The 72,089-nt window shown below is 34.8% G+C and overlaps 2 protein-coding genes and 1 long non-coding RNA gene across 3 annotated transcripts in view; all 3 read left to right on the top strand.

The window, feature by feature from the left end:
* The first annotated feature begins 18,720 nt into the window (after positions 1 to 18,720).
* On the top strand, positions 18,721 to 25,287 carry LOC130012440 (uncharacterized). Its single transcript, XR_008787860.1, has 3 exons — positions 18,721 to 18,776; positions 22,753 to 22,807; positions 24,880 to 25,287. It is a non-coding gene; the product is annotated as an uncharacterized LOC130012440 (long non-coding RNA).
* A 9-nt stretch (positions 25,288 to 25,296) lies between these two features.
* Positions 25,297 to 36,328, top strand: LOC126817840 (uncharacterized). Its single transcript, XM_050545001.2, has 13 exons — positions 25,297 to 25,552; positions 27,047 to 27,328; positions 28,417 to 28,551; positions 28,769 to 28,892; positions 29,540 to 29,669; positions 31,261 to 31,424; positions 32,277 to 32,364; positions 32,602 to 32,760; positions 33,864 to 33,989; positions 34,886 to 34,969; positions 35,204 to 35,367; positions 36,051 to 36,160; positions 36,279 to 36,328. Exons 2-13 carry the CDS (start codon positions 27,154 to 27,156, stop codon positions 36,326 to 36,328), a joined length of 1,509 nt encoding a protein of 502 aa, XP_050400958.2. The 5' UTR covers positions 25,297 to 25,552; positions 27,047 to 27,153.
* Positions 36,329 to 63,019: 26,691 nt separating this feature from the next.
* The window catches only part of LOC126817436 (poly [ADP-ribose] polymerase 1), a 13,411-nt gene continuing 4,341 nt past the window's right edge, over positions 63,020 to 72,089 (top strand). The window contains exons 1-8 of the mRNA XM_050544411.1: positions 63,020 to 63,034; positions 64,216 to 64,385; positions 64,956 to 65,100; positions 66,222 to 66,349; positions 67,821 to 68,080; positions 69,092 to 69,190; positions 70,387 to 70,598; positions 71,393 to 71,476. Of these exons, the coding sequence (XP_050400368.1) occupies positions 63,029 to 63,034; positions 64,216 to 64,385; positions 64,956 to 65,100; positions 66,222 to 66,349; positions 67,821 to 68,080; positions 69,092 to 69,190; positions 70,387 to 70,598; positions 71,393 to 71,476 (1,104 nt within the window). The 5' untranslated portion in view covers positions 63,020 to 63,028. The remainder of the gene's footprint in view (positions 63,035 to 64,215; positions 64,386 to 64,955; positions 65,101 to 66,221; positions 66,350 to 67,820; positions 68,081 to 69,091; positions 69,191 to 70,386; positions 70,599 to 71,392; positions 71,477 to 72,089) is intronic.

The following is a 72,089-nucleotide window of genomic DNA, read 5'->3' as shown; positions in this document are numbered from 1 at the left end:
TAAGCCTGAAAGAAAACTGATCTGCTAAAACTTGCAGAATACTGTCGACATTTCTAGAAATTTATTTCTGATGTGTTAGCAAGACATGTTAACAATTGCATTAGATTTTTGCATCAATATAGCCTACCTTTAGTAGCCTATGATAAAAACTGCATTAGCTCATTTGTAATATTTCTATATTTGCATTAATATATATATATATATACACGCTTATATATGTATATTACTGCTTGACTTTATGCCTTAATTCAGAATATTTGGAAATTTCAGTTATATTATTTGTATGCATTATATCTTACCAATTGGGTTGATTTTACAATCGTCTTTTTCAATTCCCATGTTGTAATGAGTTCTTAGGCTTCAACTGGCAAAATGAATCAAATTTGTTCCAACTGTAAAAATTGCAGTTGTGTGGAAGAAAACAAAATAACTGTACTATAGAATATTATATTGTACAAAATGTTTATATTATGAGATCAGAAAGTTCATTGTTGGTGGCATGGAATAACCTGTTCTAATGATCACCATGTGAATTGACCCAAGTTATAAAACATATAGCACAACACTGTTATTTAATTTCAAACTATTTTAAATATGTTTAGATGATTTATATAGAGGTTATGGGTAGGGCTGCAATTTTAAGGCCCGTCTGACTTTGGGAAAGCCCCCACCTTTATGGTCAGATTTTCGATAAATACATTTTTCATGCCTGGAACAATATTTCTGGTAAGTTTCAGTCATGTAACTGATGACCATATAAAAAGTCCCATTTTTAGGGCGTGGCCAGGTGGGCTTTAGGACGATCTGACTTGAGGAAAGCCCCCACCTTTATGGTCAGATTTTCGATAAATACATTTTTCATGCATAGAACAATATTTCTGGTAAGTTTCAGTCATGTAACTGATGACCATATAAAAAGTCCCATTTTTAGGGCGTGGCCAGGTGGGCTTTAGGACGATCTGACTTGAGGAAAGTCACAACATTTTTGGTTAGATTTTTGAAAAATATGTTTTCCAAGTATGCAGTGGCGGCGCCAGCCGTCCGTGGTTGGAGGGGCAAAGCTGGGGCAAAGTCCAAGGTTAAGGGGGCAAAGGCACGAGCTTCAACTAGGGTGGGGGGGCTCCCCCAAAAAATTTTGAAAAACAAGTTGCCGGAAATGCAGCCTGGCAGTATTTCAGGCACTGATCGTTGAGTTAAAGTGTTAAACGAACGGACTTGAGAACCTCGACGAAGTCCACTCACGAGCGTCAAAGTATGGAGTCTTTACGGAGGGTATGGGGGACCTCCCCCAGAAAATATTAAAAAATAGACTGCCGGAAATGCTGTCTGACAGTATTCAGTCCGGCACCGATCGTCGAGATAAATAGATCTGACCAGATACCGTCCGTCGCCTGATTACTAGTTTATCCGACCAGAGAACAAAATGTCAAACGAACGAACGTCAACGAATTCCCCTTATGAGCGCCAAAGTAGCGAGTCCTTGTGGGGGTATTGGGAACCTCCCCAAGAAAATTTTGAAAAATTGACTGTCGGAAATGCTCTACAACATGCAAGTCTGTGACTGAGTGGGGATGTGGGATTTATTCACCGTAGAAGGTATTGATTACCGAAATGTACCCGTTACCCCCCCCCCCCCCCTGGCGCCGCCACTGCAAGTATGGATCTTTGATTCTGGTAAGTTTCAGCCATGTAACTGATGACCATTTAAAAAGCCTCATTTTTAGGGTGTGATCGGACATACTTTAGAGCGATCTGACTCGGGAAAAAACCCCAAATTTTGGGTTAGATTTTTGAAAATTGTATTTAGCAAGCGTGGATCTTTGTTTCTGGTAAGTTTCAGCCATGTTACTGATGACCATATTTTTAGCCCCGTGAGGCAATATTAGGCATGGTTTGACTTGGTGAAAGCCCCAGGAATTTTGGTTAGATTTGTGAAATATTTACTCCGACTATGGATACCATTGTCCCTAGAAAGTTTCAGCCATGTAACTTATGACCTAATTTTAGCCCCGGGGGGGGGGGGGCTACTTTAAGGTGCTGCTGTGGCTATACTCCCCACCAGTGCCCTATCTGACCAACTGATTTCTACTCGTACAGACACCTGCTACAAATTTGGGGGGAGGTGCGGGCAAACCTTTTGTAACTGATGATCAGTTTCTAAGACATTTAAAATTTAAAGTCAAGTTAATTTAATTTATTCTATGCTTTACATTATATACATAATTCAACTATTGAAAGTATTTCACTTTAAATATATGTAGTAGGGTGTTATATTCTCTTTATATTTTAGTAGAGTGTTATATTCTCTTTAAATATTTTAACCACTTATCATTGTCCTGTATATCCAGGTAATCTTTTATTTCCAGTTGTGAAGTTTGTAGTTTAAAGATGCTACTTTAAGATAGTGAGTAGATTTCAGTATCTTAGAAACCGGGTTTGTTGATCCTTGCTAAAAGAACACTCTCTTCTGATCTGTCCAAATCTCAACATCTTTACTCAGTTACAGCACATTTATTTCAAGGTAGGTTTAATATTTGTTTGACTGGAAATGAAATGAAATGAAATGAAATGAAATGGAGTTTAACGTCCTACTGTTCTGCTCCTAACCTGGGCTAATGAAGACGGGTTGTTTGACTGGACTAGACATTTAAACTACGTATATAATTCTAAACTAGTAAATTAATTATTAGCAAGTTAATATATATGTAGAGAGAGAAAAACTGGACAACTTTATATTACATTATTAAATAATGATGAAATATATTATTCCCTGTGTAATGTCTTGTTAATTGTGATGTCTAATTGTTTTATAGTGTTCCTAACTGTGTTGTCCATAAAGTTCACCACTCTATGGTCGTATGTATTTGCCTGGAAAGTGCCTATCTTAGGGTATGTGTGATATATATTTGTATTTATATGTTTTTGTTATAACTGATAAAATGTAAATAGATAATCTTTATATTTTAATATATAATATAGTACTTATATTATAAATTGATTTTCGATCTATTAGTGATTAGTAGAATATATCCATCATTTGATAGTTTAATATGAGTGTATATTTTGTCCTGTAATCATATACCTGGAGAAGATCATGCGATCCTCCTGTTACATAAACATTTCATACATTACCCTATAAGGTACTTCACCTCGTCCCAGAGTCTCTGGCTATAGTTATTAAAAACCTCTTCTTGGGTAAGAATTTATAATTACATATGTATTATTAAGGTTAAACATATATTATGCAAGAGCTAAATCTGCCTATTACAGGTCTTTCTTCAGGTTTGAAATGTTATCTAACCTTTTCATTTTTGATACGCCCAAATTTTAGTGTGGCATATTATGTCATCGTTGGTTGATCGGTCTGTTGGTCTGTGAACATGACATAGGCTACATTTTTTAATGGAACTTTTTCAAAATTGGTATGGTGCATTGGGGTCATGAGAGGGTGAATCAATGGTTTTCAGTGCTCCGCAACCTTTGGTTCGGGAGTTACCTCCCCTTTGCAGAAAATGTTACCAATACATTAAAGGCCACAGTTTTGAACAGATTGTCTTCAAAATTGGTATGAAGCATTTTGGGTCATGGGAGGAAAATCCCTATCATTTTTCAGCACTCCCTGGCCTTAAAGTAATGATGCCTGATCCACATTTCTCACAGCCTAATCCATGCCAATATGTACTCAGATTGATTATTTAAAATTTGATTAAACATACATTATGCAAGAGCTAAATCTGTCAGGCCTTTCTTTAGGCCTGAAATGTTATCTAAATTATTAATTAGACATTAATTAAACATACATTATGCAAGAGTTAAATCTGCCTATTGCAGATCCCAGGTCTTTAGGCCTGAAATTAGACATTAACGTACACAGAACATAATTAACGCTAGCCTGTGATGTTTACTGGATTAGGATACCATTTGCTGCTCCACTTTCATTCTTAATTAAATCATGAAATTTATAATCGAGACTATGTTTTTTTATATTCATACCGACTTTAGTAATTATGATCGAGGCTAGGGAGATAATTCAATCGCTAAAATCTCAATTCATAGTGGATCAATTTGATTGAAATTTTCAGCAAATTCCCTTTATATTATCTAGTTTCTATACGCCCACATTTTCATGTGGACGTATATTGTCGTCGTCCCTGTCTGTCCTTCTGGACATCCGTTCGTCCGTCCACAATTGTTTTTGAACACTTTACAGGTCACAATTTTAATCCGATTTGAATGAAACTTGAAATATAGGTTTACCACCCTAAGATCTCAGTTCCTATCGATATTGACATGTATCCGACTGTCACTTTATGGATTATGGCCCCTAATTGTACGAAAAATCACGTTTTAGCTTGTTAAAACTGTAGAGGTCACAATTTTTATCCAATTTGGTTTAAACTTGAAATATATGTTTATAACCCACAGATCTCAGTTCCTATCGATATTCGCGCATATCGGGCCATAACTTCCTGAATTATAGCCCCTGATTTTACGAAAAATTGAGTTTTTAGCTTGTGAACCCTATCTATAGAGATCAAAATTTTTATCCGATTTAAAAAATCGTTTCAATATTTCACCCTTACACCCTAAGGATGGTTGAGTTGGAATTTCGTAAAAATCGGACCGAAACTGATGGACAAAATGGCCGACCCTCGTTCGAAAATAGTGTCAAAATATTGTGTATCAGGGTTGTGGACCCTCTGGAGGTCACAATTTTTATCTGATTTGAAAATGCATGTTTATAACACAAAGATATTGGTTCCTTTTGATATTTGCGGATATCGGATTGTAACTTCCTGAATTATGGCCCCTGATTGTACGAAAAATCCTGTTTTCAGCTTGTGGTCCCTCTAGAGGTCACAATTATTATCTGATTTACAAAAACGTTCAAATATATCACCCACCGTTACACCGTAATGTTGGTTTAATTCGGATCGTGACTTCCTGAATTATGGCCCCTGATTGTACGAAAAATCGTGTTTTTAGTTTGTGGTCCCTCAAGAGGTCACAATTATTATCTGATTTAAAGAAAATGTTCGAATATGTCACTATTACACCGTATTGTTGGTTGAGCTTGAATTTCATGAAAATCGGACCAAAACTGCCAGACAAAATGGCCGCCCCCCTACGCTAATAGTGTAAACATCTGGTAAATCAAGGCAATCTCTTTCATAGAGAATTACGAGTCTTCTAATATCTCTGTAAAAGATGACTGCCTTTAACACGTGCCGTCACAGCACGCGGCGTATTGGCTGAATGGCGCGTGCATTGTTTACATAAGACGTTACTGCTTCGGGCCGAATGCTGCCTTTTAGTCATTTTAATACCCATTTACACTAAATAGGAAATAATTTTTACCAACAAATACGTCAAACGTCTTTATTTATTTTTCTAATGCATCAAAAAAAAATGTCGGTGGAAGAAAGTTAATATTTGAGACTCATTAAGTCGCATTGATGTCATCTTTATTAGTGATTGTAGCGGCCTAGCGAATATTCACTTCTGATCAGTGTGATATCAAGGTTGTGGTCCCCTAGAGGTCACAATTTTGATCTGATTTTAATGAAACTTGAAATGTAAGTTCCTTTCGATATTCGCGCATATCAGACCGTAACTTGCTGAATATGCTCCCTGATTTTACGAAAAATCACGTTTTTTAGCTTGTGGACACTATGGAGGTCACAATTTTATTCCGATTTGAAAAACTGTTTGGAAATATCCCTGTTACACCATAATGACGGTTGAGATCGAATTGCGTCTAAATCGGACCAAAACTGCCGGACAAAATGGCCGCCCCTCGAACGCAAACAGTGTAAAAATTTGGTATATCAAGGTTGTGGACCCTCTAATGCTCACGATTTTGATTCGATTTTGATAGAACTTGAAATACATGTTTATAACCCAAAGATCTTGGTTCCTTTTGATATTTGCGCATATCGGATCATAACTTCCTGAATTATGGCCCTTGAATGTACGAAAAAATCGCATTTTTACTTTGTGGCCCATCTAGAGGTCACAATTATCCGATTTAAAAAAAACGTGTAAATATATCACCGTTACACCGTAATGATGGTTGAGTTTGAATTTCGTAAAAACGGACCAAAACTGACGGACAAAATGGCCGCCCCTCGTAAATGGTGTAAATATGTGGTATATCAAGGTTGAAGGCCCTCTAGAGGCCACAACTTTTTATCCGATTTTGATGCAACCTTAAATTTATGCTAGTTATATTAACTTCCTGAATTATGGCCCTTGATCGTATGAAAAATTGTGTTTTAAGCTTGTGGCCCCTCTAGAGGTCACAATTTTTATCCAATTTAAAAGAAAAAAACGTTTGAATATATCACCGCTACTCCCTTATGATGGTTATGATGGTTGTTCACTAATAGTGTAAAATATGGTATATCAAGGTTGTGGACTCTCTAGAGATCACAATTTTCACCCGATTTTGATGAAACTTGAAATGCATGTTTATAACCCAAAGATCTTCGTTCCTTTCGATATTCGCAAATATCGGATTGTGACTTCCTGAATTATGGCCCCTGACTGTACGAAAAATCGTGTGTTTAGTTTGTGGTCCCTCAAGAGGTCACAATTATTATCTGATTTAAAAAAAACGTTCGAATATGTCTCTGGTTTTCTTCCACTGCCAGACCCCTACGGCAAGCGAATTATAGAAATAAAATTGAACCATATGTTAGACTCGAAATGACATAGTTTGTATCTAGTGGAAGTTAAACTCTGTATTTTGTTGTCTACTATTTAATCCTATAAATCCATAAATATTTATACGCCCATATTTTCGTATATTGTCTTTCCACTGTCCATCCGCCCGTCCACAATTTGTTTGTGGACACTTTACCGGTCACAATTTTTATCCGATTTTAACGAAACTTGAAATATCAGGTTATCTCCCAAAGGTCATGCCATGGTTCCTTTCGATATTCACATGTTTCGGATCGTAACTTCGTGGATTATGGCCACTGAATGTACGACAAATCACGTTTTTAGCTTGTGGACAATCTAGAGGTCACAATTATTATTCGAATTTGATGAAACTTGAAATATAGGTCCATCACCCACAGATCTATGTTCCTTTCGATATTCGGGCATGTCGGACCGCAACTTCCTGAATTATGGCCACTGATTGTACGAAAAATCGCTTTTTTAGCTTGTGGTCCCTTCAGAGGTAACAATTTTTATCCGATTTAAAAAAACCTTTTAAATATATCACCGTAACACACTGTTGATAGTTGAATTCGAATTTCGTGAAAATCGGACAAAAACTGTCAACAAAATTGTAGACAAGTTCCATTTATTTCAGTAGGGATTAAGTTAATTTGGCTTTTAATTCATTTTTGTTTGCTTGCCACTGCACATGTACTGATTGCTTTCGGACACCTAAGTTTGTTTTTCAGGAACCAAGATGGTGGATACCGAATGGTGGACACAGATGGCAGAGGATACAGGCAAGGCAAAGGCAGTATGGTGATCGGTTTGGGAAATTTGGTTTAAAAGGAGAGTACGGTTTTTCTGATTGATTTTCTTGAGGGTAGTGGCAGACTGCAGACTGAGCGGCTCTCAATTATGGGGATAAGAACAGCTGAACAGTTCAGTGGGGATTAAGTTAATTTTCGCTTTAAATTCATTGAAGACTTTTTATACGTCCACGTGTCCGTTCACATTTGTTTGTGTACACTCTACAGGTCAAAATTGTTACACGATTTTGTTATACGATCTCCCATCCTTTACTTCCTAGAAACTCTAGATTGGCAATATCAGGTTTCTGTATGAACTATATATATTTTCTAAATTTTTCATTGGTCCGTCTAATATGTACAGTAAAGGACATTCCATTGACAAGTTAAAGCACATTTTAAAATAGGGGTCCTTGGTAACATTGACATTTAGTTGGAATTTGGTGTAAAGCTACTCGAGGTGTTCTGAAATGATTAATGATTGAAGGGAGACAACTCTTGTTTTCTTTTGACTCTCTTTTTTTGGAGTTAAAAAAATGTTGTAAGAAGTTGAGTTGGCAGCCATATTTTGAAACCATGTGTTTTTCTTTGTAAAATCTTGTATAGTCAAGATGTGAGTACTGAGTATAGAAAGGCAACAGCCTTTAATAAACATGTTTCCTATATAATCGAGTATCGTTTCTATAATCCAAAACATGGTCCGACGAGACGGATACAGTTATGTCAGTCAATCTCTTGAGTTAAGTTCATGTGCCAGTCGACCTTATTATCTTAATCCTATAAAGTATTGACATTTATTATCATGTCTACGACCAGTAACGACGCAGACAGGCGTAGTGATGTGGCCAAGAAAAACAAAGGCATCAGAGGGGGACATAGGGCCTTTGTTACCCGAATTATTCAAAGTGTTCAAGAATTATTAGCCGAATTTGATGGATCTCCTTCTTCAGTTGAAAGTTTAGAAGGATACAGAATTTCTTTAACGGAAAAGAAAGTTGTTTTAGCATCTTACGATGAAAAAGTATTGGAAGATATTGAAGACGAAGATGAAGTGGGTAATGATATTTTTGAATCAAGTGAATTTGCGGACACTATTAATAGAACTTTATATAAAATCAAATTTTGTTTACATAAGAATGAGAAGGCCAGTGAAAAATTGAGTACCAGTATAGCTGATAATTCTGATTTGAGTAGCCCTAGTAATTCATTGAAAGAAACTTTTGTCTGTAAGACTAAATTGCCAAAATTGTGTTTGCCTAGATTTTCTGGTGATTCAAAGTTGTGGCAGCCTTTTTGGGATAGCTTCCAGGCTGCAGTAGATAATAACAGTGCCATTTCAAATGTTGAGAAATTTAATTATTTAAAGAGTCTGTTGGACGGACCGGCATCTTCTTGTGTAGCAGGTTTGTCCTTGATAGGCGAAAACTATGATGCAGCAATTCAGCTTTTAAAAGATAGGTTTGCAAATAAGCAAGTTATTATTTCTGGGCATATGGACGTTTTACTAAATTTACAATCTGTTACGAGTGGTTGTGAAGTTAAACATATTCGCAGATTATACGACACCATTGAGGTCCAGATACGAAGTCTAAAATCTATGGGTGTACAGTCTGAATCGTATGGTAATATTCTTATTCCTATTATCATGAATAAACTTCCTGAAGAGTTACGTTTATTTATTAGCCGTGGAGTTAAAGATTGGAGTGTGGACGAGGTCTTAGATATTTTAAAAACTGAACTTGAAGCTAGAGAGCGAGTCGATTTAATGCATAGTAATTCTACCAAGAAATCCGGGTATTCTTTGAACAACGTATACAGTCCTCAATCCAGATCGAACCGGGTTAATCCCTCAACAGCTTCAACTTTATTTTCGAGTAAAGATCAAAGACCTGTTCCGTACTGTGTGTTTTGTACTCAGCAACACCCATCTGTGAATTGCACTTCTGTTACTGACATTTCAGCTCGCAAATCTATTTTACGTCATAAAGCAAAGTGTTTTTTGTGTTTGCGCTCTGGACATGTGTTACGAAATTGTCCTAATCGTGACTATAAATGCTTTAACTGCGGAGAAAGACACAATAAAGCCATTTGTACTTATAGGCCTGAACAAAATTTAAGGCGGCCTAGTTATGTTAATAAAACTGAAACCGGACAACCGAGTCAAACTGTGACATCTAACATGACGTGTACAGATGATCAAAATTCTATTTTGTTACAAACTGCTGTAGGTTTTGTATGTGCTAATCATAATGATAATTCTAGGGGATTGTATAAGAACATTGTATTTGATTTGTGTAGTCAAAGAACATATGTTACTGATGAAACACGTAGATTGTTAAATTTAAGAACTGTGGGGCGTGAAAATTTACTTATTAAAACTTTTGGGGAGGAAACTCCTAAGTTACGATTATGTGATATTGTTCAATTTACTGTTGCAGGTGATGATGGTTTACATTTGTATGTTACAGCGCATTGTGTACCTTCTATATGCAATGCCATAAGCGACCAATTAACATGTAATGCTTTAGTAAAGTACCCTCATCTACGGGGTTTGAAATTAGCTAATCCATCTGGGCCTTCTGATTTTGCAGTAGATATATTAATCGGGGCAGATTTCTATTGGAATTTCTTTTGTGGCGAAACGAGACGGGGGGAGTTCCCTGGCCCGGTTGCAATGTTGACGAAACTTGGGTGGGTGCTGTCTGGCCCTGTAATTAATAATTCGAGTAGTGACCAATGTACTATTAATTTAAGTCATACGCATGTATTGCACGTTAGTTCTGTATCTGATGAAAATTGTGATGTATCTTCAATTAAGTCTGAGTTGAATAAGTTTTGGGAGCTTGAATCTTTGGGTATTCGTAATGACGAATCTAGTGTTTTGTCAGATTTTAATGATAATATCACATTTGAGGGTAAAAGGTATGAAGTGAAGTTACCATTTAAAGAAAATCATCTTAAAATATCTGATAATTATTCTACGTGTGTTAAACGCTTATCATCTCTTTTGTATCGACTTAATAGTAAGCCGGATGTTCTTAAAGAATATGATAGAATAATTAATGAACAATTATCTGAAGGTATTATTGATATTGTAAATGATGATGATGTAATAATTAATTCTGGATCAATACATTATATTCCGCACAGAGAAGTTTTACGCTTAGATAAGGACACAACTAAGTTAAGAGTTGTGTATGATGCCTCGTGTAAAACAAGTGGACCTAGTCTTAATGAGTGTTTATACTCGGGCCCTTCTTTAAATCCGCTTATTTTCGATATTCTCCTTCGTTTTAGAATGAATTCCATCGCTCTGACTGCTGACATACAGAAGGCATTTTTGAACATTGCCATTTATAAAGAGCATCGAGACTTTCTTAGATTCTTATGGGTTGATGATCCATTTAGCGAGTCACCTAAAATTAAAGTGTTTAGATTTAATAGAGTGGTCTTTGGAGTGACTTCAAGTCCGTTCATTTTAAATGCAACCCTTCGTTATCACTTAAGTAATTCTATGGATGATAACTTTGAAATTTTGAATAATATTCTTAAGTCATTGTATGTTGATGATTTTGCTTCTGGGGCAGATAATGTAAACTCTGCTTATGATTTATGTAAATTAGTTAAATTATGTTTAAATCAGGGTGGATTCAATATGAGAAAATGGTGTAGTAATTCGCAAGTGTTAATGTCTATGCTGCATGAGTCCAGTGATTTTCCTGAAGTAGAATTTGATGTTAAGAAAATGGAGACTGATGTAATTGAAGACGATACAGGTTATAATGATTTTGTTCAGAATTCAAATTTTGATTGTAACAGTGTTTTAGGTCAAAAGTGGGATAATAGCGCTGATATGTTTCAATTCGAATTTGATAAAATTTTGTCAAGTATGATTGTTAATGCAACTTTAACTAAAAGACAGGTTCTTAGTACAACTGCGAAATTCTTTGATCCAGTTGGTTTAATATCACCTATTGTATTACTGTTTAAGCTATGTTTTCAAAAGTTGTGTGAAAATCCTTTAGACTGGGATGATCCGTTAGATAATAATTTTTGTGATTATTGGAATAATTTAGTGTCTAGCCTATCTGCTGTAAAGGCTTTGCACATTAACCGCTGTATTTGTTATGAACTACGGCAAGCGAATTCTATTCAATTTCATGTATTCGGTGACGCTTCCGAAAAGGCGTATGGTTCTTGTGTATATATCAGATGTGAACATTCAGATACTAAAGAAATACACTGTAATTTAATTGCCTCTAAAACGCGTGTGGCGCCTTTAAAGAAACAATCTATACCCAGACTTGAGCTACTAGCATGCTTAATATCTGTTAGACTAGCTGCATGTGTAAAAGAAGCTTTAAAGGACATCGTAGATGCGCCTGTATATTTTTGGTCTGATTCTCAAGTCGCGTTATCTTGGATTAAAAATACTACTCGTGAGTTTAAGCAGTTCGTGAATAATCGTGTGGTTGAAATTCGTGATTCTTCTGACGTTAGTAAATGGTCTTACTGCTCAACTAAAGAAAATCCTGCAGATGTTGCCTCACGTGGATGCAAGGCAGTAGAATTGGTAAACAATGATCTATGGTGGCATGGACCACCATACTTGCTAAGTTCGACAGAGAATTGGCCGAGGAACGTTGAAGAAACTTTGAGTGAACCATTTTATTCTGAAGTTAAGAAAGCAACTGTTTGTGTCGCAAATGTCGAAACTAATCACAATATCGAAAATATACTAGACGTTTCCCGCTATAGCAACTTTAATAGCCTACTAAGAGTGACTGCTTATGTTTTGCGTTTCGTGAAGAATAAAAGAGACAATGTACAAGTCCAAACAGATCAATTGTCCAAGGAAGAAATTAATTGTGCCGAAAATATCTGGTGCAGAGATATTCAACATAGTTTGAGTGGCCGTAAATTTGAGCAACAGAGGCTATCGCTTAATTTAAAACCTGATGACAATGGTATTTTGAGATGTTATGGTCGTATAGATAATTCTAATTTGCCGTTTGATGCCAAATTTCCTATTTTCCTACCAGATTCTCATCGTTTTACGAGTTTGATTATTGAAAAGTGTCACCGAGATGTGCATCATAATGGGACAGCAGAGACTTTAGTTCAGTTGCGCCAAAAGTTTTGGGTTTGTCGCGGACGACAAGTTGTTAAAGCTGTGATTACTAAATGTATTCCTTGTCGTAAAATGGAAGGTAAATCTTATGGAGTTCCGTTAGCGCCTCCTTTACCAGAATTTCGACTTTCTGACGATTTCGCTTTTACAAATATTGGAGTGGACTATGCTGGACCATTATACGTTAAAGACATTTATTCTAAGAGTGGAGAGATGAACAAGGTGTTCATAGTGTTGTATACTTGTGCGAGTAGTCGCGCGGTTCATTTAGATTTAGCAACGGACGCTAGTTCTTCCTCTTTTATTAGGAGTTTTCGACGTTTTATTGGAAGGCGTGGAGTACCAACTTTAGTGAATTCAGACAATGGATTGGTTTTCAAGAGTGCTGAACTTCGAGCCTTTACAAATAGTAGGAACATTAAATGGTGTTATAATATTGAACGATCCCCATGGTGGGGCGGATTTTTTGAGCGTATGGTGCGTTCAACTAAACGATGCCTGAAAAAAGCTTTAGGTAATGCTCATTTGTCGTATGAGGAGCTACTGACTTTATTAGTGGACATTGAAGGCGTTTTAAACTCGCGTCCTCTTACATATCTTAGCGATGATTGTATAGAACCCCTAACCCCTTCGCATTTAGTATTGGGGAGAAGGATATTGTCTGAACCGCTGTTTACTCCAAATCCTAAAGTAGTTGGTAATACCTCTTCAGAATTCTGCAAGCGCAAGAAATACTTGCAGACTGTTATAAATCATTATTGGTCAAGATGGCGGAATGACTATGTTACTCAATTACGCGAGCATCATCGTTCCAGAGTTAAAACAGGTCCTATCATACGTGAGGGTGATATTGTGCTAGTATTTGATGATAAAGTATCGCGCTTAAATTGGGAAATGGGTAGAGTTGATAGAATTTTACCAGGTCGTGATAATAACGTGCGATCCGCTGTTGTAAGAGTTCAGAACAAACAGGGCAAAATAATATTTATGAATCGACCTATACAGAAATTGTATCCAATAGAGTTGGTTAGAGATTAGTAGAGAATGTATCTTATTATTGATAAGTATTGGAGTACACAGTTAGAAATCAGTGTTATATATGTATTTACGAGTTTAGAATCTTAGTACATGTAACGAGTTTAGAATCTTAATATTTTGAGTATAGAATCTTAATATTTTGAGTATAGAATCTTAGTATTTGAGTATAGAATCTTATAGAGTAATGCATCTTAAAGAATAGTATCCAAGATATAGAGTTTTGTTATTAAGAGTTCAAATCTCAAGAATTATGTTAAATTTTAGTGTATTTTATTGACCTCGCGTCAATAAGGGGGGAGTGTGTTCTGAAATGATTAATGATTGAAGGGAGACAACTCTTGTTTTCTTTTGACTCTCTTTTTTTGGAGTTAAAAAATGTTGTAAGAAGTTGAGTTGGCAGCCATATTTTGAAACCATGTGTTTTTCTTTGTAAAATCTTGTATAGTCAAGATGTGAGTACTGAGTATAGAAAGGCAACAGCCTTTAATAAACATGTTTCCTATATAATCGAGTATCGTTTCTATAATCCAAAACACGAGGGATCAAGTCTACTTGTTATGTCTAGGCTAGATAGATTAACATGTCATAAGTTCATCAACCAATATAAACAGCTGAAGATGTTTATCTCTATCAGGAGAAAACACAACACCGACATTATTTTCCCTAGTCCACATAATATATAACATTGTTTTCTTCTTGCTACTAGCGGAACATGTTTCAGCAGTTCTGTTATATTCTGGAGATTAGAATTCTTGTAGGTCGAGACGGGTTTTTTGTGTTATTGTTTGGAGAACAGAATTCTTGTAGGTTTCACAAGTTCGAAATGATGAGATAGCTAGTCTTCAAACATAAACAGTTTCTTCTCTAATGCAGAAACATAACACCAAAATGGATTCAGATTTCTTGTATTCTGGTTAATGTAATGGTTGGAGACTGTAGACTTACCATTACTTCTTAGAACAAGTACACAAACACATCCATACCCATTTGGAACTTCTGTTCTTTGGGAACTGTAATCAACATTTACACAGACCTGAATTCAAGGTATATGACATTGTTAATCTAACAGGATTGTGGCTGATTTACATCTATGCGATATACTGGCGATTTCTATCTCGCTTCTATTGCGTTTTCTGGTGTGCACACCCCATTCAATTTTCATGTGGATGTATAGTTTCGTCCGAACGTCGGTTCACATTTCTTTGTGGACAGTCTACACGTCACAACTTCATCCGATTTTTGACGAAACTTGATATTTCTAATATTGACATGTATTGAGTCGTAACTTCGTGGATCATATCCCCTTAATTGTATGATTGAGCGGCTCTCAATTATGGGTACAAGACCGGCTGAACGGTCCAGTTCAGTAGGGATTAAGTTAATTTGGTTTTCATTTCATTTTTGTTTGTCATTGAACATGTACTAATTGCTTTCGGCCGTAAGTTTGTTTTTAAGGAACCAGGTTAGTGGGTGCAGAATGGTGGATACAGATGGAAGAGGATGCAGGCAAGGCAGTATGGTGATCTGTTTGGATGATTTGGAATAAAAGGAGAGTACAGTTTTTTTTTTCTGACTGATTTTCTTGGGGGTGGTGGCAAGCTGCAGACTGAGCGTCTCTTAATTCTGATAATACCAGCTGAACAGTCCAGTTCAGTAGAGATTAAGTTAATTTGGTTTTCATGTCATTTTTGTTTGTCATTTCACATGTACTAATTGCTTTCGGCCACCTAAGTTTGTTTTTCAAGAACCAGGGCCTGAGTTCACAAAGCATTCTCAGACTTAAGTTAAGAATTTACTCAAACTTGTTCACCTTATTTTAATTAAAATATAGCCCTTTATAATAATTTTGTTGTTTTAATGTACCAGATACATCAATAAGAAACTATGTGCAAAGTTTTGTGTTTCTGGATCAAAGATATTTCTCATAAACAGTGAGTGAAAGTTGAGTAAATTCTCAACTTAAGTCTGAGAATGCTTTGTGAACTCGGGCCCAGGTTGGTGGATGCAGAATGGTGGATACAGATGGCAGAGGATGCAGGCAAGTCAGTATGGTGGACACAGAAAGGTGGATACAGAATGGTTGACACAGACGGAAGAGGATGCGGGCAAGGCAGTATGGTGATCTGTTTGGACGATTTGGAATAAAAGGAGAGTACAGTTTTTTTTCTGACTGATTTTCTTGGGGTGTTGTGGCAGGCTGCAGACTGAGCATCTCTTAATTCTGATAATACCAGCTGAACAGTCCAGTTCAGTAGGGAACACATTAATTTGGTTTTATTTTCATTTTTGTTTGCCATTGCACATGTACTAATTGCTTTCGGCCACCTAAGTTTGTTTTTCAAGAACCAGGTTGGTGGATGCAGAATGATAGATACAGATGGTAGGAGATGCAGGCAAGGCAATATGGTGGATACAGAATGGTGGATACAGATGGGAGAGGATGCAGGCAAGGCAGTATGGTGATCTGTTTGGACGATTTGGAATAAAATGAGAGTACATTTTTTTCTGATTCATTTTCTTGAGGGTAGTGGCAGTCTGCAGACTCGATGTATTCTGGTGATTTGTAGCAGACAGTTTCTATGTTATCAGGAGACTAGAATTGGTTGTAATGGTTGTAGGCTGCAGATTTACCATTACTTCTTAGAACAAGTACACAAGTACATCCATACCTATTTGGAACTTCTGTTCTTTGGGAACTGTAATCAATATTTACACAGAACTGAACTCAAGGTATATGACATTGTTAATCTAATAGAATTTGTGGCTGATTTACATCTATGATATAGGATGGTTGGATGGCTGAATGGTTAGCACTTGCGCGCTGTATCATAAAGTCTGTCATTGAGTCAACTGGCGGGGTTTCGATTCCTCGGTTGTACGTTTCAAGGAGGAGGATCGCCTGTCCAACCTCGTGGGTTTTCGCCGGGTCCTCCGGTTTCCTCACACTGCTAAAGACCCCTACGCGGAAGCGAATTATGGAAATAAAATTGAATCATATGTTAGTACCGAAATTACCTAGATGTGTCGAGTGGATGTTAAACTCTCTCTCTCTCTCACTCACTCACATCTTGGGCTTCTGATGCAGAACGGAAAAAGATCCAGTAAAGTTCACACATTAGGCGATACTATATAGACAGTCTTATTCATTTCCCTAGAATAGAACATTTGGGGTTGTTTCATCTTGTAGTTTAAACCGACATCCTTACTAAATGTGTGTCAAAGACCTGTTAGCAGGTGTTCCTTTACTGTAACATGTTGATTCAAATATTGATGAAGTTCTTGTGTAATTTGGATTTAACTATTGTTATATCTCTATATATCGCCAACGGTCATCAATTTATTTTATATGCCCCCATTTTCATGTCGATGTACATTGTCGTCCGAACGTCCGTTCACATTTGTAGACACTCTGCAGGTCACAAATTTCATCCGATTTTGACGAAACTTGAAATATAGATTGATATGCTAAAGTTGTCGGTTCCTCTTGATATTGACATGGATTGGGTCGTAACTTCATGGATTATGGCCTCTGATTGTATGAAAAATAACGTTTTAGCTTGCAGGTTCTCTATGTGTGAAAATTGTGTTCGATTTTGATGAAACTTAAAATATATTTTTATAATCCAAAAATCTTGGTTCCTTTCTACCTTGGCACATAGCGGATCGTAACCCTCCAGAGGTCACAATTTTATACGCCCACATTTTTTATGTGGACGTATATTGTCGTCGCCCCTGTCCGTCCGGACGTCCGGACCTCCTGACGTCCGTCCGTCCACAATTTGTTTGTGGACACTCTACAGGTCACAATTCTTATCCGATTTTGACGAAAACTTGAAATATAGATTTATCTCCAAAAGATCTCGGTTCCTTTCGATATTGGCATGTATTGGATCGAAACTTCATGGATTGTGGCCCCTGTTTGTACAAAAAATCACGTTTTTAGTTTGTGGACACTATATAGGTCACAATTTTTATCCGATTTTATTGAAACTTGAAATGTAAGTTGATCACCCAAAGATCTCGGTTCCTTTTGATATTCGCGCATATCGGACTGTAACTTCCTGAATTATGGCCCCTGATTGTACGAAAAATCGCGTTTTTAGCTTGTGGACCCTATAGAGGTCATAATTTTTATCCGATTTAAAGAACCGTATCATTATGTCACCGTTACACCCTAAGGACGGCTGAGTTCGAATTTTGTGAAAATTGGCCAGAAATTGACAGACAAAATAGCCGCCGTTCGTTCTCAAATAGCGTAAAAATATGGTATTTTAAGGTTGTGGACCTTTATAGATGTCACAATTTTTATCCGATTTTGTTGAAACTTGAAATGTGAGTTTATAACCCAAAGATCTCGGTTCCTTTCGATATTCGCGCATATCGGACCATAACTTCCAGAATTATCGCCCCTGATTGTACGAAAAATCACGTTTTTAGCTTGTGGACCCTATAGAGGTCATAATTTTTATCCGATTTAAAAACCCGTATTATTATATCATCGTTACACCCTAAGGGCGACTGAGTTCGAATTTCGTGAAAATCAACCCAAAATTGACAGACAAAATGACCGCCGTTCGTTCTCAATAATATAAAATAATATATTTTATATAACTTTTGAAGCCCAAATAAAGACCTGCAATAGGCAGATTTAGCTTTAACATGATACAGAAAGCAAAAACAAAACGATAGATAATCCACCGACGTTGGCAGGGGATACCGAATATGTTACGAAATTATCAATGTATCTTTTGCAAACATTGAACGGGACTTTTACTGATATTTCTTTTGGAGATATAACTTTCACAATATTTCAGATTTCATCAAAAATGACAACGAGCGGCTTTAAGTTCATTAAAACTTTAAATGTATTTCTTCTATTTTCGTTCATTAATGAAAATTCTTGCTTTTACTCCTGTGTGTTCTAAGACTTTATTTTAAGAGAGCAAGTTATATATAGTAACTTGTGCTTGATTAAGTCAATAATTATTTCGCAATAGTTTCAGCCACAGCAAGTCTGAACTCGACCACACTTTCAACCAATCAAACAGATGTATGTTGTACGATGATGGTATATATAGACGCGTCATGGGATGTAGAGCTAATGGCTAGGAACCGATTTTGATAAGAATGTAAGTAAAATATGTGTTAAATCCTATATTGCAGCACATATATTTATAAAAGAGCGGATATTCGTGGTCACAGTTTCACCTATTCATAATATACACACCGATTCCTGCATGACACTGGTTGAGTATTGGTTCAGCGATAATTTTATCAAAAATTATACCGGTAACCGGCAATTATCCACCTGAGATATAAAGGCCTGATTGGCCGCATTGTGTGTAGTTGTTTTGTACATATTACGCATGTACAGGTCTAGACTCGTTTCTGTAACGGCATTCATAAATCAATCCGTATGACTTAACCCTTAAATCGTTAATGCATAGTATACCCATAGCAACGTCTTTATTTTAATAGTGCGTGTGACATCTTAATGGATAAACGGGTCAAAGAGGGGTGTGTTCACATGTTGTCCAATTAACGAATAATTTATGTAATGTAAGTGCAAAAGGGCAGTCGGTTAGTGAAATACTGGGACAACAGAGACCTTGAATATTTTGGTTTCCCTTATATTAATCCATTTTTCGACGTGAAAGATATACATTGCTATAGCAATAAGAATGTCAAGAGGTAATCTCCGGCGCTGTGATTTGGTTGTCGTTGTCGCCAACATATGTCTTGTTATTCGAGTCACATATAACCGGAAGTTGAATTTTGTTAAGTTAAATTCCTGTCCAGCTGAAAGAAACAGTGTCGTGCAAAAGTCTCTTCCAAAAATTAACAAGTCATTGCCATGCTGCCAATTACTGATAGTCTGGAAACATTTCATAAATTAGAAATGAATAAATGACAGTTTGATGTATAAAATTCTTAAATCACGAAGATGAAATGTGGCAGACTACTGGACAAAAGAGACTCATCTCATTCCGTAAATGTAAACAAAACGAAAGTAGAGATTATTGGCTTAACTGCAAACAGCCCTATTAGCCATTTTTGGGAGAACTTGATAAAAAAATTTGTCCACCACTATCAAATTGTGTTACACTTGTCCTGAAACGAATAAGAGTTTAGTCTAGCTGGTAAGAAAGAAAGGTTAAGCTTACATTAAAGCTATGTTCCCAGAAAAGTATTTATCGGGTGGTTATTTCCAATAGGAGCTTTTACGGGTTTTCATTTTGGCGTCATTTGCGGTTATGCGCAGACATTGGCCTTATTCTTAGACTGAAACCCATAGGCCAGTGTGTGTTTTTTTGTGAAAATACCGTCGTACAGTAAGCTTCTTTTACATAAAATGGAACTGAATGCCATTTCTATATACGCGTAAGGTTTACCGACCGATGGCAGAAAGCGATATTTACAAAAACTTTGATATAGGAAAGATACGGCAAGTTTACCAGACCCGTATATTGGCCGTTTGCAATTGAAACAAGTGGATGACTGATTCGTGCTCAATGGCCCAAACTAAAATTAAGTGAAGTTTATAACGCATTTTACGGTCAAACAGATGTTATATATTAATTACGGAACTATTAACACAAAAGATTTTTAAAAATGGTCTATCCTATTTACATTCAACTGCCGACTGGACAGTTCTTTGCGAGGTTGATATATCGTCTGCTAGGCCTATAGGCCTAGCACTGCATGCCACGACCCTATGTACTCGACACAAAACACGGTACTACGTTGGTCTTTGTTTGAGGCTGTCAACTTGAAAATAATTCCAGCTAATAATACTTTAAATAGTATGCAATATGCAAATAAGATTGTTTATGCATGCGTGCTGTTAGCCAATAGCTATTGTAAATTTCCCCGCGTTTAGACGGCTCTTACCAATGATAAAATAGTTGTTTGGTGCACGGGGTAAAACTTCAGCCATTTTTATAAATTTTTCTCTTGATTGATGGGATATGAATAACAGAAAGAATAAAACGACGATCAAGTTGAATCTGTGAATATTTTTTAAAACCGTTTTTTTTCTGTTAATTGTAGTCACATAGATCGTCTTGGCTCAGCCTTTGGCACTCAGTGAAATTTTAATCCAATCAGTTTATCTTGCCGCAACCAAGAAGAAGAACGATACATTTGTGTCCATTTTATCAATTTCTAATTCAGTATTTGGTTCAGAGAACGACTGTTGAATGAAAATATGTAACTGAACTCGGTGCATTCTATACATCGTGATTATTATTTGTTCTCTTTTTTATTAGATGTGCTACGGTCGTGCTTAAATTTTAATATCGTCTTGAATACCCATTCTATAATTTACTCTTATGCTCTATTTCATGGCATTTTACAACCAAACAGATGTTATCTATTAATTGTTTGCAGTAAAATTAAAACAAAACATATAAATCGGCTTCATACAGCAATGCATCTTTGTAATGCTTTTGCGTACTGCAGTCAACTGGGCCGTGTGCGAGCTTGACATATATCGTCTGCTACAACGCAGTATATCGTCATCAAAACAAAAAAATAACAACTTAGACATGATTTGAAATCGGTAATTTATTAAGAATGCTACATGCAACTTAAAACAAGAGTGGCATTAAAGAATACGTTTTCTATAAAGAGAAAAAGAGGGAAAACCCCGCTTTCCCTAGCATTTACCATGTTAAGATACGGATAGAAAAAGGCCAGGCTAAAAATAGACACCGGAAGTACGTCACGCGTAAAAGCTCCTATAAAAGTATGGCAATTTTGGTATATATGGAAAGTAGAAATATCCAATCTTACTAGAAAAATACTGGATTCCATGAAACACAATCATGGAGCGCATACAGGATAAAAATGTAAGGATTTCCCTAATCGACAGCCCGACGATTAGGAGTGTGTGCACGCGTGACGTCCAAGGTTGCACGCAGCTGGTTGAGCGCTTGATGTACATGTTGATAAACTTTATGGAGAATTAGACGTACAACACTTTCTGAGATAAATATCACGGAAAAAGTCGCAGTGGATAATCCGATAATTTAATTAGGCTTCGATATTTGTAATAAATAGTCAGCAATTAAAGATCGTCTTGTGTATGCAATGAATTCTCCTCCGACTTCGCCTCCGTTGCTAAGTACCGAGAGAGGCAAGTCACGTAACACAAACATGATCTATTTTGATCAGGGTATTTCTTGACAATTGCAGTGTTTTGAGAAGGATTTGAAGCAAAATTATGATAAATTAATTAGTTTGAATATGTTTTTAGTCCAAATATATCATCAAATCACCCAGTTTGTACCCGTTAATGCATCTTTAACAGCTGAGATGCAGCCTGTTATATAGGCTACCGTACTGAAAATCAAACATTGAAATGTTTTTATTTTTAATTGTACAAAATTTAAAGGATATATCTGACTGAAAAATAACAATAATTCAAAAAATGAAAATCATTAAATCTTGGAAATAGTTTTTCTGATGTTGGAATTATAAAATTAAGCCTGGAAACAGGATTTCTTTTAACAATTATAAAACATTTAAAAAATGAAACTTAACAAATGATAAGAATTGAATCAATTATAAGTGAAAACCTGTTAGAATAACTATGTCACTATTACTAAATAGCAGTAAACAAGCAATAAAAACAACAAGGTGTCATAGTTTCAACCCGTAATCTTCTCTTCAAGTTCTTTGAAACAGACAAAATAGTAATAAATATGAGTAGGCCTACACATTATTTTTGTGATAGTATGTAAAGAAAAACCTACATGTTTTTGGAAATACTATTATTCTACATGTGTTTTGAAGGAGTTATTGAATCTTAAATCGCTGATAAAGTGTTGTTTTAATTGCATAAATACTAATATTACTGCTTCTTTGAATCAACTTACTATCTTGACAGAGGTCCTATCAAGGATCAGTGTCTAGTTGTTTGGAAAGGATGATAAACCGAAATACAGTGGAGTGCATGTAAAATAACCCTTGATGACGAGTATGTGATAATGGTGCAGCACACTAAGTGGAATATGCGCATCTTCATAAATTTGGTTGGTGCAGAAAAGTAGGAAGTTAAACCCCATTTTATTACATTCCTAAATGTATGTCGATATGTTTCAGATCTATATACTTACTGGTATTATAAAATGCTGAAGACAGAATGATTCCAGCATTTGTGAGTAGGCCTACCATATTGTTGATATAAATATTTGAATTACAGTTCCACTATGTTTTATTCTGTAAAATATTAGATCAGTTGCTGCACAAATTACAACATACATGCCTGCTACTTGTGTTCAGCAATTAAATGAAATGGGGTTTAACCAACTGGCTTAATTAACACAGGGATTCATGTGTGGACAGCAGCAGTTCTGCTTACTCTTTTTCAAATTCCGACTGCCAAGGTTTCTTTTACATGAAAGGCAATGTAGATACGGATAGAGGACCTCGGTCTTTTAATCCCTCTGAACAACTAGACATTTTTCCTGGCCGGGTCCTTCATCTTGCACCACTTGCAAGTAAAAGCGAAGCTGGAAAAACCTACGGCACTGGAACGTACTGATGTATGAATGGTTTTTGATTTAAAGCCCAGTACAGTCATTTATTTCCACCATCTTGAAACCCAAGAATAATATCCATTTACGATCTTGCTCTGTCTTCCGTTTCTCCCCTTTTGTATGGTCATTTTTGTTGTTGTTTGGTCTAGAATCCAAGAAGAGGGTTTGAAGTGACATTTTCTGCCAGATTTTGGTGGATATTCATGGGTTGGAGGCGGAAGGATAACACTTACAAATGAGAGGGTAAACGACAGATAATTATGCCAATTTAAATTTGTGTTTCTCAAAGTTTCAATGGACAACCTCATACAAGCTTTGGTACAAGACATGGCCAGATGTGGCTTCGTCTGTGGTGGAGAGGATTTGGTCTAATGAAAATTTTGGGAAAAGTTGGAATCAGAGACCAGAATTAAACACATACATTATGCAAGAGCTAAATCTGCCTATTGCAGGTCTTTCATTAGGCCTGAAATGTTATCTTAATTATTAATAAGAAATTAACTAACTTATCCAGACCATAATCAACTCTCGATGGTATCGCTAGCCTGCGATGTTTATTGGATTACGTTCCGATTTTCTGTTTGACTTCCATTCATAATTAAATCAAAAAATGGATAATCGAGACTGGAATTTTCAGCAAATACCCTTTACATTATCAAGTTTTTAACTATTATAGTGAGAATTGTCAGCTCTTTATCTAATCTCCCATAATGTATCTTTAACATTAATTTCAGTACATAGATTAATGGTGGTCTGCACCCATATAATATTGGATTTATCTCCCTTGGATTGCCATAATTGAAGGGAATAGAATTGAATGTTTTGTTAACAAAATAATCCTGTTATATTGGGACTAATACATTGTTATGAGGGTAGAATTTTGCCAGGAGAGTGGCACATCAGCATAGGCCAATTCTTCCAAAAATTAGACTAGGCTACATAGTCATCTGATGTCTACATGACTTCCAGGGGTACTGAGTTTAGTCAATTTGAAAAATATTTTAAAAGTAGACCAATGGGCCTACAGCACATACAATTTTCTTGAAATTTATGCATCGTTTACATCAGTATATGATAATGAGACAGTGGACTGCTCAGAGAGAGAGAGAGAAAAATGGGGTTTAACGTCGACTCGACACAAACTAGGTCATTTCGGGACTAACATATGGATCAATTTTATTTCCATAATTCGCTTGCGCGTAGGGGTCTTTAGCAGTGGGAGGAAACCGGAGGACCCGGAGAAAACCCACGAAGTTGGACAGGCGACCCTACTCCTTGTCACGTACAACCGGGGATTCGAAACCACGCCAGTTGACTCAATGACAGACTTAATGATACAGCACGCACCTGCTAACCATTCGGCCATCCACCCCCCCCCCCACCCCCCCCCCACCGCTCAGACAGCTTAGCTTCCGTGAACATATGGTTCATTGCCTGGCAGCCTATCTTTTCATTGTTGAAGTACATGTACTATTATTTTATTTCAGAAATGAAAACTTAAAACTGCATTTTTACTGTAAATTGCTGTACATTGCATAAATTTACTGTAAATTCAAAAGCAGGCTAATTAACCAAGTGTTTTAGCTGAGAGTTCCAGAAGCTTAGAACGGCCCACTGTAAGTTGTCAAAAGAAATTGGTTTTCTCATTATTAGCTTACTTGCTATCATTTAATAAACATGTTTATTGAAGGTGAAGAAACTGTCACAACGAATTACCGGCAGCCAGCCAGACACAACTGATATTCCACCATTATCTAAAAGAGATACTTTACAATTATCTGACGAGACCGGGGAAACTTCAAGCATGGCCAGAACCAAAAAGAGCAAACAATCTTTGATGTCAAAACAATCAACATTTGTTTTGTCAAAATCCAGTTCAGAATCTTCAACATCAAGCAAGAATGGCAACTTGATCACTACTGAATCAAGTGGCTCATCAGTTGGCTCATTGACGAAACGAACATCAGGTGGTTCTGTGATCAAACGGACATCATTGACCAAACGAATGTCAAGTGGCTCATTGACCAAACGGACATCAGGTGGCTCATTGACCAAACAGACATCAGGTGGCTCAGTGAACAAATGGATACCAGGACTTCCAGGCAATTGGTCCAATATACCACCAACTGGATCTTTGACCAAACGAACTTCGAAGAGCTCATTAGCCAAACAAAATTCACACACTTCATTGACCAAACGAACGTCAAGCAGTGCATCTAAGAAATTAAGTAAAGGTTTATCAAAGACAGGTGCAACAAGTGTTAATGGGATAGAGCCATCACGACAACCTGAGAAAAGAGGAAAGGTTGAGCTATGGTTTTATAGTGGAGAGTTTGTATCTGTCAGGGCTAGTGATGATGATGGTAATTATTATCATATCTTTATTGTTTTTCAAGAATTTCTGATTCATTCATAAAACCCTTGTGTATAAGTTCTCGGGATAAGGAATCCCATTGATTTTCATTGATTTCTGGTAAATATTGTTGGGGTTATAGCCTTTAATCATTCATAAAACCCTTGTGTATAAGTTCTTGGGATGAGGAAGCACATTGATTTCTGATAAATATCGTTGGGGTTATAGCCCTGGCTCACTTAGACAAATTAGTCTATGCGATTAATTTCTGTCTTGGTCTTGGTCTGCACTCTTATTATCCTTTTGGATCTAACAAATATTAATTCCACAATTCACTTGAGCACAAATGAGTGGCCTTAGTGTTAATTCAAACTTGTCGTCAGAAGTGACAGGAAATCTAGACTTTCAGTTTAATTAGGTCTAGCTGGATAAGCAAGACACACCTTTCCTCATGTATGATGGTCATCTCAGTTTGTAGCCATGAAGTCACATCTGAACAGGTTTTCTGTAGGCAGGGTTCTTAATCCATTTTGAAATGAACCGGCCAGAATTTGGTCAAGATAAGTCATCTAAGAACAAAAAAGTTTATACAGTAGCCTAGCAAGCTGTTTTTTTAAACTTGTTTATTTGCCCCACCTTATCGTTCAGATGACAAAATTCGGGTAGCTTAAGCATTGCATCATGGTAACACCTTTTCAAATGTATGACATTTAATTATACTCTTCAAAAAAAGTAGGGGATATTCAGAAACAATACAAAACTGCAGAAAAGCACTGCTGTTTTTATTAGAGGTAACCAGTGTATGTTAATAACATTCCAATTGCCTACACATGAACATAAACTGTTCATATGGGCGGCTTATCTGACGGCCCCAATTCACTGGCAAAGAGATACACTGTCAAAAGTGAAAATGGACGTTTTTGATTTTTGTCTTAATAATGAGTAATTGCACCACCAATCCTCAGACATTCAGCAATTCGTCGTGGCATGCTCCTAATCAACCGTCCAATCACGATTTGGGGCATTCTGACCCTCTCCTCTTGCAGTGCCACGGCCAATTCTTGCAGTGTTGTCCGTCGACGTCGATGAACACGTCTCCCGATCAACTTAAACGTAACACACTAAAACAAAAAATACGCTAAACAGTAAATCTTATGCAAGAATCGATAAGAAAGCAAACATGGATAGATAAACCAGCACGCGGCAGTTTTCATTAACCATTCCTTGAAGTGTCAAATTTGACAATGAACCCCTCCAACGTGTATGGCGCTATTGCGTGTCACATGTGCAGCTCAGTGGTTCTGTTGGGGCGATAAGTTCTTCATCTGTGAACATACTCTCAAAGCATGTTAAATGTCCATGACTATTTATCATATCACAAACTGCATAGGTATTTGCATTGCAATATCCCCTACCTTTTTTGAAGAGTATATATCAACATATTTTTCGGACCCAAACAGAAGAAATTTCAATCTTTATGACATATTATTTGTTTTTGTTTTAGCATCCTACTATATCTGTCGCCTACTTCAGAATGTATATAATACTAGTGAAGATGTTAAAATTCGATGGGTGGAGGAACGACCTTCAGGTTTCCGCAACTTGTTTGTAATGACGTCCCGAGAAACAATTGACCCTGCTACCATCGTTATGTCAATCCGTGTGGAATCGAGACGTGGAAATGTTTTCACCCTTAACAAAGATGACATAGCAGAAACAAGCAAGATTTTAAATTTGATTGTGTCAAGTTCTGACGATCCTGTTGAACTAATGGATGATGATAAAGGTAACGTTTTACTTTCTTTTAATATATTTACATTTGTAATGGCGTGTATCACACTCATAGAATCTCAACTCTTAGGTGATCCTCAATTGAATGTTCTGGAATTGAAATCTCTCAATCACCAAAATAGTGACAATCGAGTGAAAAAGGGGATTTTAAGCTACAATGCATGTGCTGACTGCATAAGAAAATATCTCAACCAACCATGACAGATGAAACATATTGGTTGTGTTTAATTTCTCCGCGATTCTACCCACATCACCTCAGTTGTCCGGACTTGCAGAACTGTGTCAGGACTGAATGCCACCTCATTATCACTTGATTGCTGTTTATATGTTTATGCATTTTTTAGTATCCTTTGTTCAGATATTTGTAATGTCTTTTATAGATATTTGTAATGTCTTTTATTCAGATATTCAAGGGTGGGTCCAGGATTTTCAACAACAAGGGTTCCAGAAATTCTCAGTCTCCATATTTAAGTGTTGTAGTGACAATTTATGAGTGCTGAGGGTGCTAAGAGCACACAACAGGAGGTCTTTAAGGCCTACCCTCAAAAATGTATAAAAATGGAACACTGAAGATGTCATTTCTGACTGGATATGCGACTGATATTTAAAATTTCTTTTATTCTGATATTTAAAATTTCTTTTATTCTGATATTTAAAAATTTTTTTATTCTGATATTTAAAATTTCTTTTATTTAGATATTTTTATTTCCACATGTATTTCATAGTTATGAATATTGAGCCAATTGAACCATGAAGAAAGAGGCAAAAACTTGACACAAAGAAGCAGTTCTTGAGAATAAAAAAGCTGTTCTTGAAAAGAAAAAAAAATTGAAATGAAAAAAGCCGCTCAAAAAGAAGTTCTAAAAAAAAGAAAAGAGTCATTCTTGAGAAGAAAAGAGCCCTTCTTTAAAAGAAAAAATATGTTCATCAAGCAATTCTTGAAGAGAAAAAAGGAGATCTTGAAACAGACTGTATTTCGTCAGAAAAAGGCCGTTTTTGATGCGAGAAAGGGGGAAAATGTTACATCTTTATATTTAGATATAATGTATTTTTCTGTTTAGTTATTTTCTTTCTCTTTATTAGTTTTGAAAGTTGAACAGATTGAAACCCCAAGAAAGAAACCAAAACTTCACAAAAGTGTAGGACTTAAGACAAAAGGTGGTCTTGGCAAAAAAAATGCAGTTCTTGATAAGAAAAAAACAATCAACAAGAAAAAAGGTAAAGCTACAATATCCTAGCTAATTTCATGAAACATTTAAACTCATTTGAGGTTTTTATGTTTCTGAATTATGTTCAATAAACTTTAATAAGGAAGGAGGCTTAATATCTCGAAAAAACAGTGGAGCCACGGTGGCTTGTGAGTGAAACATTGACTTGCTAACTTGGAGGTGCCGTGTTCGATTCCTGCTATTGATGCTTTGCCTTTCTTTTAAAGGTGCAGAGCCAGGTGAAAAGAAAGAAAGGAAGAGAAAGACACCAGCTAAAGCTAAAATAGACTTGACATTAAAACCAAGACCTCATATTAAAGTTCTTGTAAAAGATCCACTCTTTGAGACTAGGTACATTTACAAGTTTTATTACTAATTTAGACATGGATCAAAAATTGAATAATGTAAAATGTCAAGAGTATATTTTTTATAGTTCATACTTTCGTTTTATTTGTCTGTACTACACTACGATCCGGAAGAGTTGTTATATAACCTGCGTTCTGGATGGCGTGAGGTATTAGCCAATGAAACTATCTGTTACGGCGACTTCTTGGCGTACGATGCACGGAACTGTGGGTAAACCACTTGAAACATCAGATGACCTCCTGGCTTGCTTAAAGATGCATTATGTGAGATTTAGATAAAGAGCTGGCCGTTCTTTGTATACTAGTTCAAAAATAGATAATTATAAATGAATATATTGCAATTGCAGTCAAATTATGCCTACTTTTTACTGAGCAAAGTTATCAATTTTTGACAAGAAATGCAGATGGAAAGTTCATAATTTTTATTGTCAAGTACCATTATGATGATAATAAGCAAAGTCTTGATTGTCAGGTCTTCTATCAGTAATCTCCGGACATATTAGCTAACAGTTGCGGATCATAGGGGAAAGCCAAGATGAGTGAATTATAGTAGAGACTTGTTGAAATGGAAAATCTTAAAATTTCTGGACATTTTTTTTTGCATTATTTGAATCATTGTACTTTCATTTTCAGTACAAAAATGCCATTTATATCGAAGTTTGCTAACTCAAGATTGACTTTCCGGGCTGTTAATTTGGATGATCTGAAGTTATTAAAAAGTTTTTTTAATGATAAAGATGAAACAAAGCCAGCATCAGTAATAGTGAGTATTGTCGTCTATATGATTAATGACATGGCAGTGTATGTGTTTGTTGAAATCAATTGAAATAAAATGAAATGGGGTTTCATGTCCTCCTTTTCTGAACCAAAAATGGCTGATGAAGATGGACATACAGTGTGCTATGAGGGAAATTTTGCCCGGACAGCGGCACTATCGCCTACTCTTATATCGAAATTCTAACTGCCACGGGATCTTTTACGTGCATTCCAATGTTTACACGGGACCTCGGTTTTTCGTATCATCCGAAGGACTAGACAGCTGTCCTTGTCAGGCCCTCCGTCCTGCATCACTGACAGGAGGAAACCACGTCGGAAAATCGGGATGAACTTTCTCGGCCAATGCAGGGATCGAACACCCGACCTCCAGGCTAGCGAGCCAGCGCCTTACCCACCTAGCCACCGTGGCTCCCCACCAGGATTGAACCTAGGACCCAATTTTGAACATCTGAGACACGCTACCTGCAGAGAAGTATCTCAGACACAGTCAATAGCCATGATATCCATATCACGTGATCTACACATCACAGGTCATGACATTGACGTCAATGGGTCATGAGGTCAACAACACGTTACATTGTAAACAATAGGTTTATCGTCAGCATTGTTTCCTTTGCACCCATAAAGACTATATAATTCGTCCAGTCCCAACATGTTCTCTCTTCTTCCAATGATTTTTCACAAAAATAACACTACAACTCATAGAATTGATGTCGTCTTCAATGACAGCATCTGCAAATGGTTGTTCATAGAGGCTGCCGTCTTGGCACTATTTTGTGCGTCAATCGTGTCTATTTCAGATATACACAATCAATTCTGTTGATGTTTTTAGCGTTGGGATTGACTAATAGTTAATTTATTTCAGTTCTAAAACTAGCCAAATTCTGGAATTTTCATACGTTATAAGTTACGTACACCTAGGACCCCACATCTTCTCACGTTAACTACGCACATCTTATCAAGGCCTTCAAGTAATACCCTGCATATTTTGGCACTAATTTCGATTGGGTATTCACCCAGCTTGTGAGCCTATCAGATTCCTCGATCATCACGAATACCAAGTCTTGTACTTTCCAGCTAAAATGTCTACCTGTGATAATCGGGTTGCAAAGGTCAAGGTTCGTTCAATGTCAAAGTTTCCGTGGAGGTCACTATGTCACAACCTGTGATTGGACGCTACTGTTCACGTGTCTGCGGATAATGTAGCTATAAGTTTGGGAATTGTAAATGTTGTAATGTCGGGTTGTCAGCCATCTTCCTCTGAATATACAGTACGATTAAAAATGTTGTAATGTCACGTAAAAATGTTATATTGTTGGATTAAAATGTTGTGATGTCGGGTTATTGGCCATCTTCCTCTAAATATACAGTATGATTATGTACACTGATCCTGGTGTTGGTCAACAAAGTTCCCCTGGATTTTACATCATGGTTTCTCCTTTTGCATTTCTTTTTCTGCTCAGGTTAAGCAAAGAGTTATTTAATTTTTTGCTTTATACTTTAGAAAAGCATAAAAATGCAAGTAATTAATAGATGTCATCTATTTATTTTGAGATTGTTGACTTGTTCAATTACAGTTAAGTCAAACTAGAACAGTAGATAATGTTGTGGATGAATATTCAGCCATACATTATGCTATAAAAGACCAAAAAATTGAAATATTAAGATATTTGATAACAAAAGCAGATGATGAAGATGTACGGTCAGAGTATAGAAATTTCTGTAGTCTGAACACGGGAAGGTCAGTATAAATTCTTTGTTCAAGGGTTTTCAGGATTCTGAGTGGTCTAATGTGTGCGCTTTAGATCATAAGGTCTGTTGTTGAGTCAAGTGACATGGTTTCGATTCCAGGCTTGTATGTGATAAGTAGTAGGATTGCCTGATTAACTTCATGGGATCTTCTGGTTCTCCTCCAACTATTCCGATGAGCAAGCAGAATTATTAGACCGTCTGTCCAATTTGCTTATGCCGTCCAGATGTACGGTACAAGTAATTTATATATTTGATTTCTTCTTTAGAACTGTTTATGGAATTTTGACTAAATTGTATATGTAGGTACTGTGCAGAGCTACTTAAAAGGGCAAATGGGTAGTGCATTTATGTATAAATTGCATGACAGTGTATATAGAGACAGAAATGGGGTTTAACATCCACTCGACACAAACTAGGTCATTTCGGGACAAACACATGGTTCAATTTTATTTCAATAATTCGCTTGTGCGTAGGGGTCTTTAGCAGTGGGAGGAAACTGGAGAAAACCCACAAGGTTGGACAGGCGACCCTACTCCTTGTCATGTACAACAGGGGAATCGAAACCACGCCAGTTGACTCAATGACAGACTTTATGATACAGAGTGCATGTGCTAACCATTTGGCCATCCAACCCCCCCATGACAGGGTATAGCATCAAATGATTATAAAAGGGTGAATCATTGTGTCTCCTTAGTAAAATACTTTCTGTTTCTAGATAAAGTGTTTAGTGTACATAAGAAGCTTAAGTCATTCCTCTTGTCAGCCTTTGCTAAATAAGTGTAGGATGACAGCAACACACAGCCAACAACAAGTATTATCATTTAAAATTTTACATTTTCAGTTATAATCCACGTTCATTAGGTATCGAGGCAGTTCGACCACTGACTGTCAGTAGAGGGGTCAAAGAGGGCAACGAAGCACTGATGAAGGTATATAATTATTTATATTTTTGTGTTTGGCTAAATGACATCTATGCACATCAAAATGTTGATAGGAATGTATGATTATCCAGTATCATTTATGATTGTCCTTAACATTTATCATGTTTGTGCACTTGATAAAAAAGACTATGGTTTCATTCAAATTTTTGAAAGTGACGCAGGATTATCTGAAAACCAAAATATTTTTTTTATGTGGCCTTAATTGAATGTTATTTTTTTTTAAAGGATACAGAAACAAAAATTCAAATTGAGCAAGATGAATCATGTTTTGACAGTTATTTAAAATGTGCTATGAAACATGGTGTGAGTAAGGAAATATTGGAAATCATTCTTGTAGAGAAATCAAAAATCATCGGCACAGATTCTATTTATGACTCATATAATGTAAGTTTCACCAACTTCTGAGAACTAGTTCCCGTCCTTTCTGTGAAATTTCAGTTATTTCTGAATTTTTATTACGATTATCTGATCTTGAATGGGCGCCACGGTGGCTAAGTGGATAAGACGCTGGCTCGCTAGCCTGGAGGAGGTCGCGTATTCGATTCCTGCATTGGACGCCAAGAAAGTTCATCTTGATTTTCCGACATGGTTTCCCCTTGTTAGTGGCTCAGGACGGGGGAGGGTCTGACAAGGACAGCTGTCCAGTCGTTCAGATGGGATGAAAAACCAAACACCAGTGTATACATTGGCATGCACGTAAAAGACCCCTTGGCAGTTGGAATTTGATATAAGAGTAGGCCACACCTTAAGACTTGTGTTTTGACCTAAAGTTAAATTAGTCTCACATTCGGACATGTTTAATTAAAGTAGCTAAATCTTTAACTCAATATTATCTTAAGTTTTTGACATTGAAAACACAAATTATTTGTCCAGTTAAATCAACATTGATGTTGTGATCTTACCAGGAAAAGATGGGCTTCTGATATCCAATATTTAAGACAAAATAAACATTTTACCATCAGTACATGAATCGTGTACCGTAATTCGTTCCAGCGTCATTTGTAACAAGGGACTGATTAGAAATTATAATAAAATCAGAAACAATTGAATGTAAATCAGTTTATATACATTAACATTACATTATTTTATGCGTTGTGATCCATTTGTGCCCATTTCTAGGTCCCAAATATTAGTGATTTAGCTCCTTTAATATCAGTAGCATAATTTGCCACTACTGGTGTTGCTGACAATTTTGTGTCAGTTACGTTACTCAGACTGTAGGAATATGTTATGATTTGAATAGATATTGTTAAATGAAAGGCTGCAGTGATACTCAGTGCTGTATGACTATAGCAGAGTATGCAATGAATAGGCCTACAACTCCAAATCATGTGATAGAGTAGACAACACTTTTTGCTTCATAATTGTTCACAATGACGTACCAGAAATACTCAACCATCCAGATTAGTCAAATGTTGAAGGTCTGTTACATTTTTTGTCTGAGCAAAAACAATACAAGTATAATGTTGTTGATGATTTAATTTCAGATTCAAGCAGCATCTAAAAATTTAGATTTGGCTCTAGAAAATGGCCATAGACAGATCATAGTTGATGTACTAGAAAAGAGTTTACAGAATGATTATAGACGCGATAAATTATTACTATATTTAAAGGTATAAATTCCAATAATTTTACTCACTGTATTAAAATATCTCTATATTTAGCAAGATATTAGAATGGTATAATATTTCATATTTGATCAAAGTGAAATATCTCAGTATTCTACAAGATATTAAAATTGTATAATATTTCATATTTGGTCAGATTAATGTGAATTTTTTGACTCTCAGAAATGAACCAAAGGCTTATAAAGTAACTACTATGTTTAATTTATGTTAATACGGTAAATAAAGAGGAATAGGTTATTAAGGTGATTATTTTGATACCATAAACAGAATGAACGTGATTATTTCTTATTTTACTTTTCTGATTAAATTGAATTCACCAGATTGCGGGTTCCTTGTCATGTCTATACTCAGGAATTGTATATATAGGTAACATGTGGACTTTAATAATAAAAAATACATTTAAAGATGCATTATGTAAGATTTAGATGAAGAGCTGACCGTTCTTACTATTATAATAGTTGAAAAATAGATAATGAAAAATTAATATATTGAAAATTTTATTCAGATGACTTTATTCTGAGCGAAGTTATGACGCTTTAAAGATGTAGCCTAGATTGTTTGTTTTCGTAGCAATGTTTATACTTGACAATTATTTTTGCTAAGTCTTGATTATCTATTTAATCGTTAAAATTTAAACTCTCATGGGTCTTTTAATCCATTTAAATCTCAGCCATCCGATGAGTTGATTAAAGGCTTGTCATGTGAATAAATGTCTAATTAATAATTTATATAACATTTGAAGCCAAAATAAAGACGTGCAATAGGCAGATTAAGATCTTAAATAATACATCTTAAAGTGAATATTCCCTTTTTAGACTAAATGATACCACTTCTCATTTATTTGGAAACTTCACATAGACGACAATGTTTTATTATTGCAGGTTTTAGTAGCTGAATCTGCTGATGAATTAAAGGGAAAAGTTCCACCATCTGCTGTAGCATACAAAGCTAAAATGTTTCAACAGGTTAGTTTCAAACCATTTATATTAAGATTGGCATTCACTTCTCGCCTTCAGCTGAAAGAAAAATGAAATAAGGTTTAATATCCTGTTTATTTCAAATGTTTCATTAGAATTTTTTTAAAAGAACCTCTCCATTTGTAAAGAAAGAATTTTTAAGTGCCTGGATGGTTATTGCATTGAACGATTACCGGGTTCGGAAAGGATAAATTATTTTTATCATTTCTTTGCATATTTCAGATGTCCCCGATACATTTTGCTGTCATCAATCCTAGAACAGAAATAATGGAGAAACTTCTGTCAGTTAATCCTGATTTTCAAGTTGCTGATAAGAAAAATCGTAGACCAATACATTTTTCTGCAGGTTGCGAAGACAGTGGACCTCTAGAAAATCTTATGAAAAAGTAAGTGACCGATTTATTTGATCTGCACAGTGCATGTACCCTGTTCCAATTTAGTTTTTATCATTACCAAATAGTGTTGATTTCTATGAAACAATTATTGTATGTAATAACATACCATATAGAGTGCACCCCTTTACCAACATTATTCAGGTGTACTTTACAAATTTACCAACAGTATTCAGGGATATGTTACAAATTTACAATGATGTAAAATCACTACCTTACAAATTTAAGGTATTCAAGGCTACTTTACAAATTTACCAATAGTATTCTGGATTACTTTACAAAGTTACCAACAGTATTCTGGTGTACTTTACAAATTTACCAACATTGTTGGAGGTACTTTATAATTTTACCAGCTGTATTCTGGTGTACTTTGCAAATTTACCAACTGAATTCTGGGGTACTTTACAAATTTACCAACATCATTCAGGGATACTTTACAAATTTACCAACAATATTCAGAGGTACGTGACAAAGAGTAGGGTTTCCTGGCCAACCTTGTTGGTTTCCTCCCACTGCTAAAGACCCCAATGTTAGTCCCAAAATGACCTTGTTTGTGTCGAGTTGATGTTAAATCTCATTTCTCTCTCTATGTATATATATTTCTGGATTGAGGTGGGGGGCATAAGCCTAACCGTTGACCTGTATCTCAGTGTTTCCATTATTTTGTTGTATTATAGAGGAGCGAATGTTTATGACGCTGATGTTTTTGGTCAGATACCATTACACTACGCTATTAAAGCTAACAGATTGAAGAATGTAGAAGTTTTGTTGAAAGCTGCTAATGAAGGTATGAATTCAGATATTTTATGGTTGAATTTTAGAAAGTAAAACTGGAGGTGGAATATTAAATTGTTATAATTTAGAGAGTAAAAAGGGAGATGATACATTAAGTTGTTATATTGTAGAGAGTAAAACTGGAGGTGATATATTAAGTTGTTATTATGTTATATTTTAGAGAATAAAACTGTAGGTGATATATCAGTTTGTTATATTTTAGAGAGTAAAACTGGATGTGAAATATTAAGTTGTTATATTTTAGAGAATAAAACTGCATGTGAAATATTAAGTTGTTATATTTTAGAGAATAAAACTGCATGTGAAATATTAAGTTGTTATATTTTAGAGGGTAAAACTGGGGGTGGTATATTAAGTTGTTATATTTTAGAGAGTAAAATTGGAGGTGATGTGTTAATTTATTATATTTTAGAGAGTAAAACTAGAGGTGGTATATGAAGTTATTATATTTTAGAGAGTAAAACTGAAGGTGATATATTAAATTGTTATATTTTAGAGAGTAAAACTGGAGGTGATATATTAAGTGATAGATATGGAAAAGGAAATATAAACAGACCAACAAAAACATCCTGGCAACCATTACACTTAGCAGCAGCTACTGGAAATACGGTAGGTATTTTTGATGCTTCCATTTAATAATTGCACAAGGGACCATAATATGTTGGGCTTGAAATGACTTACGGTTAAAGCCTCTCTCTTTTAGAAAAGTAGGGTGTTAAACCCCATTCCAATTCAGTTTTCATTTTCTTGTACCCTGAACTTAACTTATAATTATATATTTATTTATGCACAGGGAATGATAAAGATACTAATAGAGAATGGGGCTGAGATTGACAGCATGTTGAGTATCAATAAGATGAAATTAACACCATTAATGATAGCATGTCAAGAAGGTCATCTAGAGGCTGTAGAATGTTTGATAAAGGAAGGTGCAGACCCCGAAAAAACAGGTTAGTGAAGCGTGTATTGACAGTTCTGATATTTGGAAATTCTATAAAAAAAATAGTCCCATTTAAATTTCTGTGCAATTGACATAAACTTAATCTCTGATAAAATAAAATTATCAGTGGGAAAAGGTCCAACAAGATAAATATTTATACTTCCACATTTTAATGTGGTCATTTGTTACTGTTTTTCTGTTGTTCACTTAATTGTCTTAATAACATAATAGAGGCTACAGTAATACATATATCTTCTTGAATATATCGGATCGTAACTTCCTGAATTATGGCCCTTGATTGTACGAAAAATCACTTGTTCTCTGTCCATCTCTTGCAAAATGTGGGCGTATCTTGCATGGCAATCGCTTGTTATTCTCAAAATACCTCATTTAACTGTAAAATCAAAAATTATTTTAAACCAATCAGTAATAGTATAATACCTCCTTAATTTCGACAGACGTTTGTCAGCGAAATCATTTATATTCTCTATAATTTTTTTTGGGGGGGGGGGGAGGTCAAATTGGTAGCATGTGTGCGCTGTATCATAAGGTCTGTCATTGAGTGTATTTTCTCTGGGTCCTCCGGTTCCCTCCCACTGCTAAAGACCCCTACGCGCAAGCGAATTATTCAAATAAAATTGAACCATGTGTTAGTTCCGAAATGACCTATTTTGTGTCCAGTGGTAGTTAAACCCCATTTCTCTCTCTCCCCATTTATATTCTCTGTCAAATCATCTGTTAAATTTTCTGTTTCAGATCGTTTATTACGAACTCCATTAATACATGCTGGTATGAATGGTAATGCTAATGTTATGTCGTATCTGATAAATATAGGAGTTAATGTTGATAGAAGTGATAGTAGTAACAATACTCCATTACATTATACAGCAGCTTATGGTTGGTATTACTGTACACAATTATTACTACAGGCTGGATGTCAAACTAATATCTCTAATGATTGGAAGGTAAATATAATAACAATTGTCTAGTCGTCTGGATGGGACGAAAAACCGAGGTCCTGTGTACGCATTGGCGTGCATGTAAAAGATTTCTTTGCAGTTGGAATTCGATATAAAAGTAGGCTGTCCAGGCAAAATTTCCCTCATAGCACACTGTATGGTGTACGCCCGTCTTCATTAGCCCAGTCGGAGCAGAACAGTAGGACGTTAAACCCCATTTCATTTAATTTTATTTCATGATAATATGAAGTAGGATTTAGTTTGACACATGTAAAATGATTATAGGTTCGTAGCAATTACCCTGACAAAATCACACAGGGATGTAGATATATGGTGTGCTGGTGTGACGCTTAGATTGTTCAGTGCTGTGCTTCCTTGAGTGTAAAAATACTTAGTACTGACTTGAGAAATTTGCTTGGGCAAACTTGGTAGAGTTGTATAGCTTCTATGCCGTGGGTCAGGGTTCGATTCCCGAGGAGCCTCCTGTCACATCCTGTGATCGCAGCATTATTCAATTAGGTTGGATAGGGTCTAACAACTCTGGACCCATCAAACACAATATACCTAGTTACATGTGGTCACTTTTGTCTGATTCAGTTCTGGGCTTTTTGGCAAGGCAGTGCCAGTACCAACTGGAAAGTAGGCAAAATTAATGTAGAGCAGTTTGCAATTAAAATAGAATCATGCCATTGAAATAGCTCTCCATATACATGGAGGTTCCAGTTTTTGTGCCAGAAATTTGAAATTGAAAGATAATATATGAAATATGTAAAAATGTGTAATTATTATGTGTTACAGACTACCGCACTATCTATGGCTTATATGAAAGGTCATCTAGGAATATTTCATCAGATCTTAGAACATGGTACAGTTGATATTGACTTTCCTGATGATAAAGGTAATTAGAAATGTTTATTATATCTCTACATTTATCAGGAAACAAATGTTTTGGGTAGATATAGTCAGTAAATATTTTATTTTTATAGAATCTTTGAATTTAGAATTATTTCAAACTATCTTTACAAAACATTTGGCATTACTATATGTCAAATCCAATTGATGAAACTGAATGTAGCATTTAGTCATTAGGTGGAATGGTTGAGTACCTGTAATTTTGAGTACGTGTATTGACAGGTGTGCATCATCACTGGGAAGTGAATTAATTGTAGATGTTGTGCATACTTGTATCTGTATATGGTATTATATTAAACTATTGAGAGTTACTCAACCTTATCTTGCAACTAATTTCATTCACATTACACATAATTTTGATATTTATATATAGGTCAGACATTGGTGTTCCTGGCAGCAAAATATCCAAATTCTGAAGATTTATTGGATCAAGTGAATTATTTAATGACCTTAAAACCATCACTAAACATATTTGATATATTCAAAAAAACACCAGTATGTAGTTTTATTTTATAATATTTATTGTCTCATGCCGAATTATAAAAGGGATTTTTTTGTTATCAGGCCATATCTGAAAACAGGCATGCATGTGACACTGTTCATTCACATTTTTATCTATGAAGCCTGTAAAAGAAAATCATAAGAATCTAAACATTTCAAATAAGGTCATCTGCTACAATGTTGACATGACTTAAATCTGGTCACAGTGATAAAATCAAAAGTTAGAGAATGTCATGTGAGTGTGTTAGTGTATATTATTTAAAGTTAGCGGAAACACCACTTTGAATATGTAATTCTTCTGTACCTATTCAATAACAATTGATAGGAAGAAATTGTCAAGTTCAAGAACATTGATCAGAGGATGGGGAACGTCCCTCCAAATGAAGTTTATTTATTTATTTATTTATTTACAGCTTTATCATTTGGCTGAGAAAGATATTATGCCTCCTGCAACTACGGATAAAAAGGTAAGATATTTCATCTATCTATATTATATATGTTAACTTATTTTTGCATCATTTCAAAATGTCTTGAGTCAGTAATCTTATAATAATTGATATATAGTTACTGTGTATGGTTATAATTTATTATCAACAAGGTGCAATGAGATAAAAATATATAACAAAATGTGTCAGAAGAGTAAGTAAACTAGGACGTCACTCTAGTGCTCTGTGGGGGTAGTTTGTCTGATTGAACCATGGATGCTATTTGCCCGTATATGCCAGACATGTCCTACACGTACGAACAGGAATATGCCCTATCCGACATCAAGATATTCAAATTTACAAAATTATTGGACTGTATGGAAATTAAATATGGAAAATAACGAGATGAACCTATTTTTTGTTACGTACAAATTTGAATATTTTGTTGACACATGATTTTTAATTGTGGTCTGAATCCTCCTACTTAAATAATAAGATTTATGCCCCTTTGGTTTTGGTAAAATGTCCAACAAGAAAAATTTTGAAATAGCAACTCTGGATTGAACTGACGCCCATTTAATTATAATGACACAGATGTAATAATGAAAACTGCATTTTTTCTTTTTTAGGTTTCAAAGACAAAGAAATATGAAGAGTCTATGACGATCAGTGTTCAGATTGCAAAGATCTTTGTAAGCCATGGATGTGATCCTAGGGCACGACAAGAAAATGGCTGGAATGCTTTAAATGCTGCCTTGGCAATGGTATAGAATATAGTGTAGCATTTTATTTCAACAGACTGGACTCTTGTTTTCTTGTTTTTCACATAAGGCACAATTTTGCCGACTAATACTAAAGCAGATATAAACTTTCAGACTATACACAATGATAATGAAAGTCCTGGTGACCCATTTTAGTAAAAGGAATCACTTGAAAATTACAATATTTTGAATTAGTTAAATAATCAATCTGAGCACATATTAGCATGGATTATCCAGGAGAAATATTTTATTTTCACGACAAATGTCAATGGTGAATTGTTACTTTGATATTACTAAAAGCATATTGGTCCAACAGTTATTTAGATTTTAATTATATCCAACGTCAGTTATGACCATTTACAGCTGCCATTAGATATCTGTTGGTTTCATGTCACCATTTTTTTTCTCTTTTATTTCTTCGTCTGAATTTCTGAAATCAAACCCGGAGTACAAATTGATATCTGAACATTTTTTTGCTTTAATTATCTACATTACTGTCTTAAAACTTTTCAACCATGGTTTTTGTTGAATGTAAATAATAGAAATTGATAATTAACCTCAATAATAATATTAACTCAAAACGTTTTTTCCCCTCTAGGGTAATGTAAAATTAGCATTGTACTTGAGAGATCTTGGATGCGATATAGAGACTAGTACAGACATCGAGGGTAATAATGTATTACATTGCCTCGTTCAAAAACTACATGTAAAACATTTTGATATAGTTACGCCAGTCTTAAACTTTTTAACTAATTCTGTAAGTATATCATTTGCTCTATTTAATGTAATTAGCTTCCAGACACTTGCATTTACCCAGATAGCAAGCTGGTGTGATTTTTATGTTAATTTTATGCATTTTTGGTTAGAAATGAAATGAAATGAGGAATAACAACCTGGTGTTCACCAACTAGGCTAATTTATATAACATTTCAGGCCTAAAGAAAGACCTGCAATAGGCATAATGTATGTTTAATGTCTGCTTCCACCGGGGTGTGGTCACAGACAATGAGAATGAAATGAAATGGAGTTTAATTTTCTACTGTCCTGCTCCGACTGGGCTAATGAAGATGGGCATACATCATACAGTGTGCTATGAGGGAATTTTGCCTGGACAGCGGCACTAGGGCCTACTTTTATTTTTATTACAATGGTACTTTTACATGGGACATTGATTCTTTTACATGCGAATGACTAGACATTGTCCCTTCATATTGGTTAGGTTACAGTTTAGGGGTGCCTAACTGGATGTGCACTTTAATACAGTAATGGAGCTCTTTGATTTAGGTTAAAATAATATAATCAGTTGGCTTGAAATGAAATGTAATGGGGTTTAACGTCCTACTGTGCTGATGAAGATGGCAGTTGGGTTGATGTGACATGTTATGAGACAATTCACTTTTCCATTAAATATTTGCTTCCAAAGAGGAAGTGCAAAGATTAGTTGGTTTGTTAACTAGTTTTAATTTTATCTTTACATGGCCTAAATATTTGGACGTAAAATTTTTCACCATACAAAATAAATGAATGAAATCAACAATTTTAGTTTTGATCCAGATCAAAAAGTGGGTGCCATTTTAAGTTTAGAAATATGACTCAATAGCTACATGCATATAAGTAGTGAATGGTTTCATGCAAGAGGCAGGGTGGGCTATTCCTTTCTGAAAAAAAAAAAAAAATGATACTACTTCTCATTTATTTGGCAGACGTTTCACATAGCTAATAATTTCTGTTGTAATTCTGGATTCAGCCTTTAACATTCATCCATCAGTCAATTAAACATACATTATGCAAGAGCTAAATCTGTCTATTGCAGGTCTTTCTTTAAGCCTGAAATGTTAAATAGACTATTAATTAAACGTCCTACTATTCTGCTTCGAACTAGGCTAATGAAGACAAGCATATGCTGTACAGTCTCCTAGGAGGGAAATTTGCCCACCAGCAGCACTACGGCCTACTCTTACATCAAATTCCAACTGTCAGGGGATCTTTTACGTGCACGTCAATGTGTACACGGGACCTTGGTTTTCCATCCCATCCAAACATCAAGTCTCAATGCCATCTTATGTGTCCGATTTCATTGGATTTGAATCCGATCTGCTGTTCAAACACAAAAATGGATAATCGAGACTTTGTTAATTATTGTGACAGTGGTAACAATGACAATAGAAAATACAGTGATTTTGAAATAAGTTTTTTTCGGCTTAGAGTGAAGTGATTTGACTGAAATTTTCAGCATATTCCCTTAACATTATGTAGTTTTTAACTAGGATAGTAAGAACTGTCAGCTCTTTATCTAATCTTCCATAATGTGTCTTTACGTTTTTGTTTCATTACAATATTTATTACAATGAAAAAAAAATAGATGTTAGGTGTTAACTATAAATATTCCCTTGTTTTGTAGCCTGAAATAAAAGATGGAGTTTCTGTAAAGATATTAGGTGAACAGAAGAATGATAATGGATTAACACCACTGCTAAAAGCTTGTGATATTTATTTATCAAGCCAGGTAAGTGTTATCTAAATTGGAGACAACGTCAAGTTTGTTGAGAGGCCAGCGGAATTTGATCAAATCAGAAGCTCAATTAGATGCAGAATGGTTTGAGGCCAAAACAGCGCAAAGCTTTGCATGTTAGTTTTCTCAAGATTATTTTGCTGAATGTAAACAAAAAAAAAATGCCCTGCATGAGCATAGAGTTATTTAATCATTGTCATAATTGGATGCCAACATGGTCTAAAGTGCTGAAATGGAGATCTGGGGCCTGTTTCACGAAATTTTAACTAACATAAAAATCCAAATTTTAATAATTTGATTGGATAATATTAGATTGATTTTAGTGCTTAACCAATCAAAATTGAAGTATCTACTAAAATTTGGATTTTATCTTTAGTTAAGATTTTTTTAAAGGTGGTGTACAATCGTCAAGGTATTCTGTTTGATATAGAGAGTATTAAAGAATTTATATTTTTTATAATTTAGAAGGTAATCAACCACGTGATAAAACAAGATGATACATTAAAAATCTGGTTCAACATGAGAAAGTTATTTAAATTTTTCTTAACTGTTTGTGAAGTTGATGTGGATGTTACTCCAAGTAAAGAGAAACCATCATCTAACTCTTCTTCAAACACTGATGAAAAGTTTCTCTATGCTAATTGTAAAGGTAAGTTTAACAACAACAAATTTGATCCTGTCCTATTTTCTTGGGCGTAGACATATACCTCAAATATATAGTGGGGAGGGGTGTCTGCATGTGTGCTTTAGATCAGCGGATCTGTCATTGAGTCAAGTAGTGTGGATTCCCAAGCGTGTACACTTCAGGTCCTCCGGTTTCCTTACATTATTAAAGACCTCTACTTTCAAGCAAACTATTGAAATTTAAAACTGTAAAATATTAGTCCCAAAATGACATAGTTTGTGTTGAGTGGATGTTGAATCTCATTTGTTTCTCTCACCTCATATATATTGAACAGAATGATATTGAAAATCGCAAATGGGTCCAATAGGGGGGCAGATGCAAGTTATGTTCAGACTAATTTAAAGGGGCATTATGGGAGATTTGATAAACAGCTGACAGTTATCGCTATGATAGTTGAAAAATAGATAACCTATAGAAAATATGTTGAAAATTTCAGTCAAATTGCTACACTCTGAACCAAGATATTAGCGATTGAATTTAAGGGCTAGCCTCAATCATCATTACTAATGTCGGTACGATAAAAAACAAAGTCTTGATTATCCATTTTGACGTTATATCATCCATCACAAAATGTATTCAAATCCAGTAAATATCGCAGGCTAGCGATTACATCGAGAGTTGATTATGGTCTGGATAAATTAATTAATGTCTAATTAATAATTTAGATAACATTACAGGCCTAAAGAAAAACCTGCAATACTCAGATTTAGCTCTTGCATAATGTATGTTTAATATGTGATCTGACTATACCAAAATTAGTGAACAGAGATGGTCAAATCTAAAATGTACCTATACTGTTTAGCCATTTAATAAAAAAAATATGTCCTGATTTTTCTTGGGGATAATTCTTTAACTGTATAAACCAGTAGTTCAGTTTCTTATTTTTATATTTAGGTGGATGGACAGCCATGGATTATATTGTTAGTATACAAGCTGAGACACATGAGAAAGATATAAGTTATGTGGTACAGATGTTATTAGATTATGATCAGGATTTAAATTATCGATCTCTGGATGGTACAACACCATTAATGAAAGCTTGTGCAGCACGTAATCTACAAGTAGCTAAATTATTGGTAGGTTTTTCTGTCTGTCACACTTTTTGGGACACAATAACTCTCCTTCTAATTGAGCTAGAACTTGGTTAAGGTGTTTATTAGGTCAATGCCTTGATGAAGTTCGAAGATGAGCATTTTCTGCTTAGGGTAAGCAGAGATAAGCAATTTGATTGGCTGATGCTTTGATACCTATGAACAGGTCTCTAAACATTTATGTAATGGATAAACTATAAAAAATATTAAATACTAATGACACTGAAGACATATCTCACTATGTCATAATGCTGGTTTGATATGTTTGGAAATTTGTCAGTATTTTATTTTGATTAGAAAATGATTTAGAGTTTACATTGCAAACTACCAAATTTATAAGATTGTATTTCTATTATAAATGATAGCAATCTTTGATGATTTTAAGTTAAGTAGTGTTTAAAGGAGCTAAATCACTATTCTTTGGTACCTAGAAGTGGACACAAATGGGTCGGAACACATAATAATGTAATATGAATGTATATAAACTGATTTACATTGAAGCGTTTCTGTTTTTACTGTAATTTCTAATTAGTTATATTTGGCGAAATATGCGAAGAGTCTGAATTGAATGGCAGTCTTTGGCCTCTGGTTATTCCAGTCTACACCGGTAGTATTCTCCTACATGGGATATGGTTAGCCTTGTTCATCGAGCTGCTTCATACAACTGACGCTCGAAAGCTTGAATCGTGTGCCAATTTTAAAATTTGTCTTAAATATTGGATATCAGAAGCCCATCTTTTCACGGTAAGATAACATCAATGTTGATTTAAATTGACCAATAAGTCATGTTTGCAATGATATTGAGTTAAAGACTTGGCTCCTTTAAGCATGTTTAATGATTTATAAATTGTTTTATTTAGCTGAAAAGTAAGAAATGTGATCCGAATATACCAAAATTAGTAAAGGATGATGGTAAAGTCTATAATGTACCTATACTGTTTGACCTGTAAGTAGATAAAATATACTTGATATATATTCTAGATATATTGACTTCATGTCTTGGGAGAAAATATCTCAAGTTTCTTGAGAAAAAATAACATAGAATTTACTAGCATCAACTATTTGTAAATGCATCAGTTAAAATGCTAAACTGAGCTAAAAATTGCATTCATGATGTCACAAAAAAAATCATAACTAGTGATTCACTAAGTGTAATCAGCAGTTCCCAACATCATTGTAATTATGTAGCCCCATCCAGTGAACTCACTAGGTGTAATCCATGGATACCAACATCAATGTTATTATGGAACCTCAACCTGGGAACTCACTAGGTGTAATCACTGGATCCCAACATCATTGTTGTTATGTAGCCTCACCCAGTGAACGCACAAGGTTTAATTGGTAGATTCCAACCTCATTTTTATTATGTAGCCTCCAGTGAACTTGCAAGATGTAATCAGTGGATACCGACATAATTGTTACTATGGAGCCCCAACCAGTGAACTCACTAGGTGTAATCGGTAGATCCAACATCATTGTTATTATGTAGCCTGACCCAGTGAACCCTCAAGGTGTAATTGGTACATCGCAACATCATTGTTATTATGTAGCCTCACCCAGTGAAATCACAAGATGTAATCACTGAATCCTGATATCATTGTTATTATGTTGCCTCACCCGGTGAAGTCACTAGGTGTAATCAGTGGATCCTAACATGTAGCCTCAACCAGTAAACTCAATAGGTGTAATTACTGGATCCCAACATCATTGTTATTATGTAGCCTCATTGTTATCAGATTGCTATATTGTGCAATAAGTTCTTCATTCGGATATATAACATTAAAATTCTATTTCAGTTGTACTCTACCAGGCAGGTGGTATGTAGAATCTGACGATGTTAAAGAAAGAATAGAGGTGATTCAGTTATTGGTTAAGAATGGTGTTGATGTAAATGCTAAGAATGAACAAGAAGAGACATACCTAGTACATAAATTAGTATCCAATGAAAAATCAGCTACAACTACAGAATGTAATTATAAAAAAGTTTAAACACCATAATTGTTTTACAAAAACATAATATGGAACACAATTACTATTTTATTTAAAGCGACGTTTCGTTGAGGGTTCTCTCAACGTTTTCAAGCAAATGAGGCTACCATAATTGTTTGTTCAAATAAAGGGACCATCCTGATTTTAAGATAGTCTCAGAAATAAAAGTCTGTGTACTTATCAAATTTAAGTGCCAAAATATAGTGAAATGGTGTATTTACCTTGTTTCAAAATACCAGCTCAAAATATTAAGTCGTTTGAACGTAAACATCAAAACCACTTATCTGGACACATAACCCTTTTAAGATTTCGGGTCAATTTTTTCGTTGAGTGACCTGATAATCTATTGCTGTTCCTTTAGAGGTCTATACAGTGCATAACCCACGTGCTGTATACTTGACAACAAAAGGTAAATTTCACCTACGCATTATTTTTATAAAATGAAAATCTGGTTTTATCCAGACACCCTATAATACACTTGGGACACCGATTTCCATTTCCAGATGAAGACTGACGGGTTTAAGTTGTTTGAAAACGTATCATGTATATTAATTTAGTTGCTTGTCCCTAAGGTAAAGGATTTCAAGGGCTTTTACAACAATTATAAAGTAGTTTTATTCTCCAAAATATAATCGAGATTGGACCTTTAAGTGTGGTTTGCTGGTTGAGAACGAGACATTAAGTAATATATTGATACTGTACAAGGAGTCAGTCTGAGTGTTGTATCAATATATTGTGCAGTGTCTTGTTAGAGACCATTAAATAACTTAAAATACAGACACTATCCCACATTCTTGCACTACAATGAAATTATAAAGCAAGTCAAATTTTTCATTTAATATAGATAATGTACGATTGGCACGTTGCGAATACTATTTCTTCAAAAAATGGTGTACCAACATCAAAGGAGGATGTTAAATCTGTATTTTAAGATGAATTGATTGGTATATTTTAGTAACTTTATTTAAATTGATATTGTATTAAAATATTTCCCATTTTCCTCCTTATATTATGAGTTCATTTTTATTTCAGTTGCGACCAAAGTTTTAGAATTGATCAACAAACCTTTACATACCTATCTTACTAACAAGAAAGATCAGACGGCCATGCACGTTGCTTTGAACAAATGTGAAGGGAATTTAGATGAAGATTTAGAGACAGAGTTTATGTTAATGAAGATGTGTTCACATGGTTTATGTATGAAGGATTATATCGGTAGAACACCACTACATTATCTCTTTGTGAAAGAAGACAAGTATGTACGATATAGATTTTTTGAATCGTCTCAAAAGTATTTGTGATTTTGTGTCTAATAAGGAAACTTGGAGGTCTGGATGAAATTTTGTGTGGAAACATCTATATTTCAGTCACTGAAAAACCTGTTTTGTAGTTAATTTTTTGTCAATTTTACTTAAATAGTCACTGAAAACCTGTTCTGTAGTTAATTGTTTGTCAGTTTAACTTGAGTAGTCACTGAAAACCTGTTTTGTGAATAATCTTTGGTCAATTTTACTTAAATAGTCACTGAAAACCTGCTCTGTAATTAATTTGTCAATTTAACTTGAATAATCATCAAAAACCTGTTTTGTAATTAATTGTTTGTCAAATTAACTTAAGTAATCACCAAAAACCTGTTTTATTGTGAATTTTTTGCTTTAGCCTAACGATATAAATGTTTGTGTTTACAGTCATGAAGATTCTTCGAATATTGATCCTATTGAATTATGTCGAAAGTATTTTACATATGATGGACTTTCTATTTTTGAAAAGGATAAATTTGGTAAAACACCTTTACACTATGCAGCTTACCGAGGTGCCAGTATGTGTTGTAACTTTTTTGTTCAGGTATATATTTCATTATTATTTATCTTCAAATTACTTGACACACAGCTAGGAAGTCGTGTTTAAATTCTAGCATGAACCAAGAACCTACAGGATTTCTTTTGAAAACTTGCCGAGATTGTTCCAGTAATCGTGAGTCATAACCATGTTGAAATTCAGTACATTATTCAAATATTTATTCACATAGACAGCCTCTACTAACAACTCAATGACATACCTGATGCAAGGTTTATGTTTCATTGCCTGGCAACCTATGTTCAAATTTATTCAAATACAAATTGATTACTTGTAATAACATACCAATGGAGGGACCTGTATCTTCTTGAATTAGTACAATTCACCCATAAATTTTCTATCCCAGAAAAGGTTCTAGATGTGAAAGGTTACAACATTGTTTAAAAAAGACCTTCACCATGTTCCCGGCTATAAATTATAGACCAGTAGAACATCTCCGCCCCATAACCAACTCTTATTATAAAAATAGCATGGCATTTTGGTGTGATTTGTGTGTTTACTATTGGTAATATTTATCTCTAACCTAAAATAAAATAAGCCGGCTGAATATTTTAGTTTAGTGGTTGAAAATACAAAGTCTGTGTTTATTCTAATTTGCATATCATATTTCTGATATTTGCAGCTATTGAGTTGGGACCCAGAAAACAACCCAAAATGAGGCTTATTGGCATGTATCAGCCTACCAATTCTATGTAAATCTGGTAAAAATGTAATTCAAATTGCTGACTGATTGGGCAAGCTGCCATCATAAAAGCAACAATACCCAACCAAAAGAGTCAACTGTACTTAGTGTCTTTAAATTCAATACCATTAGTCTGTCATAAAAAGAAAAAAATTTTTTATTTTATTTAGCGAGATGCACATATTAATGCTAAAGATAATATTGGTAATACACCTTTAGCTTATGCTGTTCTTGGTGGACATGACAGGTAAGCTCTATTTAAAGGGACCATCCAGATTTTAACAGAGTGTAATAAATAAAAGTCTGTTCACGTATGAAATTTAAGCGCCAAAATACAGAGAAATGGTGTATTTACCTTGTTTTAAAACATTTTTAGCTAAAAATATTGAGTCATCTGGACCTCTTATCCAGATTTAAGATTTCGTGTTAATTTTTTGGTTGGGTGACCTGATAATCTATTGCTGTTCCATTAGAGGTCTATACAGTGCATGATATTCTTATAAAATAAAAGTCTGTTTTATCCAAACACGTACAATAAAGCCTGGGACACCGGTCTCCATTTCCAGATGAAGACTGGCGGGTTTAAGTTGTTTGAAAACGTATCACGTATCTTGAGTTAGTTGCTCGGCCCTAAGGTAGAGGATTTTAAGGTTTTAAAGTATTAAAACCAATCACCAAAATGTGAAGAATAAGGTTAGTTATCAGAAAGTTTTGAGCCTTTTGGAAAGAATTGCAAAAGGCACAATAATCTGAACTAAAGGCAGATATAGACTTTTATTCCATACACATCAGAAAACATAAATGGCATTATAATGCATATTTCTAGCATGGGCCAAGAACGTAAAGTATTGAATGGTCCAAAAATTATATTGTCGATCAATCCTAACATTAGTTACAGGTCATCTAGAATTTTCCAGTTTTTATATTGATTTAATTTACGTCATCCTTTTCTGTCATCCTTTTCTGTCTTCAGACCTTATTTTTAAAATCCTGAATTTCAGTTTGGGCATTTTATGTCATCAACAATTGGTTTGTGAACGTGATGGAGACACAGTTTTTGACAGACTCTTTTCAAATTAATTGTGAAACATTTTGGCAATGAGAGGACGAACCCTATTGATATTCAACATTCTGCAACCTTTTGCCCCTTTTTCTGAAAAAATTGTGAACACGATGCAGTCAGATTCTTTTCAAATTTGGTGTGAAGATTTGTGGTCATTAGAGGACAAACCTTATCAATTTTCAGCATTTTATGACTTCCCGTTCTAGAGTTATCTTCCCCTTTGCTGTAAACCTTATGAATTTGATGTTAGTGGTTGACAATCATGATGACCACCTACTGCTGTAACATTATATGCAAGTATGGAGGACTAGTCAGTAATTTGTAGACTTATCACTAACTAAACAAATGAAATGAAAATGAAATGGGGTTTAACGTCCTACTGTTTTGCTCCGAACTGGGCTAATGAAGACGGGCATATGCCATACAGTGTGCTCTGAGGGAAATTTTGCCTGGACAACTGTCAAGGGATCTTTTACGTGCATGCCAATGTGTACACGGGACCTTGGTTTTTTGTCTCATCCGAATGACTAGACAGCTGTCCTTGTCAGGCCCTCCGTCCTGCATCATTGACAAGGGGGAACTACGCTGGAAAATCTGGATGAACTTTCTCGACCAAGGCAGGGATCGAACACCCGACCTCCAGGCTAGCGAGCCAGCGTCTTACCACTTAGCCACGTGATCCCCCCCACTAATTAAACACAGAAACATATTAAAGGTCTTCAGATAGTTCCACTTTAGAGTAAAGATTTCTAAGTCTCCTTTAGATATGATTAACCAATTCTGTTCATTGACATCTGTATCCTTTAAAATTTTTAGATTTGATGCATAAAAAAACCTAGAACAGCAGAACATGCAGGCATTGTATCCAGGTTTCTCATTTCAAAATCCTGTTATCATTTACTCTAATTTTTCTACAGCTGTGCAACTCTGTTGGTACAAAGTAAAGTTGATGTTGATATTGAAGTTATAAAACTAAATGAAAAAGAGGAGGAATCAGCGTGTTGGAAATGGAAGCCTGATCAAACTGCCCCGAAAGATGTGAAATCGCGAAAATTGTTTGAGGTAAAGTATGATATTTATGTGTAGAAATTTAAATGTTAGATCATCACACTTTGTTCTCACCCCAAAAAAACGAAATAATTATAAGAGATTAAAAAAGTAACATGTGTCAAGCCCATGGATCTAGGACAAATACAAAAAAAGCAAGACAAATGATTATGTGGCATCAATTTCAATAAACATTCAAATTACAAGAAGTGGCCCATTTGTGATAGAATTCATATCTCATTAATTTCAATACACATTCATGGTCATTAATTTCAAAATAATTTATGTCCTATTAACTGATATACCTATCCATATTTCAATAACTTCAATACACATTCATGGTCATTAATTTCAATACACATTCATGGTCATTAATTTCAAAACAATTTATGTCCCATTAACTGTTATACTTAATTTATACCTATCCATATCTCATTAACTTCTATACACATCATTAATTTCAATACTCATCCATATCTCTTTAATTTTAATACACATTTGTAGTCCCATTAATTTCAATACACATTCATAGTCCCATTAATTTCTATACACATCCATATCTCATTAATTTCAATACACATTCAAGTCATGGACAATGTTGTTGAATGTTTATGTGTTTTAACAGGTTGTGCTAGAAAAAGAGTTAAATGGTATGACGTTTATGTTAATGGACCTTCCACCAAATCAAGCAGTTCTTGAGATTTATGCTATCGAGGTAATTTTTTAACTCTTTAAACAATATATTACAGTTGTTATGTATAGCACACTTGAGATACAACAAGATCCATTTCGTGTATTGTTTAATGGTCGAGGGTCAAGAGCGAGACATTAAGTGATGTATTGTAACAACAAGAGGGCCGTAGGGCCCGAATGTTTTTACAATATATTACGCAATGTCTTAAGCTCGAGACCATTAAGAAACTTAAAATACAGACACTCTGCACGTGCTTTTACATTGAAATACGTCACACGAGTCTAATATTTCACTAGTATAAATAATGCACGATTGGCAAGTTGCCCGTACAATTATTTGAAATAATGGTACGCCAAAATCAAAAGGTGACGTCACATCTGTATTTTAAAGACACATATTAAACTGTTGATGTTGACTGCAAACCGTTCCTATTTTCATTCCATTTTTATACGCCCACATTTTCATGTGGACATATATTGTCATCGACCCTGTCCGTCCAGATGTCTGTCCACAATTGTTTTGTAAGTTTCTCCAAAAGATCTTGGTTCCTTTCAATATTGGCATGTATCGGACCGTTCTTTATGGATTATGGCCCCTGATTGTACGAAAAATCACGTTTTAAGCTTGTGGACACTCTAGAGGTCACAATTTTTATCTGATTTTGATGAAACTTGAAATTTATGTTTATAACCCAAAGTTTGTTTGACAAATCGCTTGCAAAATGTGGGCATATCTTGCATGCAACCAATTGATAAGTTTATAATAGTAGTATATTCACAACTATTCCTCTAAACAAATTATCTCTTTGTTTCTTACAGATGGGTCTTAACTGTAAAAAATATAGCTTTGTTATGCGTCTTTTATCAACCATGAATGATCCTAAATGTATTACAGAAAAGTTAGGTACTAATCACGACAGGAATTTACTACATTTAGTAGCACTGGTGGATGATAAATCTGATCAAGAATGGCAGATGTATGTAAGTATTACATTTATAAACTGTTGATGTTGGAGACCTGTTCATAACATCCTTGAAATTCTTACATTAACAGCTCATTAGGTATTATTGTACTTTCAATCTTAGATTTTATAAGCAGTAGTATAGTGGGTTTTATTTGATGACAAAGGTCACCATCAGAGTTACTTGCCCAGTGATTTAAATAAAATAGTACTACAATAGTACTGTTAGTTATGTGAATTCTATTAATGAAAAGCGGTATGATGCATGAGTAAGCATGCTGAACCTCATGCACAACACTAGTCACTTATCAATCTGTTTCAAAGAGGATTATGAAAGTCTTCTAATATCTCTGTGACATCTCATCACGTGGTGTCAATCATTGGCTTAATGGCGCGTGCATTGTTTACATAAGACGTTACTGGTTCGGGCAGAATGGAGTCTTTTACTCATTATAAGACCCATTTACACTAAATAGGAAATAATTTTTACCTACAAATACGTCAAATGTCTTTAGTTAGTTTTCTAATACCTAAAAAAAATGTATTAGAATTTAATTTGTCGGAGGAAAAAAGTTAATATTTGTGGCTCATTAAGTCACATCGATGTCATCCTTATCAGTGATTGTAGCGGCCTGGCAAATATTCACTGCTGATGAGTGTGGTCACTTATATCTAACAGGAGGGATGTTTAGGACTTGGATCTAGTTTTAGTATTGCTGGCATCAAATACTGACAGAGCTTAGGATGCTGTGTATATGTGCACTCTCTTTGTCTTAATTTACGTAATTGTTTTTCATTTCAGGTTGTCCAAAAACTAGTTAATCGCAACGTGTCTCTTACAGCCAAGGATGAGTTTAAATGTACACCATTATTTTATTGTCTTTTAAGACAGAAATATAGATTGGCTGATTATTTGATTAGTAAGTCTTTCACTTAACATCATTTCCATTAAGGAAAAATGAAGCAAATTAAGTTAGTTTTCAAGAATTTTAAATGATATTACAGGTAAATAACTGGCAATCAAAATTAAATGCTTATTAACTAAATGGTTGTATTCAAACTAATACTTAGTTTAACACACTTGACCTCGAAACTGAATGATTGTATTTAATTTAAACACATGCTTATTCTAAACACTGGCCTCAAAATTAAATGGTTGAATTTAAACTAAACACATGCTTATAAACTAAACACATGTATTTAATTTAAACACATGCTTATTCTAAACACTGGCCTCAAAATTAAATGGTTGAATTTAAACTAAACACATGCTTATAAACTAAACACATGTATTTAATTTAAACACATGCTTATTCTAAACACTGGCCTCAAAATTAAATGGTTGAATTTAAACTAAACACATGCTTATAAACTAAACACATGTATTTAATTTAAACACATGCTTATTCTAAACACTGGCCTCAAAACTAAATGGTTATATTTAAACTAAACACATGCTTATAAACTAAACATTCATCCTCAAAACTAATTTTAATTGTAATTAGATATCTTATCTCATCAATAGATATAAAATCCAAAAGGTGAATTTTGTTATTAGACATCTTTATAGGATCTGGGTTTGTATTTATGTCTCAAAACAGTTGATTTTTAAATAAACCTATATTTATCTTTTAGAAACTTTGCCATCAACTATGAATGGAAAACTAGTTGACACCTTTGGTAGAACACTTTTAGCAGCTTTTCTATGGAATTATCATCATATGTCCAAGTATGTTAATAATTATTAATTGCTACATGCTTAATTTTAGTAAAATAAGAAATTATCAATTTAATACTGTTTAATAAACTTCAGAAGTATATTTACCCTGTTGAGGGAGCATTGGCCTCTCGAATCATGTCACTTTAAACATTCAGGATTGTGCATCTATTTTAACATAATTATTGTCCAGGGATGTTATTATGTGGGTGCTGTGTGAGTGTTCGTAGATCTAATGATGCTTAGACTGATCTGTCTAATACACAGATCCAATTTCGTTTCGTTTTTATAGTTCAAAATTTGGATTTTACTTGTCTTTACTACACTTGGATCTGGAAGCGTTGTTATTTAACTTGTGTTCTGCTTGAAATGAGGGGTCAGCCAATCAAATGGTCTGTTGAATCGAGCGTTTGACCTTTTTTGCGCTGATCTGTGGGTAGACATTAGCAGCAATAGAAATCAAAACAAAGCAAAAGTAGATAAAAAAAATATATGGCGGTCGCTAATTGGTTAATCGAATGACTGACGTAATCGGATCAAATGTCGCTTGCTTGGTACCTGACGTCATAGAACATGTACTCCCACTATAACTTGTTACATCTACATGTAGAGTAGACCATCGAAAGTATAAAAAACGAAACGAAATATAGATCTATATTTTAATTAGATTGTCTAATACACTTCCTAATGACTTGGTCACTCAGTAGAGGTGTATGGATTCCATGCCTGGGCTTGTTGGTTGGATTCCCAATAGGAGCATCCTGTCACATATCGCTGAAACCTTGTAAACACTCTACTGGCCACAGTTTTTGTGATTTTGCTTTCTTTGATGATTCAGCTGGTCAGAAAGAAAGGCTATGTTGTCTGGCAACACTGGATTTATTTTTTTCAGGGGTCTTAAAGAAATTTTAAAAGCACTTATTGAAAAAGTAGATCTGAACAAATTGTACGATTTGCCAGTAGTAGTGGAGAATTTTGGCTACGATGTAACAAATCAATCTGACTATTGGACATCATCTACAGACGTAAAGATTTCTCCATTAATATTTGCCATCGTGAAAGGTGATTTTGAGCTAACTCAAATGCTGTTGAATGAAGGAAAAGCAGATTGTAATATATGTGATAGTCAGGATAGAACACCGTTAATGTATGCCATAATGAAGGTATGAAAAAAAAAAAATTTCTATCAAGCTAATAAAATACTGCTTATGTATTTATTAATATAATCTTAAATTCTTAGGAGAGAGAGAAATGGGATTTAACGTCCATCCAACACAAATTAAGACATTTTGGGACTAACACATGGTTCAATTTTATTTCAATAATTCCCTTGCGCGTAGGGGTATTTAGCAGTGGGAAGAAACCGAAGGACCCGGAGAAAACCGACGAGGTTGGACAGGCGATCCTACTCCTTGTCACGTACAACTGTGGAATCAAAACCCTATGCTAACCATTCGATCATCCAATCCCCCTAAATTCTTAGGACTAAACACTTCAAATGGGTATTTAAGATTATATTAATAAATACAGAAACAATATCTTAAAGGAGCTAAATCTCTATTCTTTGTCACCTAGAAATGGACACAAATCAGTCGCAACACATAATAATGTATTTGAACTGATTTATATTCAATCGTTTCTGTTTTTACTGTAATTTGTAATAAGTTATATTCGGCAAATGTGCGAAGAGCCCAAATTGAGTGTCAGTCTTTGGCGTCTGGTTATTCCAGTCTATACGGGTAGTAATCTCCTGTGGGCTATGTTGAGCCTCGTTCATCAAGCCGCTTCATTACAAATTGCGCTCGAAAGCATTCTTGCACGCGATTCGTGTGCCAATTTTTAAATTTTCATTTTGTCAGATACTGGATATCAGAAGCCCATCTTTTCACGGTAAGATAGCAACATCAATGTTGATTTAAATTGATTAATAAGCTGTGTTTGCAATGTCGAAGACTGTGGATGATACTGAGTTAGAGACTTGCATCCTTTAAGTTAGATGTATATAATGTTACATTGAACTTGAAATATATTCCAATAATATTCCTAGACTGTTGTCCATATAATTCTGTCATTAGTAAGTAGGCATTATCAGCGGGATTAAGAAAATATATTTAAGTATTTGTCCTCAAAACTAAACACTGGCCTACAGTAATAAATCTGTCCTAGCAAATAAAAAACGGTTCAGGCAGCCTTTTTTCGTGGAAGCTAGCTCAACTGAAAACCAGAATATTTGTTTATGTGACCTAAAGTGTCTGCATGCTTTGTGCCCTCATTGTGAACATGTGTGAGTGCACATGCACACAGTCTTAGAGAGGAAAAGTAATTATGACTTAAAGTATTTACTTCTACCTATTAAATAATAATGTGGATATTTTGACTGTTTTTTTTATTGCAGAATGATGTTAGGTTTGTCAAATTGTTATTGAATCATTCCTGGATTCCTGACAGTAAAGATAAGAAAAAAACTAAGAAAACATCTGGTTCCAGGGGGTTTGGTATTAAACCAAGAAATTATGATGATGATGATGATGATGATGATGAAGACGATGATGATGAGGAGGAGGAGGAAGATGAAGAAGACATGGATGAAGATGAAAAGCCTTTACCAGCAAAGAAAGGTAATTTGGATACTGATAAATAGTAGGCCTAGTTGATGATGCAGGCTATGCAGGAGTGCCGGAACCCGGGTACCAGGGTATACAAATGGAACCCTGCCCTTTTCTGGAGTATACATGTATACCCATGCCCTAATGATGAAAGTTTTCAACCTTTTTACTAGTCTATTGATTTTTAAATGATAGATATGTAATTGCTCTCTGATCGGTCGCGAGCCGGCTCTCGCACTCTCATTATCAGCTATCAGTGCATGCCTTGGTCAGATGTCTATAAGTGGTTAATCGAGTTCATGATATGAAAATTGTTAATAATCAGGCTTTTGTCTCTTTCATTATCATGTATTTTAAAGGGTTTGATGTTAGAATTTGGACTGCTAGAGGCGCTCTAAACAGCGTTCTTGGAATTGACAAATTTCAAAAAATTTCCAGAGGTCCAGGAGGGGGGGGGGGAATCTCCCGGGACCCCCCTATCTTTTGGTAACCTGGCCCTCGCGCCGTTCCGGCGTCCCTGAGGCTATGTGTTCAGGTCAGAGAAGCAAATAAGACTACCAGTAGGCAGAGACAGGCTTAATGTATGGCATTATAGACCGTCATAATATGGTGATGACTGTCTGTCAATTTTGTGATAGGAATCCAGTTTTAACTTCCTAGCATAGATTTAATGCCTAGGAGATGTAAGTTATTAGTTGATAAACTCTGATTTAGGATTATTTTTATGTACCTGATATTCTTTCAAGCATGTTTTATATTTCAAAGTAAGATTTGGTTTCTCTATGGCACATATTTTATAATTTGAACACAATTGTATTTTTCTATGACATGCATTCTAAATTTTGGGTGAGACATAAGAATTTGAATAGAATTGAGTTATTGGCATTTTGGCCGATACAACATTAATTATTCAACAATAAACAGAAATAATACTGGGGGGGATCCAGGAATTTTTTGCAGGAGGGGGTTTGCCAGTCTCCTGTTAAGGAAATCTGACAGTTGACAATACATGATGCCATCATCGTCTCTAAATTACTTAGACATGCATACAAACTGAGCTTTTTAGAAAGAGAAATCCAACACCTCGTTTGACGTCGATTTTTATAATGAATTAATTGAATCATATTGTGACTCAGTTTCATTGATGCAAAGGATTGTGATATCACACATGTCTCTATCGTTATTTCATGCTTTGAATTCCCATTCCATCCCACCATCTGATGATAAAGAATAAAGCACACAACCGAAACACTTTTCTCATAAAGTGTTGTTTTACAATTTTAATTATGTAGCTGAGCGGGGTGGGGTTTGGACCCCAACCCCACCTCTAGATCTGCCTCTGATAATAATGGAAGATATTAGGACAGTTTTATAAAATTTTGATAAAAATATGTAACCTAAGCTTAGGTGACTTGTATAAATACAGTGGTAAAATCCATTGAATTATCATTGACATCTTGTGGTGATATCACTTTACTGAGGAAGTTGTCATAACCGTGGTAACTATTTTGGCATTATTTCAGTGAGAAATCATCTTGGCATCCAGGCTTATACAAATACATCTTCAATAGAAGGCTTGATCTCGCTTTAACTCGTACATCTTATCAAGGCCTTCACGTAATACCCTGCATATTTCGGCACTAATTTCGATTGGGTACAAGCCCAGCTTGTGAACGTCAGATTCCTCGATCGTCGTAAATACCAAGTCTCGCACTTTCAAGCTAAAATGTCTACCTGTGATAATCGAGTTGCAAAGTTCAAGGTTTCCGTGGAGGTCTCTATGATTGTTCATTTGTCTGTGGGGGGGGGGGGGGGTTGAAGGGCCTGTCATTAAGTCAACTGACGGGGTTTCGATTGCCCGGTTGTACATAGCAAGGAGTAGGGTCACCTGTCCCGGTTTCCTCCGACTGCTAAAGACCCCAACGATTCAAGCGAATTATTGTAATAAAATTGAACCATATATGTTAGTCCCGAAATGACATGGTTTGTGTTGAGTGGATGTTAAACCCCATATCTCTCTCTCTCTCTCTCTCTCTCTCTCTCGTGTCTGTAGATAACATAGCTATAAATTCGGGAATTGTGAAGTAATCTAGCAACGTCAGAATGTTGTAAAACTCAGTCGTTGCTTCAGGAACATGATACAAAGATAATGTATAAACATTTTTTCTTTTAATTAAAGGATATGAAGCTGTACGGAATACGAGTGGTGTTGTTATAAATAATTGGTTTGATGAGAACCAAAACACCCCGCTACATTATTTTGTCCAAAGCCTACAAAGTTCAACAGCGTCTTTCGCTAATGAAGAAATGTTGTTTGTTCTGGTGAAAGGCGGAGCTGATCACTTCCAGACTAAAAATAACGATGGATTGACACCACTAGATTTAGCCGTCAAGAACAACGCCGTACGAGCTGGTGAATTACTTTACAAACATAACAATGTTTATCAAAGTTTTGTGGTAAATAATTTGTATTAATTTTTTTAATTCAAAGCTTTTAATCACACGATATTTACTAAAGAAATATAGACTTTCAGACCACGCCATTTAAAGTAGTCTTACCAAGGAGCATATTGGGCCATAAAATATTAAAGCCAATCAACAGTAATGTTAACTTATGTCAATCTAAATTTTACATTAGTTTTTTTTGTTTTAATCACCTACATCGCTATCCAAAGAAAACTCTTCAGCCGTTGATCCAAAGAAAACTCTTCAGCCTTTGTTAAAGAGGCATTAGATAAGATTAGATAAAGAGCCGACAGCTCTCGCTATAATACTTAAAAAATAGATAATGAAGACAAAATATGCTGAAAATTTCAATCAAATTGCTTCACTCTGAAACAATATATTAGCGACTCAATTTTAGGCTAGTCTTGATCATCAGTACTAACATTGGTATTATAATAAACAAAGTCTCAATTATCCATTTTTACATAAATTTATTTGTCACAAAATGTATTGAGATCCACTAAATATCGCAAGTTAACAATGGCTTCGTGAGTTGATTATGGTCTGGATAAGTTAATTAATGTCTAAATAATAATTTAGATAACATTTCAGGCCTGAATAAAGACTTGCAATAGGTCGATTTAGCCATTACATAATGCATGTTTAAATATAGATAAAGTAAATAAGTATTAGCCTTCTGGTGTATGAGGCTTTTAAAGTTGCAATTTCAAATTTTCAAGTTATATTTTTAAAATGTATTAAAATAAATCCTTAAAATAGATGGTATCCATAAACAGTCCTACCTTGTTAAAGAATAATCCTATTAATCCTATAATTCGCTTTTGCCAGCTGAGAAATTGGCAAAAATATCATTTTTAACTTCAAATTCCAACGTTGGAAAATGGCTGCCCCATGTTGTCAATAGCAAAACAGGGGAGGTAATTGTGTTATTTCCTGTGTCATAGATTTTTAAGGGTGGGAAATAATGCCCATGATCGTATAATAGTGAGTTGATAACCTATTGAGCAAAAGACATAGAAATAATTATGTTTCGACTTTCTTAGAAAATTTGAAATTCTCACTTTAACAGTATAGAACCCTGCCTCAGAGTTTTGGTAGTGGGGGACAAACAATGTCATCTTAAAATAGCTACTGTCTGTCAGTGGTCAATGGTGGTTAATTAAAGATATGATTTAGGGTGTGCGCTAAGTATGACAGTCACCAATAATAGTAAAATGTGAAAAAAATGTTACAATAAAATTTGAATGGTTGAGCAAGATTTAGTTACATACATACTTGGGTCATATTTATTACACAACTTCATAAATTGCAATTATAGTTGATTTTGAAAATGTCATCGACAACTAAATAAGTCAAGTGTTTTTATGAAATGCAAAGAGAAATATTATGAACTTTACTTGCTTATCCAGATTGCACATCAGATATAAATCTAATTTATTGTGCAATAACTAAGTGATTCAGGAATTACATAGTAATTACTAATTAACTTGAATTTGAGACAGTATTGAGGAAACTGAAAGCATTGAGAAACCCAAAAGTTGAGAATGGGATAATACCGTCCTCACAAGTTTCCAATGCTGTAGCTTGCTCGACCAGTCCTTCCCTCCCCAGCTAGAACAGCTGAATGACTAAAAAATTGATACATATTCCTTTTACTTATAGAAATTGCCAGAATATAAAGAAACAGAAGAAATAGATGATGGTGTTGTATTTAAAGGTAGTTGTGATCCTTCCTTGTTTCTACAAGATGCTGAGAAGATGGTGAAGGAACTTGATCCATATGATAATGATGAAGATGAAGATGATGATGAAGAGATGATTGAAAATATTATACAACCTGAAATCAGTGAATATTGTAATATATCAGATGGGTAATATAAATATTAATCTATTAATGCAATATTAAACTTGAGTATTAGTTTTAAAGGATAACTCACATTATTGCCCCGGTTTTATGGATCTAGGATAAGCCTGATTACCTCCCTTTGCCCACGACCATTTTCTATTGCACCAACCGTGCTACTATTGTTCACATGAACAATCTTGAGTAATTTAGCCAGTAATTTTCTCCAGATTATTTAGCTAACCAGCTTGCGGCACCTTTCGCATATATAAGTACAGTGTCACCTAATTATCACCCATTCATCTTGTTGTTAATAGTGTCTGCTACTAAAGAAATGAAATGAAATGAAACAGGGTTTAACGTCCTACTGTTCTGTTCCGACTGGGCTAATGAAGACGGACATACTTCATGCAGTGTCCTACGAGGGAAATTTTGCCCTTGGTTTTCATTCCATCGAATGAACATTCTTGGGCAACACCGGGATCGAACATGTGACCTCCAGGTTAGCGTTCCAACATCTTACTCACTGAGGCACTGTGACCCTGCTACTAAAGGGAAAAGCTGTTTACTTTAGAAACAATAATATTGAATGATATTGACTTGAAATGGTGTGGCATTAATTAAACATTTATTAGTTTATTATTTCGCTTGGCTGTCCATCGTGTAACTTTAGTTCACCATTTTACTATCAATGATGGACTTAGATAAATTACATTGACAAAAGTATAAATTCTACAGTCATCCATGAGATTTCAAACAGCTTTAATCAACCCTTTTATGCATCCACATTTATCCTAAAAAAAGATTCAGCTTTTGTTGACTGAAGGTTTCCATCATATCAAAAAGTGATTCTTGTACGCCCACATTTTAATGCTGTTTATGTTTTTTTGTAGAAAATTAGTTTTAGACAAAGACCAAGATTTACTGTATACAACATTACTAACTAAAGTTGATGTTAACAGTGGTTCACATGGTATCTATAACTTCTATCAAATGCAGGTATTTATAACTTCTATCAAATGCAGGTATTTATAACTTCTATCAAATGCAGGTATTTATAACTTCTATCAAATGCAGGTATCTATAACTTCTATCAAATGCAGGTATCTATAACTTCTATCAAATGCAGTTATTTATAACTTCTATCAAATGCAGGTATTTATAACTTCTAGCAAATGAAGGTACTAATAACTTCTAGCAAATGCAGGTATTTATAACTTCTAGCAAATGAAGGTATTTATGACTTGTATCAAATACAGGTATTTATAACTTCTATGAAGATGTTTAAATAAGTATGAGGGCTGTCTGAAAATTTAGAAGCCTATCTGGGAAAGACCTGTACAAAGTCAATGGTTTCCATTCATTTTTCTACAAATCCTTCGAGGTGCACACACTTTTGCCAAGATGTTGAAAGGCCTTGATGTCGGTCAGGAAGAAATTTTCTTTAGCCACCCTAAAAAATTTGTTCACAGCTGATATGATGTCATCATTAGTAGGAAAATGGTGACCGGGGAGTTCCTTTTTTCAATTTTGGAAACAGTTGGCTTCTGAATGGGCCAAATTAGCCAAAATATTATTATGATCTGCTTCAAAACTGCACAGATTGCTGTTGATGGCCTTCCAGGACAGGGCTCATCTTCAAAGCTCTCTCAGCCACTCTTAAATTCCACAGCTCACTTCTTTACTGTGGAAAAGGAAGGGGTATCGTCTCCTAAAGTGTTGGGTTAGTCCTTTCAGTTGGAGGTACTTGATGACTGTTCTATTGCCAGTTTTGTCCGTTTCTGGTGATTTCAGTGGGTAGGTTACAAGATGGTCTGATATGAAGACAATAATAACACTACAGTTGTAGTTCTTTTGTCTGTGATTTATTCAATGATTGTACTTGTTGGTGGCAAAAGTTTGATTCAATCCTTTTCAAGTTTAGAACTTTTCAGCCAGCCCTAACCCTCGTATTTTGGCAATTTGATTTGGATTTTTTTTTTTTTTTTTTAAAGTCTTTATTTAATAATCAATAAAACAACATAGTACATAGTTCACATTACATTTACAGTGTGTAACATCATATCTTAGAATCACATTAAAACTTCAAAACAATAATCATACAAAACATTGAGTAGAACAAACAGAAACACAAATAAACTAAAAGCAAAAAAACAAACAAAACACAAAAATAGCTAGAGGTATGAAAGGAATACTGGAAAATTTATGCAAACAGATTGTTAGGGTTGTTTTTATATATTTAATTTTGAAATATTTTGGCAGTTAGAGCTGGAGATTTTATGCAAACAGATTGTTATAGGTTTTTTTTATATATTTAATTTTGTAAAATTTTACAGCTATTATATCAGCCTGGTAAAGATTTGTATATATTATTTACTCGCTGGGGGAGAATTGGTGATAGAGGTCAACAACAAACAACACCATTTCAAACTGAAGCTGATGGAATTAAAAACTTTTGTTCCATATTTAAATCAAAAACTGGTAATGCATGGACAAATATCAAAAGGTACATGAAATTTAGCTCCTTTAAAGCAAACTTTAGTCAACAAGGCAAAAAATAACTGAATTGGGGAATGAACTGTTTTCTTTATAGATAACAAATTTAGACAATTTACATCTAGGTTACATGGGGGCTGAATCGTCAACGCGTGCACGTTTGATCATACAGTCTGTCATTGAGTCAAGAGGTGTGGTTTCGAACCCCTGCTTGTACATGACAAGGAGTAGTGTCACCTTTCAAACCTAGTGGGTTTTCTCCAGGTTCTCCGGTTTCCTCCTACTGCTAGAGAACCCTGCGCTCAAGCAAATTATTGAAATAAAATTGAATCATGTCCCTAAATGACCAAGTTTGTGTTGAGTGGACATTAAACACCATTTCTCTCTCTCTTAGCCTCTATTGACTATTCTAAGACAATAAATATGGTTGAATAAAAAGTAGTGTGAATTTAAGATGTTCCCATCAGTTTCAATTATTTTCAACAAAATTTTGTCAAATTGGAGCTCAAAATTTGAATTTTAGTCTAGAATATTGGGCCTTTTAGATCTGTGACCTTACTCTTCCATTTAATTTTTACAGTTTTGAAGAACGGCCAAACAAATATCATTTAGTTGATGCAAGTTGGAACAAAAAACCAGAGAAAAAAACAGCTGTGGACATTAAACTTGATTACACTGTTGCATGTCAACTACCATCAAATATACAGTCATTTGTTAAACAAATAGTAAGTCTTCATTTGGACTTTGGGAGCCATGATGGCTAAGTGGGTAAGACGCTGGCTCGCTAGCCTGGAGGTCACATGTTCGATCCCTGCATTGGTCGAGAAAGTTCATTGGGATTTTCAAACGTGGTTCCCCTTGTCAGTGGTGCAGGATGGAGGGCTTGACATGGACAGCGGTCTAGTGATTCGGATGGGACAAAAAAAAAAATGATGTCCCGTGTACACATTGGGTTGCTCGTAAAAGATCCCTTGGCAGTTGGAATTTGATATAAGAGTAGGCCATAGTGCCACTGCCCAGGAAAAATTTCCATCATAGCACACTGTATGTCGTATGCCCGTCTTCATTTGGCCAGTCAGAGCAGAACAATAGGACATTAAACCCCATTTCATTTCCATTTGGACTTTAAGAATATGCAAAGCCTAGAGACTCTGTAAAAACATATTCCTATTTGTGAAAGCTGCTGATAATATTCCATTTTTCACAGCTTAATCTACATTACAGTGTATTGGATTAAATAGAGGCACATCAAAATTTTTACCAAACACTTATATGTGGCACTGGATTGTTTATATCATCTGTATAGGATGTTACAAAATCTTCAGTTAATCATATCTTTGTAAATACTAAACAGAATTGAACTATTTTTTCACTCATATAAATTTTCCAGATTCAACTATCACAACATTGTAGTTTCAAAGAACGCAATGTAAAATCCCTCAAACGATGATCATTAAGTAATACAGGCAGAAATAACTTTTAAAGATCTCACATGTCCTGTAGTGTTTGAACTGCCAGTCTAACCAGAAAGTTTTTGGTCAGCTTCTGGTGTTGGCAGAAAAAGTTACTTAAGATTTTGCATCATTGTTTCCCCTTTTCAGTGATGCAGGATTAAACACCTGGTAGGGGACAGTGTCTAGTCGTTTGGTTGGGACAAAAACCTGAAGTCCTGTGTGCACATTGGCGTGCACGTAAAAAGTCCCTTGATAGTAGGCTTCAGCCCACTGTCTTGCATAAGCCCATCTTCATAGGTCAGTCGGAAAGGAAAGTAGGACATTAAACACCTTTTTAATTTCATTTCAAATACCTTGAAATATTAATATGATATTTATTTATTTTTGTACAGGTTGAGAGTAAAGCGAGAAAAATAGGTCCATATTCTACATCAAGACCTATTGATAGAGATATGTTTGCTTTTGGAAAAATTAACGAAGCTGTTCTTAAAACTGCCTTAGAAATACTACACAAGATAGGGTATGTACTGAGCCGGGAAGGGGGAGTGTGTTGGGTATGGGCAATAATCCCCATCCACTTTTACAAATGGATTTATAATATGTTAGATAATAATAAGATAATAATAATATATCTCTACTTTATGTACGATATCATGATTCTTAAACTTTTACTCATTATTGGACTCTTCTGAACAATTTAGAAGTACTTGTAAAAAATCAAATCAAATGGGTTTAGTGTCCTACTGTTCTGCACCGAACTGGGCTAATAAAGAAGGGCATACGCCATACAGTGTGCTATGACGGGAGTTTTGCGTGGACAGCAGCACTGCAGCCTATTCTTATACCAAATTCTAGCGTGCACACCAATGTGTACATGGGACCACATATTTTCATCCCAATTCAAATGACTTTATGTTGTCCCTTGTAAGGCCCTCTGTCCTACACTGTTGACACAGGAGAACCACTCTGGAAAATCCTGATGAACAAATGCAGGATCTCCAGGGCGACCTTTCGTACTATAGTCGAACCATCTGCATGCGAATGGCATTTAGTTCAACCAGTGGTCTTGACCAGCTGTACCATGCGATAAAGCACGGTCGGTATAGTTCAAAGATGGCTGACAAAACTGACATTTGAGAAGATTTTCTGAAAAATATAATAAAATTGCTGATTGCCGTTGCGTTATTTACACCTTGGTCGGTATTATAGGGCCCATGTTAACACCTGAAAGTTAGTGAATCGACATTGTAGTAAGATGTTAAATTTGATTTTTTTTCGTCTTTTTTTTGATGAATTTGACAGATTAGGATCTTATTCGAATATATATAGGCACACGACAAAAAAACTGTACGTGTGAAATGATCTTGGTTGGGTGACATAAATCCAATGAAAAATATTCTGATATTGACTAATCCTATTTGTAACCTATTTTAAGCTTGCTTTCACATCACAGTATGGAAAATTAATCAGTTTTTTAAAATACATGCGTAAATAGGAGAAAATATAGCAGGCGGAACAACTGACATGGTCGCCACCATATTGAATAGTCAATGGCTAGGGCCATTTGGGTTTGGGTGCTGGTTCAGACTGTAGTCGCGACTATAGTCTACATCCGAAGGTCGCCCTGGCTACTGAGTCATCATACATACAAGATTACAGTATGTGAAATTTAAAGGCATATGGAATTGAAGTCATATTTGACTGTCTAACTGTAACTACAGTTGACCAAATTTTAAGTTCCACTACAGTGTTATCTATTTTTAGGGGGCCATGGTGGCTCAGTGAGTAAGGTGCTAGCACATTGACCACATGGTCCTGGTGTTTGCTTAGAAAGTTACTTATGATTTTAAAGCATGGGTTCTCATTGTCAGCGTCAGTGTTGCAGGTTGAAGGGCATGGCAAGAAACAGGGTCTAGTTATTTGGATGAGACAAAAATCTGTCTCTACCAAAAGGGGAAAAATCAATAATTTAGGTGAATGTTTATTTTCAGCCAAGTACTAAAACAAGAAGAAGATTACAGATGTGATAATACAGAACTTGATCACACAAAACTAAAAATATTCTATAACGAGTTGTCAGAACTAAACAGTGAATATTTCCGAAAAACACCACGTACTCAATTTGCCTTTGATAAGATGTCACCTATCACATGTATATCAGATTTTAACAGAGAACTTTCGATGATTAGAAATCTACTCAATATGGAAAGAGCTGCCAAAATCTTACTAGGAGCCATGTATAATCATAAAGGTAATAATACAAGCTCCTTCATTAGACTTCAAATTATCTTGTTTTTAATTTACCACCCTTTACTAGGGGAGACGGGGGAGGAGGCGGTGTCTAAATGGTATGTCTTCAAATTGACATATTGGGTATATAAAAATTAATGAAGATTGATGTGGTATAAATATTAATTAACTACCTCAATTCTTTCCTGTACCTGTTTGCTTATAAAAAAAAGGTAAACATTCTTATCTTTCACATCCACTATTTTATGATTAGTATCACTTCATAGTTCATATGTTGCCAATACTGTTCATTAAAGGCACTTTTTATTTCAAAAGTTGATAATATGTACTATACTTAGGCTGCCCGACAGAGCAAGACTTGAGATTTAATTAAAGTTGACCCTACTTTGAAAGATGTTCACAGCCAAATGAAAACCTTTAAAGTGATTAAATAACAGCTAATGCATGTGAAAGGATTGAATATATAAATATAGTGCTATGAGTATGACTATCAATAGTTTTGTAAAAAGAAATTAGCATGCGGTGCCATACAATATTATATATACACCGTATAGTGTTATATAATTAAGCACATAAAAAGAATGAATGAAGTCAATAGATACCAAAATGTTATTTGATTATATATGGTCTTTAATTACGTACTTAACCTTTATTCTGGCATGTTCGGGCTTTAATAATATGATGTATATATACTTTATTCTGGCATGTTGGGGCTTTAATAATATTATGAATATATACTTTATTCTGACATGTTGGGGCTTTAATAATATTATGAATATATACCTTATTCTGGCTTTAATAATATGATGAATATATATTTTATTCTGGCATGTTCAGGCTTTAGAAAATATGTCGAATATATATTTTATTCTGGCTTCTTGGGGGCTTTTTTTTAATATGATGAATATATACTTTATTCTGGCAAGTAGGGGCTTTAATAATATGATGAATATATACTTTATTCTCACATGTTGTGGCTTTAATAATATGATGTATATTTTCATTATTTTAGATGTAAATCCTATGGATTATGTATACAAGACACTTGGATGTAAGATGAGATTATTGGATGAAGATAATTATATGTCACAGTATATACTGTGTTGTATGAGTAAGTATTTTAAACACTACAGGAGAACTGCACAACAAGACATTAACATAACAAATGATACAAGAACATAGCACAATTAGATACATATTTCCAGAGTGTTAGTGTAGTGTAGTGAAGTTTTATTGAAGTGTATATGTATTAGACTGGTGTGGTTTCGATTCCCTGGTTGTACATGAAAGGAGTAGGGTCGCCTGTCCAACCTCGTGGGTTTTCTCTGGGTTCTCCAGTTTCATCCCACTGCTAAAGACCCCTACACGCAAGCAAATTATTGAAATAAAATTGAACCATGTTAGTCCCGAAATGACCTAGATTGTGTCAAGTGGACGTTAAACCCCATTTCTTGCTCTCCCTATTATGTATTAGTGTAGTGTTACTCTGTATTTGTGCAAACAACAATCTGTTTATTTGATAAACAAGATGTTCAGTGTAGTCTTTTATTTCTCTTCCTTGTCCACCGATTATGCTTCAAGACAGATAATTAATCCTTTTCACAAAAATCTACCTTAAGATGGCATCTGGTTTGTAAACTTCATTCATTAACACGAGGGCAATTTGTGGATTCCTCCATTCCACAGAAATAAATATTTTTCAGTTAACAGTCAAAAATTGCAGGCTGTAGGACGGACATATCTTCTCTGAAATAGTTATCTAATTGCATTGTGTTGTTTTTCTATGTTCATTCTGAAGATTACTCCTTTTCAATTGAATAACATATATTTTTAAAGTAATTTGAATGTATTTTATAAATTAGAATGCACAGTTTTACTGTTAGGCCATACAAGAACATATTATGGTCCTCAGATAATCTTTTTTTTTATTTTTTTGTTTTATTTTGTCAAGGGATCACTACTGGGCACTACAGGTATCTTATCATGATGTTTATAGAAATGTATGATTATCCAGTTTCATTTAAGATTGGCTGTAACATTTATCAGGGTTGCGTACTTAATAACTGAGCCTACAGTAGGCACTACACATCCAGTTTCATGAAACACATTTATAGAGTTGCTTGCTGAAACCAAGAGAAAATATTTACAGAAAGTAATTAATGAGAATTTTTCTATTTTTCTTTTTTGGAATAAAAAAAAAACAGGTCATGCGACTCTTTTTAAATAACATGGGAGTGTCTGAGAATCAGATTAATTTTTTGTATGGCCTTATTGACTATAGATGAAAATGAGCGTTATTTTTTATAGGTTCAGATGATAAAAGTCAGAGTGCTAAAGTACAAGGTATATATGAAATTAGTCGAGATGGTGAAGAAGAGAGATTAAAGAGTAAAAATAAGGATAATAGAATGTTATTGTGGCATGGTACAAATGAAGCTAATTTTATTGGTATTTTACATCGTGGTCTGTTATATAATCCCACTGATAACCATACTGTACATGGACAATTATATGGAGAGGTATTATATATTTTCTTTCAACACCAAACAATTGCCTGTGAAAGGGGGAACAACTCTGATGAAACCTAACATTTCTGCAATTTCTATAAAACCTGGACCACTACTGAAAAAATTCTTCTCGATATTTCCATCCGTACGCGATAAAAAGTATTCTTACCATAACGCATATTGGTTTAGAAATTATTAAATTCGCTCTATTTAAATTTCCCATTTCTTTCTGTTGATTTCATTCTACCATTTTTTTTTCTCTTAGAATGTTAGCCAACACTTATACTATAGCTCTTTTTGATCCATGAACATTGAGGTCAAAATATTTTAACCATCTAGATTACTATCTAAAGAACACTTGTCAGTCCAGTAGATATGTTACATTTAAATATACATTAAATTTTAAGCGTTTTTCAGCTGAATATGTTAAAAGAAATGAAAATGACAACAGTAAAAATTAACATAATATTTAAGGTTATAGTGTATCGATTTAAGGTTATAGTGCATCTTTTTAATGTTATAGGGTATCAATAGAATGTTAAGAGTATCTATTTGATGTTACAGGGCATCTATTTAATGTTATAAATATAGAATGTTAAGAGTATCTATTTGATGTTATAGGGCATCTATTTTATGTTATAGTGCATCTATTTAATGTGTATATTTGATATTATAGGGTATCTATTTAATGTTATAGTGCATCTAATTAATGTTATAGTGCATCTATTTAATGTTATAGTGCATCTATTTAATGTTATAGGGTATATATTTAATGTTTTTTATAAGATATCTATTTAATGTTACAGGGTATATATTTTGCTGATGAGTTCCATAAATCACGTAGATATTCTTCATCTAGTTCTGATGTTAAATTAATTCTATTGGCAGAGGTATGTATACACAGTTTATTTTTAATGTATACTCATGTTATTCAAATATTTTCTAAGTTATAAATTGTAAATTGTTCATCACAAAGCGTACAATGTATGTAAGACGGAAATAAAATTTCACATACCTGTAGTCAATCAAATAAGCAACACATGCAATATGTCAGGCTCAGACTTTAGATAATTAACATCAGTCAAGTTTTTTTTAGCTAATTCGAGCTATTTGTGAATAATTACATGAGGAATAGATTTGATTTGGAATAAGTATGAATATCATGCAACTTTAATGTTTTTAAGTGCTATTATGTCAGTGATTCTCAACCAGTGTGGTGCGAAATTTTGAACGCCACACTTAAGAAAATGTGCAAGACCATGTGATTCACTGAGTATTCACTGGTGTCTACTGATAAGTTCATAGCTGTGTTTTTCTTTATTTAGTTTGAGTCATTCTATGTGTCTATGACTATAGTCTCTGTCTACGGTTGTATTCTGTCTGACTTACCATGTTTTTATTTTCCAAAATTCAAATATTTTTCATATATATTTAGCCAGGTGTGCCGCTATTTTTTCATGTATTCCAATACCGTTGGTAAAAAATGGTTGAGAACCATCTCCC

Source organism: Patella vulgata, chromosome 4 (genome assembly GCF_932274485.2).
Source record: "Patella vulgata chromosome 4, xgPatVulg1.2, whole genome shotgun sequence".
Taxonomy (NCBI): Eukaryota; Metazoa; Mollusca; class Gastropoda; family Patellidae; genus Patella; species Patella vulgata.
This window is presented reverse-complemented; position numbering and strand designations above follow the sequence as displayed.

Bases quoted from the DNA above. Each gene is read 5' to 3' on its own strand.
- LOC126817840 (XM_050545001.2), top strand. From the start codon at position 27,154: ATGACGTCCCGAGAAACAATTGACCCTGCTACCATCGTTATGTCAATC. The intron at 31,425-32,276 runs GTCAGTATAAAT...TTACATTTTCAG, and splicing joins TGTAGTCTGAACACGGGAAG to TTATAATCCACGTTCATTAG. The intron at 33,990-34,885 runs GTATAAATTCCA...TTATTATTGCAG, and splicing joins AATTATTACTATATTTAAAG to GTTTTAGTAGCTGAATCTGC.